Genomic DNA, 69,641 nt, shown 5'->3' on the forward strand with positions numbered 1-69,641 from the left:
TTTCAGGAGCACATAATTACTTTCTGATGATGCACTGAAATTTTGATAAAATGATATCTTTATGCTTTCTAGAAGTGAATGAAACATCATCCCAGCCAGCTGCTGAAGAGGAAGATGATGACCAGAACGAAGATCAAAATGTTCCAGACCTCACTAACTTCACAGTTGAAGAACTTAGACAGTGCGTATAGTAGAAGGAGTTCACAGTGCAGTAAGAATAAAGAGATGATAGTGTCTAGATAGTTAATCCCAGACAGCTGAGAGCTTTGGAAAACCTGCAGTTTTTGATGGTAGCCTTGGAGAATTTGATGGAGGAAAAAACTGGAAAATTAACCTGAGAAAGCTATCTTTACACAAGTTGCATGTTGTTACCTCATCAGCAAGGTTGTGATACGTATTGAAGTCGGTGTTTCTTCGTTTGTTACTACTAATTTTACCACCTTTGTGGTAGTTTGCAAAGCCGAGCCAAATGCAAGCGTTACCATTTTATGCGCTGTTAGGTGATGAAGCTAGTAGGCATGAAACACAACACTAGCGCATTTCTTGTGAATAGTTAATATGAGCCCGTTGTTTGTTATTTGAATGTCTCAATTGTGTTATGAAAATCAGGAAGAATTTAGATATATTGCATACTTTAACCTTGCAGTAGATTCATGCTTTTCCTCTACTCTTGTGGGCATATGAAGCAACTTACTGAGTACTTCGTACCTGTTTCTTTCCAAAGGAATGCTAAGACTTTTTTTTTTTCTGCTTTTTGTAGGCGTTATGATAGTGTTATAAATCGACTGTACACTGGAATTCAGTGTTACTCGTGTGGAATGAGATTCACTACTTCACAGACGGATGTTTATGCGGATCATTTAGATTGGCATTATCGCCAGAACCGGACAGAAAAAGATGTTAGCAGAAAAATTACACACCGAAGATGGTACTACAGTTTAACAGTAAGTATTGCAGTGTGAGTCTTGATGAATTACAGGCCGGATTCTGTGTTTTACTCACGTATGTGCTGTAGGATTGCAGTTGAAATTTACATCATCATCGGAGTTGGCCTTTGGTAAACAATGATGTCTTAGATACTTCAAGTAGTTCTCAAATGCCTGTCAAAACACAAAAGGCAATTATATGATGAACAATAAACAGTTTGAAGCTATTGGTGCTGTTTTGGTCGCACTGAGAATGGAATGGCAATTGAAGGATAGTGGTTTTTCTGGAAAAAGCTTTTTTTGAAGTGTAGCATTGTGAGAAAGCATGCTCTCTGCTAATGCTGCATGCGAGGAACATTTCAGTTTTAATGCAGTGAGATTTATTAAATATAGTAATTTTTGGGTTGTCTTTTTTTTCTTTTTTTTTTTTTTTGTTTTGTTTTCCTGAGATGTATTTTTTAAACATTTCTGGCTATTTATCAGCATATCCGAATGTGAATGAAAACTTTTTCCTTAGGACTGGATTGAATTTGAAGAAATAGCCGATCTAGAGGAGCGTGCAAAAAGCCAGTTTTTTGAAAAAGCTCATGAAGAGGTTGTGTTGAAGACACAAGAAGCTGCGAAAGAGAAGGAGTTTCAGAGTGTCCCTGCTGGACCAGCTGGAGCAGTTGAGGTGAGTTTCAGCTTGCTTTTATTAGCCCAGATACTGAGAATGATCTAATACTTCAAAGATGTTTACAACATTCTTTCATACAGCGGGCTGTATGTAGACTGAAGTCTTGTTCTTGGACCTCTGTGCAGCCACTTCATAGGTGGTGTGTTTTTGTACGTAATGGTTGTTTCCCAGTGGCAGGTAGTAGTATAAATCACCTGTAGTTCAAAAAAAATAATCTACACCCACTGGCATTCCATCGTTTTAGCAAAATTGAAATGGGGAAAGTGTGTTAATTTACTGAATGCTTCCATAGAAAGTAAATAGAGCAAGTGAATGGGAAATGGTCCTTTGTCATTTGAATAATGATTGGGTTTACTGGGTTTTTGATACTTCGACACAGAAATTTCTTTTTCAATAGAAGAGAGGCATTAGGATAAAGAAATATCTTAAAGTAACCAGTAGGTCTGTATTTTGGTAGATGAATCGGTGTAGTAATCAAATACAAATGTTGGTAGAATTACAATTTAGTTTTACATGCTGAGCCTCTAAGAAACTAGCTATCGAGCCACAAAGGCCTTTGTTATAATTTTAAAAAGTACCTTTTGTGCTTTGTTCCCCGAGTTGATGATTTTGCACAGAAGTACTAAAAATGTTAATACTTCATCTAAAAGTTCTGCTTTTTTAATGTGAGACTCCAGGTTAAGGGGAAGAGTGAAGATAATGCCATAAATAAAATTAATTAAATCTGTGTACTGGATTGTCTTACATGATGGTAGAACAGCATTAGATTGTTACAGACTGTTTTGCAAAGCCTTCCTAGCTAAAAGGGCAAGGCTTATATTTCTTAAGTGACAGCGGTCTTCAAGACCGGATGATGATCATTGCTCAGTCTGCAAACTATACTCAAATAATTTTTAATTAAAGTTTTCTAAAGTTATTTTTAAAGTGTGGAGGAAAGATCATGTTGTAGTCTTAATGTATGCATCTTAACTTAAAAGAACCTTGTTTGACTGTTACTAAATTCTTGAAGTTCATGTGTTCAGTAAATTGTTGCAATAACCTCATTTATCTCTGTTACTCCAATAATTTTTCAGAGCTGTGAAATTTGCCAAGAGCAATTTGAACAGTATTGGGATGAGGAAGAGGAAGAGTGGCACCTGAAGAATGCTATCAGAGTAGATGAAAAGGTAATCTCATCTTATTTACATGTGATACTTATTTACAGTAAAAAACACGAAGAATTACAGCACAAAAATTGGGAGGGCCAAGTGCCTTTTCCCTCCTGAAGGATTCCCATGCTGGTTTCCCTGGCTTCCAAGTAGATAAATATCTCAGCCTTTGGAAGTGCATGAAGTCCTGGTATCGTTAGCGTAGGCTCCCTGGCCTTCCCTTGTACTGCAGTGCTAAAAGGAAAACGAATGTCTCTCTGTAATGGGTGTAGATACTGGTTCAGTTATTTCTGTTTGCAGCTGTACAGAAATAATTCCTAGCACTTAGCAGGCTTCTGTATGATAACTTCTCCTAAACAAACATACACAAAATCTTTTCCCAGTTACATTTGACACCATACTTGGCCTGCTCATACCATTGTTTTTCTAGACAAATTGTCTGATACGTGTAATTGACACTGTTCTGTTCATAACCAGTGATCCAGCTCAAATTTATTTTTATGTATTTAACTGTATAACAATTCTTTTTCAGATTTACCATCCATCTTGCTACGAAGATTACCAAAATGTAAGTGAATCCTTCTTCATATTTTTGGAAGCATTTTGCTTTCGGTTTGTTTGCTCGATCTCCGACTCTGCAGGGAGCAGATGTGTTCAGAACGTGCTACCCGTTTCTCTTGCCTATGACTAGGCAGACTCAAAGGCCTTGGGCATGGCGAGTTTATAATGCAGAATTAGCGAAGATGTTTTTCTGGTTGTGATGTACCGTGACAGCTTGCGTGTCGTACACGACTACAGCGAAACCGTGGTTTGAAAACACATCGTGCGTTTATTGTTGAGTAACGTGCGTAATCTTAGGAAGTTGCAAAAATGGAGTAAACGGGTGTTGGGGTGTGTTATGTTTTTAATGCTTTGGGAGTTACAGTTCCCCTGGGGACAGCAGGGAATAGTTTATGGTAATGTGTTAAGCATTTCATCACTGCTTGGATGATACCTTTTCAAAGTAATTGTGAAAAAGTAATGCTATTAAAGAATAAGTTTGTTTTCTTAGGATCTTGATAAAGTAGAAGCTTGGATTTTGAGTGCCTGACTACCAACGTGTTTGCATTTTGAAAAAGAGTAAAAGGGATAAGAAGCTAAAAGTGGTTATTTTAACATGTGTTAACACTGCATTGTCTTTCACTTTGCAGACATCATCATTCGATTGCACACCATCTCCCAGCAAGACTCCTGTAGAAAATCCACTAAATATTATGTTGAACATTGTTAAACAAGAAACACAAGAGTCCTGTGACTCACCTAAAGTCAAAGAAGAACCTGATGACACCCCTACTGCCTGTGCAGAAGAGAGCACACCTGCATCTACAGATATTAAAACAGAACCTGAAGAGTCTGTTTAAATAAACTGAGGTATGAGTTTTTTTTTTACAGAAGAGCTGCTGTGTTAACTCTGGAAGGCAAATACTTTTTATATGAAATAAAAATGTTCAACTGAGGCAGGGCCTCAACTGCTGTTTGGTTAATAAATACATTTTTGTATTTGAATTTCTTATTGCCTGCACAGTTTCAGGTGTCATTGTGTGAGAGTTCTGTAGATGCGTGAAAATTTAATGGAATGAAACGGTCTATGTAAAAATGTACAATTTTCACTTGTGGAAATGTAAATTATAAATAAAAGATATTTTTGCTATATATGGAGTGTAATGTTTATGCACACCATCAAATGAAGACAGTGTTTCTGTACTTTTTTCAGTTTAAATGGAATTAAAAAGAACTTTTGCTCAATAAGATTCAGAAAAATGAAAGCAAATTAAATTCCTTCAGTTATCCGATAGGTGGGTTATCAAGGGAAGCAGCGCAGGAACTTCTCAGACAGACAACCCTAGATTTCTTTTCTTTTTAAACTTATTTGAACAAACTTACATATCCAGATATTTAAAAAAAAAACAACAAAAAAACCAAAACAAAACAAAAAAATACAACAACAACAAAAAAAAACCACCCAAAAAGACAGTTCTGGGTAGAAGGGGAAGATTTAACAAACCAACCGGAGTGCTTGATTGTGAACACAAGTGCCAACAACAATTAACAAACCAGGATGCCTGGTAGTTAAGACATTTTTAATGATTTTTTTTTTTTTTCCATTAGTCAAACACATAAGAATTTAATACAGCTGAACAAACTTTTCTTTACATTACAGGGGGGGAATGAATGTAAGAATGCTCATTTGAAACATGATTAACTTTTTTTTTTTTTGTTGCTTATGATTGGACTTAGATGGTTAAACCAGATATCCTGAGATGTTAATACTTCTTAAATGTAATAAATAAAATTAAGCATATATTTGAGTGTGAGTCTCTTCCTTTCAGTAGTGAGTTTGTGTCGCTGGCATGTTTGTGGCCTTGGAAATAAATAATACAATTGTGTGCCTTAGGACAATACGTCTTTAATGTTTTATTCACTCTGCCATGTGTATAGTGCATATTTTTAAAGCTGCTGGGAGCAAGACATAAGCACTAGAAGTCAAAGAGCAATGGCACAGTCCTACTGTATTATTCTTGCAGCGAGGATCCTTGGGAGATGAGAATTCACCCGTGGTGTATGATGTAAGTAGAAACAGCCAGCTGTGACGGTGGTTTTGCTGTTGGCTGCAACACTTCCATCTTCACAACCAGGCTTCAAGCAGTTTTTATGATGTGAATAATTCCTTGACTCTCGTATTAAGGTTGTAGCTATAGCTGTGAGTGTGCCCTGTTCTAGGTGTCAACCTTAAAAATAGCTTTTGATTAGAGAAAGCCTAGAGGAATAAAAACATGAGGTTGATGAGGCTGATAAGTCAGCCCAGTGACTGCGGGGAGCTACTCCTGCCTTACTTGTTGCAACTTCTTCCCGGACCGGGGATGTAGGCTCGGCCCAATTGACACTGTGTGTCCTGGAACATGGTAAGCTTCTCTTAAATCATACAAATTGTGATTCAGAGGAGACTGAGCAGAGGTGTGATGTCTTTAAATAATATGTAGAAGGCTGTCAGAAAAAGGGAAAAAGTGCTCTGTCTGCTAGGGGTAGAACAAAGAGAGACCTGTAAGTTGCAGCAGGAGGATTTATGGCAAGTTTCTAATGATGAGGCTAGTTAAGCTCTAAATGGGCCTTACATGGTCCATGTAATTATCCGTGCACACCTGTGAACCTGGCTGGGAAGGCTCTGCCCTGCCTGGAAGCAGGACTCTGGAAATGCAGGGTGCTTTTTCGACCCCCCCAAAGGAAGCCGCATCCCTCCGGGTCGGCCAAGGGGATGAGCAGCAGGCCTGTGCCGCTGCAGGGAGAAGCCGTCCCCTTGTACCTGTGAGCATCTCCCGCAGAGAGAGGGGCTTACACGTACACAAACGGTGACTGGAGACCGATCGTCCCGCAGGCAGAGCAGAAGCAGGTTAAATACCCCTTGGTCAACACTGATGGTTTCAGAGGTGAGATACTGGTTACACTCCTCCCTGCGGGATGCCATGAAGACACCAGGCTGCCAAAAAGCAGATGAACCCTCCCTCCCTCCCTCCCTGCCTCCCCGGGGGAGAGCGGCCCCGCCGCCCCGGCCCTGCGCTTTCCCCTCGCCCACCGCGGCGCCATGGCCGCCCCTCGCCCCCGCCCCCGCCGGCTCCCGCCCTGCCCGCCATTTTCCTCCCGCCGCCGCCTCCCCGCGGGGATGGCGAGAGCCCCGGGGGAAGCGCACACCGTGCCCATAGCAACCCCTCTGCGGCGTCGGGAGCGGAGAGAGGGAGGAGGAGGAGGAGGAGGAGGGTGCGGCGAGTGAGGCGGGCTCCCGGCCGCTTCTGCTGTGAGGGGCCGCCATGCCAACGGCAGCCACTGCGCCGCCTGCCCCTCCGGCCGGTGAGACTGGTTCGCCCGCGCTCCTTCTTCTTCTCCCTTCCCTTCCCTGAGGGCTGGGGGCGGCCCCGGCTGCCCCCCCGAGCACCGCCGTGGCGGCGGCTGAGCCCCGACGGCGGCACCGCTCCCGCCCGGGCCCTGAGGGCAAAGCCCCCGCGGGGCGGCGGCGCCGTGGCGGGGAGCGGGACCGGACCCGCCCGCGGCCGCGCTCCCTCGGCTCTTGCTCTCCTGATTTATTTTGCCCGAAATCCTCAGTCTGTGACATGGGGCTCCACCGGGACCCACGCAAAATACCGAGATTGCTCCATATTCGCCGGACGTGCGGGGAAGGGCGGCGGTGGTGGCGTTTCACCCCCGCACGGGGCCCAGTAGCTTGGCCTTGGCCTGCAGCGGGGCTTGGCTGGGGCCGGCAGCCTCCCCTCGTCCCCCGGAGCTACTGCCGAGACGTGCTGCCTAGGATTGTTTCTGTGTGTTATGGAAATATTTGAAAGTCTAACATTGTCTCTTTCCCCCATTCTGAGCTGTATTCTTCCTCACTTAATTTCTTTAATGATTTCTGGGCAGCTACTAGTCTCAAAATACTTCATTCTTTCTACAAAGTCCAATTAGAATGTGCAATGAGCGTCTGATAACAGTTTTGATAAAAAATTGCACTAAAATTACGGAACCGGTCCTTCACTTTCAAAATCAACATATTCTAGTACAGAATTCATGTTAACAGCTGTTTACTGAACTTCAGTCGCAGGGCGGCTGCCTTCGGCTCGTTCGTGGTGGCCTGCGCCACGAAGCCGTGCAGCAGCGCTTCGCATCGATCTCCGTACAGTTGTAGGTCTCCAGAGGGAAAAGGGAGACAAAATTCACTCTGCCTGTGGGCCTTGTCGTTTGCTGTTCTTCTAGATAAAAACAAATATGGATTACCTTGAACTTGCTGCGCTGGAACATTGTGTTAAACACATTAGTACTTTGGCAAGTAGTGTAATTGGCCAGATCTTCCTCTGATGTAAGTCTGTATAATTGCACTGAAGTCTGTAACCCTCGCTTGGCTTAATGAGAAGTGGCTCCCTTGTGGGAAAATTATGTCCTGGTGATATTGTCTCTCTAAAAAAAACAACTCAAACCACAAAACATCCTTAAATATTCTTCGGAAACATGAATTAGATGACCTCCTGAGGTCCCTTCTGACCTGAATTATTCTGTGTTTCTATGTTGCTGCTGTTTGTTCATACAGTATTTTGCAGGATGGAGTCCCGGTTCGTAACTGAAGCCATGCTGTGCAGGGCGGCGACACAGCCTGCTGAGCTTGGGGAGGTGGACGTGGAGTGATACACAGCCACAAGATCCAGTGGTGTGTTACAGCGTAGGGCGTGTTAGTGTCAGCCTGGGTTATTGAATCAGCTTCGGCCCTTTTTTCCTCTGTCTGGCAACCTCAGACCTGCCTGGGCACTTCTGTCACGCTACAGATTACATGAAAATAGGCACTGGTAAACTGTGAAGGCTGTTTTTCATCATATTTAGTGCCTTTTTTTTACACATATCACAGAGATTTTAATGCAACCTCTCATTTATATTCTTTAATATTTTTTATCTCAAATTGCGTAACAATTTTAACTATTAATACCATTTCTTCTCCACAGGCAGAGAAGCTGAGGCACTAATACCTTAAGACCTACATTTTCACGCTTGCTTGACTTGCAAAATAGCATCCCACCTCTTCAAGACTTCTCCTAACAGTGTGAAATCTAATGAAACAGTGCGTTTTGGTACTGGAATGATGACTACTCCAGAAGGTGATTACTAATTGTTTTAGGTTCCTCTTATGCTTGACTATCTGAAGTTAGCCCCCTCAGGCTTTCAAGTTTTCTGCTTACAAGTTTTGGCAAGATAGCAAGATGTTGCAGGGGGGTTTGGATGTGTAGCTCCCATTGTTTCCGGTCATGTTGTTAATCGGTGGAAAGGCCTGAAGGAGAGCACAGGTTATTTGATCCCATGGCCTGGTCATGGGTTTTTGTTTTTTGACCCCACTGCTTCTATGTTTAGAGTTTGATTCTGTGCCACTGAAGTCAATGAAAATGTTATTGACTTCGGTGGGAGCAAAATATCAGGCTGCTAACAGTGAGCTGTGACAGAGCAGTGCCATAGTTCTAGCAAGAGAGCAATGCAAACTTACTAATGTGATGTGTAAAGAACTTTTTTTCTGCAGCAGCTTTAATTTTGACATCACCTTGTCCTGAAGCTGATCGGTGTAGCTCAGTCAAGAGCAATTACATGGTATGCTCACTTGGTGAAGGCTCTGGTGCCCTCCAGTATGGTGTGCAGCGCTGTGCCAAGTCCTTAGGCGGTGGCGGCAGTAGCGTGGCCATGTGGAGCGCCTGGGAAGTGATGGCCAAGAGCTTGTTTGCTCACGTGTGAAGCCTTCCTGGTGTCATACTTGAAAATGTGATTAATGAAAGAATTTGTGATGCCTACAGTTTCAGAAGAAAGCCAGTGTTGGAGTGGACCTGCTCCAGCATTTGCATACATAGATGGAGTAGCTCTGCTTCTTGCTCTTGCTGTGCTTCTTGTCGTCTTTCTTCTGGGTCTTACTCTCTTGGGCGCTTTTCTGGGGCTGGAGCGGGTATGGCTGTCTCAGGCTTTTGCATATTCCTCTGTTTCTGACAAACAGAAGAAGCGACTTAGGATTCCTGCTGATAGGAATCTCAATCTCATAGGTTACTCCGAACATTTTGGTTGGTTCCTGTGAAGCTGACACCCTTATGTTTCTTTGATTCATCACTTATTTCCTCTCTCTTAAGTGTTGCTGAACTGACTAATGCCCTTTTATTATTCCTCACTAGCTGTCAAGAAAAAGCAAAATTATACTAGTGTGCATGAGGCAGTGAAAGCTGGTGATGTAGAACAGCTTGCATCAATGATAAAAAGTGGAGCCGGTATTAATGAGGTGGATTTAGTCCACAAATTCACACCGTTGCACTGTGCTGCACACTCTGGAAGTCTGGAGGTAAAACATTATGTTGGCGTTCAGACACAGCAAGGTTTTTATAGGTTAATGTTTTCCTTCTTTGGGAGAGGCTGGACACAAAATTGCTAGCTTTGATCAAGCTAAATCAATAATCTTTGCCTGTTTTTCTCATTAAATATATTCACCAAGAGCAGAAGTAGAGGATTTTAGGTTTTCGTTTTGCCTTTCTGAAGCCCCAGGCAGTTCATATAGTCAACATTGCCAGATTTTACAAAATCAGTAGATTTTTTTACTCTGAGCAAAGTGTGCCCTATGGTCTCCCTTCCAGAGTCATGACCTTCTTTTGTCCCTGTTGTGTTTTTCCCTTCTCTTGGGACACCTAGAAAATCCTGTAAGATGTATACAATGTTCTGCAGGTGATTGAAAGAGGTGAGAAGTGACATGAAAACATGTTCATTCTGTTTACTGATGTCCTGTCCCGTGACTCATTCTCTGTAGAAATAGTCCTAATACATTTTATTTTAATAAATAAAACCGTTGAATATTGATGAAGAAATCAGCAGGTGCTTGCATGAATGTTTTGAACTTCCAGGAGGACTGAGCTGCTGTATTCAGCACAACATTCACCTTCTTGTTGCAGCCTCCTTGTACAATCTTTATAGCAATCTAACCTTGAAGCAACAAGGCCATGAATAACCATATAAAAATTCATGTCCCAAAGGAAAGAATGAAAAGTTCTTGCTAAACTCAAGAAATAATAAGTGCAGTACTGTTACTGGAATGTACAGAAACTGTCAAGAAAATGCTGATCATCGTGTTGTCAATCCTAAAAACAGATTGCTTACCCACCCTTTTCTGCCCCTATAAATTCTGCCATTTTTCATTGGACTCTCCTACTTTGCAATCAGTGTATTAGACTTGATTAAATTATCTGTCATCTATTTGTTGCTAAGCTCCTTCGTGGAAACAGTGGAGGAACCAGAGCCGCAGGCTGGCCTAAAAGAAGATAATAAATCATAATAATATATAATAAAAATTTTTAACTGGTCCTCTAGTTGTTTTTGGATAGTCCATAAAGCTTTCCATTGCAAGCAATAATATCTGCTGGAGAAAGGTGAATAAGCAAAACTAAGCTGTGGAACGATGAGAAGAGAGATGGGACTGTGTACACCTAAGGAGCCTAATAAATTAAATGAGGCTTTAAATTTGGTTCATGGTATTTTTCCTGCCAGTAATTTCAGCTGGAATTCAAGTGAACATGTTTGCACTGTTTTTTCCAATGCTTTTACCTCATGCCATGTGAATCCTCTCACAGATTACATTTTAAATCTGGAAGAGTAAAATTAAGAAGCCATACTGTAAAATCAGTGCTAGGGTCTGAATTAGTAGGTTGTTTGCACTTTTTGTACCCTTGGGTGAAACCTGGGAAGTACAACTTACCTGTAACTTCCTAATGCACAAGTGTCTGGCTAAGGCATGCCCTGGGCTGTCAGATTTCCATAATGAAGTATTCCGATACTGTTTTGAAATGTAGCATCGACTGATTAAATTATAGTTAAAATATGCCTCAGATGCACGATAAGAATAGTTAAATAAAAAACTGTGGTTTTGGTTGAGCAGTGCCTTCACTGGTTGCTCTGGCATGGAGCCGATACAACACATGTAACTGTCAGAGGCTGGACAGCAGCTCACCTTGCGGCTCTCCGAGGTCAGGATGCTTGCATGCAGGTACGTATAAATATTCACTCTCAAGCGAAAGGAAACGGGGCAGACCTTCAGTTTGGACAAGTTCATTATGGAGATCAGCTGAGAGAGCTCCTAATGGAGCTATGAGTATCTCATCTTGATGTCTTTACACCTGGAATCAAGTGACTCTTGTTAAAACCAGTGCACCCATTTGCGCTGTCTGTGCAAACAGATTTATTTTGTGTAGTGTCATTGCCTTGAGGTCCGCCCAGAGTTATCTTGCTGATCATCTCAAGTCATCCTGCTAGGCAGTGTTCGCTTTTTCAGCTTATGAACTGAACTTCTGCTTTGCGTTTCTTTTAGGCTCTGTTAATAAATGGAGCAAACGCAGAAGCTCAAGATGATCGTGGGTGCACTCCGTCCCACTTAGCTGCAGCCCATGGGCAGTCTTACACCTTACAAACCATACTGCGAAGCGGAGCGGTGAGAGACTTTTACCCGTGGTTCCCTAGCACAGAGCCAAAGTTTGGCATCTTTTTCCAAACAAAACTCTCCCTAGATTAAACTGAGATTTAGGACTGTAGATTAATTACTGTCAGTATGTTCTTGCTGGTGAATTTATTTTTAGAGTAAATTTCAATTTTTTTATTGTAAGATACATTAGGGAAATGATCCAAAAATCTAGAGAGAATCAATAATGTGAAGTAAACCGCATTCCACCGAGGGTGTCATTAAATGGAGATCAGGCGCTGTGGTGGTTGTGATTTTTTGCAATTGTACAAATCTTCTATAGTAAAGGAGACATAAATTTAAAAAAAAAATCCAGATGCATATTTAAGGAATAATGACCAATGCAGTGATAAAAGTATGTCTAAAAATGCACCTTTTATGTGTGTATTATTTAAATAAAACCAAGAACCTGTGAAAAGTACCTGCCTTGGAATGGGAACTGCGAACAGGGCACGAACTTTGAAAAAAGCTATTTGATTTGTGTTCAGTAATTTAACACAATGAACAGCTGATTCCTATTTATAAAATTTGTCGTGTCAAAGATTCATAAATAAACGAATTAACCTGCTGCTTTCATTTCAGAATGTAAATGTTTCAGACAGGAATGACTGGAAGCCTGTTCATTATGCTGCTTTTCATGGTCGCTTGGGGTGTTTGCAGCTTCTTGTTAGATGGGGAGCCTGTATAGATGATGTGGATAAAAATGGAAACCTTCCAGGTATATCAGGATAAACTATACTTTTTTTAACCTTTGGTTTACAGTTGTGTGATATGATAATCGTAGCAAATTTTAAGTAATGCACGCCAGCAGCATTTGCTGTTTGATTCCATGCAGTCAACATAGTTACTCTGTTTTTATAATGATGGGGAATTTATAAAATCCGAAGTATTTGTCTGTCGGTGACAGTATCCTCTTCACCTCCTGCTGCTGCTGGCAAGGATCAGAGCTCACAGGTGCTGGAAGAGGCAGCAGGCTGAGCCTGGCTGGGAGCGCAGTGTAGGTGGGCAGCATCTCATATGCGTGTGATGGAGCGCGTGTGCCGGTGGAGGTCACAGGAGGAGAAGGGTGGGTGGAGCGGGAGGCAGTTTCAGCTGCTACATGCTCCTTTTTGAACTTGTGCCAGGCTTTAGTGGCTGTGCCAGTGTGATCAGATTCTGGCACGTTCATATGCAGGTTTTTGTATCCCACTGTTTCTTAACTGATTCGGTAAAACGCTTGTTCTCGTTTACCTGTGATTTCTTCATCTTGATTTCTGGAATACCGGTATTCTGTATTATCTGTAATCTGTACTCTTTTCATAATCATGAGCATAGTCGCTTTAGCACAAAAAATGGGCAGTGTTTATTCCTTGCTCTTCATAGTTTCTCCAGTGTCCCTCTGCCTACCATGCCACTGCCTCACTATCCGCTGTAAGTTGAATGGTATTGTTCATACCCTGTGTTCTCATTGCATCCTTCCCCTTTAGCATTTTTCTTCTTATGGTTTGTCACATTATTTGTTCCAAAAAGCATGGTTTTTTTCTCTACCACTTGTTTAGAGTTATCTTTTTAAATCTGTTCTTAAAATCTTTTACCTTCTGTTAAGCACCACTTAACTAGTAAACTGATACGTGTGTTCTGTTTTGCAAACGCGGGTTTTGTTAAAGGATGTGGGGCTTTTGCATCCCAGCAGGACATCTGGTGTATTAGCAATAAGGGATCATGATGTTAGACACCCTGGTGGCAGTGTGGAAGGTAGCTTTATTTGCATTTGGGACACTTCCCTGATAACAGACTTTTATGGAGAGGTGGCAAATACCAGCACAGTTCTACTTAAATGCTCTGTATATACTGGTTAGTAGAAAATCGGTTTTGTTGTTATTTTGACCTCTACAGAAGCTTGATCCTCCAGCCTTTGTTCTGTTACATTTGATCATATTGTTATCCAAAGGAAAGAAAATGCTTTGGAACATTGCTAGTAAAAGATTAATGAAGTGGCGTGATGTACAGACCAGCTTTTCCTCAGCTTCTGAAACAGCAAAGTGAACTTAAATCATCTTTACATATCTCAGCTTCAAGCTGGACAGTGCTATAATTTTTCCTAACAGTATACTGAAAGAAATTTACTGAGGTTGCGATGCCATACACTTCAAACTTGGCCGCACCTTTTGCATGTGTGTGTTATAGTAGAGGCTTTAATTACCCATAGCCTGCTAATTTTTGGGAAGAACTGTGGCTCATTCAGTGTACAGAATGGGCTGTGCTCATTATTTCAACATTTTGTTTTCTCTCTGTGTTTGGTTTTTGACCATCACGGTTGGACTTGATGATCTTAAAAGTCTTTTCCAACCTAAGCCATTCTATGATTCTATATCCATGTTTCATTTATTGCTCGCTAGTTAAACCTGTTCTAAATATAATACTAATTTAATCGTAGTGTAACATCTGAATTTTTCACAGACACTTTTTTCACTCACCACTTTGAGAAGAGCGAATAGCGTTAGCTTGATTTTATAAAAGGCGAGATGAAACACAGAGAAGTTGGGATACTGACACCAACTACCCACTGCCTATTTGTGATGCCCGAGACGAGGTTTTTCAAAGCTCTCAGCATTAAGCTGCATATTTTGTGTTAACACCACAGTACTCTTTGGCTTTAGTCTCAGCCACAAGTGCTCAGCGTGCCGGAGGCTCATACGGCACAGTTATACGTCGGGCACTAGCTCCTCAGAAACACACAGGTTAAAAGCCACCTATGAAAAGCTCTGTGTCACCTATGAAAAGCTATGTGTCTTCCACAGCATCCTGCTGAAACTGTGACATGGACAGAAAACAGCTCTTTAATGTATTTTCCCCTTGCGATCTTTGCAGAAAACGTTGAGCCTTTCTGACCGCTTTCTGCACAGGACAGACATCTGATTAAAAAAAAAAAAAAAAAAAGGTTTCATCCCAAAAGGTGAAGTTTTATCCCTGAGATTTTAGGTATCTGAAAGTGGATTAATAAGAATTGGGTCAGTTTTTCACCAGCTGACTAGTAATCAGTCCTTACTTCTAAGAGGGTGCCTCTTCTTTTCACTTCTCCCTGAGTAACTAGCTCACTGAATAAATTAAGACAATGGGAAAAACTGCCCTGATTTCAGTGTAGCTCAGATTTTGTCGTGTTAAATTTTAGCAGTCATCTGTACCTAAGTATTGTCGTCTTGCCATAAAACCAATATCCATCACCTTTTAGAGCAATTACACTCTGGAAAGCTGTGGATGGTTTGCAATAGAGAACTTGCATGTGCCAAGAATTAACTTAAGTGACATGGGTTTTTTTGGTCCTGGGTACATTGTTTATTAACTGTGAAGATAATGAGATTCTTACCTGGAGACAAACTAATCCTTCTGCCTGTAGAACATCAGCCAACTTTTACAGAGTATTTTCATGGAGTGGTGACACATAATAAGCATTTATTTGGCAACTTCTTCCCATTAATGGAACTAGAGAATACTAATAATTTCGAAATAATGAGCATGTGTTTTGTACCTCTTACTTTGTTATAGGCCCAGCACTCTTGTATTATTAAATAAGTAAACCTCAGCATAGCCTAAAGGACAGGGGAGGAAACGCTTGACCCCCACAGGGAAGCAGTCACTGCTGTGGTGAGGTGGAGCAGGTCCTGCACACAGCGACTGTCTACAACAGTTGAAGGAAGGAAATGTGTGACACAAGTACTGTGAATAGAAGCCTCTGTCATGGGATGTACCTGCAAATACTTTACCCAGTAAAGTGAATGTCACTGTCCTCATTTTATAGGTGGGATAACTGAGATGCAGAGGTGTGACAAAACTTGTTTGTGGTGACACAGTAGAGGTGGGACTAAAGCAGAAATGGCCTCAACTCCTAATCAAGGACACCCCTTGCTGGCCATCTGTAATGAGTATCCTTCGGACAGCGAAGTCAGACAGCTGCCGAGGAGTGAGATTTGTGTTCGTGAGGAAGATGAGACCCCAGTGGCACACTCTCCTAGCCAGTGCTCAAAGGTCTCTTGGCACTGTCATGTCTCCTGCAATCACCTCTGCCAGGGAATCTCCTTTGCAGATCCTATCCTTGACTCTTTCACCTCCTTCGCATAGAGCTGAACTCTGTCCTGGATAGGAGCTGAGCATTCCCTATCCAACTGAGGCTGCTCCCACTTGTTGTGCCATGTTGGATGGCTCAGGTGCTGGTAGATGAGCTGGATTTAACTAGTGGTGAGAACACTGCTTTCTTGGTGGGCAGCAGTGCTCTGCTCTAATGTACTTTGTTTCGCCTTGTTCTATAGCTCATCTGGCAGCAATGGAGGGACACTTGCATTGCTTTAAGTTCTTGGTCAGTAAAATGGCCAGTGTCACGCACACACTGAAAGCCAGGAATGACCAAGGAGAGACTCCAAGGGACTTGGCTGAACGGTTCTATAAAGATAATATTCTGCAATATATTGACAGTGTGGAAAAAGAGGAGGAGCATCCAGAGACACGGGAAGGTGAGTATGGGTCAAGATACTGTTAAAATAGGCATTGTAATTCTATAGAAGTGCTTGATTCTGAAAACTTGCATGAGCAGAAGTATAACATTTAAATTATCAATATAAGGAAGAGCTGATCCTTTCAATACTTACTACACTTACTGATAGCTAAGACTGGGATACTCAATGTGATTTTATAAATGTCTTAGGTTTACCTGTTATCGAAATAAAACATGTCACACTATGTTGCAGTATGAATACCAAGTTACCCAAGTTCTTAGACTCTAGTAGACATGCAGACAAGCTGTATAATTTTCATGAGTTTTCAGATGTGCCTGCTCAGAATCCCCTACTTGCAACGAACAGCAACTTAACATGGAAATATCCCACTCAAATTAAGGTTACTTGCTAACCAGCAATATTACTGCAGCCAGAACAGCCAAAGGATGCAAGTGTGGCAAGGTCTGTAAGGAGAACTCTCAGCAGAGCAAGGATATGAGTACTGCACCTTCACCTCTCTACTTTTTCCGGGCATTTACTGTCCTTATCTGCTGGTCTTTTGTCGTTATATGTATATATGTCAGTACTCCCCGTCTATAAAAAATAACAAGAAAAATCAAATTGTCTGTATGGGTAGTTTTTAAGCAAGAAGTAAAATAGTTTATATATTTGGTTAGACTATGAAATTCAAAATATACAAATGACTCCGGTTACCACCAGTAATACAACATCAACCGTAAAACAAAGGTATACTTGTTATTTCAGGTTTATGAAATTAATCCCTTAACCGTGTAAGATGCCTGTAGCCGTAACCAAGACATGTTTAATCAAGTCTGTGATGAACAGTGCTAGTTATGCAGCTGCCTTAACCTGGCTAACTACAGCTATGAAGTGCCCTTGCATAAGTTGCTATGAGAGAGGCAAGCAGTGAGAGACAGATATGAGCATGTTTAGTGGAATTGCTGGCATCTGTTGGGAAACGTGCATTTCATTTTCAGTTTTAGCTTTCCCAGCCCATGGCGCTGCTTTCAAAGGGGACTTGTTAGTGCTTAGAAGATTAGTGAGAAGTGGAGTAATCAATATTAATGAGCGGGATGATAAGGGATCCACTCTCATGCACAAAGGTCAGTAATTATGGTCTGTGTTTCAGCTTGTTACTGTTTGTTGCTGATGTGTTTACTTAAGTTTTTCAAGTGGCTGCTTATCAGATAAACTTCATGAAAAACAGCATCTCATTTCCTGAGGGCTTGAAAGGGCAACCCTGAAAAACATATTTTGTGATGTGTGTGTGCATAGGTGTCACTGTAAAAACAAAATGAAGCTGAAGTCAAGAAAGAAGAGTTTATATTAAAGAGAAAACAACATCTAAGCTGAAAACTAAATAGTTCTTTTTATCAGGCAAGATGTGACTTTTAGAAACATTGGCTAGCTAGATTTAAGAATGATCTGTATTGTGGCCTGAGCCTTTATTTACTGAACATACCAGTGCTGTAGAGATGTGTTGTAAAAAACACAACAAAGTCACTTAGTAGTACACTGTGAAAGAAGGTAATCTTCTGGTATCTGACACCTTGATATGTAGCAGAATGCTAGCATTACAGAAAAATGGTCCTTTTGTGTTTGAGGGTTTCATAGTAATGTCTGAGAGAATAAGAGAGGAAGAAAGGAGGGACGTATTCTTGTCATATGCTTTTAACACCATTTCCCACATTTCTTTTTGAATAGATATAAAAGGTAGAATTTTTTAAAGCATAATTAAAGTTCTCAGTATGAAAATTGATATGTATTGATTCTAAAAGTGTTTTCTACATTCTTTCCCACCCTCTTTTCTTGGAATGGTGCTAACCTACAATTGTTTCATCCCCAATCTTTGCATGCAATGTTGGTGTTATGGGGAAATACTATATGTCTGATTGTAATTTCATTTCTTTATCATCTCAGTAAGAAAACAAAAATGGCATACATCCAAAGGGGGTGCTGTCAAGAAATGGATTTATTCTTCCTTGAGAAAAACAGCTTACAGGTTTCAGCTAGACACGCCAAATACCATCTTCCATATGTGAGACATCATTCCTGGCACCACACAGTATGAGCAGTAGCCGTGCCAGATCACATGAGCAGGCAAAGCTGTTGTGTTAGGCTGCAGCTGAGAAGCGTTGCCTTGAGTGCCTGGCCCAAGAAATGATGTTCCTATAGCTCCAGCACAAAGCCCTGGCTTCTCTCCTTCTCCATGACACAGCACCACACAGCACAGATTGGGGCAGCCAGCTGTGTCTGATGTACGGGAGCCCACAGTTGGAGAGAGGTGACACTGCTTTGCTGCAAATCTGTGACATATAGGCCTTACTGCAAGAGAGCGTGAGGCAGTGTTACTTGTGTGTCTCATGCTCAGCACGTGAAACTGGGCAAGTTTCGCTTAACTTGTGTCCAGGCAGAGCTGCCAGTAAACTTCTGGAACTAGCAAGAGACACAAAACCACATTGCATGATCTTCCTCAAAACTGCGTGTACCCATGTGACTTGAACATCTTGAAATATAGGCTTCTCTTGAAACAGTATCTCCCCTGTGGTGTGTTAGTGAACCCAACCTCTAGCATGTCAAATAATGACGAGACGGGGACATTTTAGGTTTGAAACACTTCCGTTGTACGTAACTGACTTGTGTGCACCTTCCTTCCCTTAGCTGCTGGACAGGGGCATATCCATTGCTTACAGTGGTTGATTGAAATGGGAGCTGACTGTGACATTACGAATGATGCTGGAGAGACTCCGAAGGATGTAGCCAAAAGGTAGCAGTACATATCCTGTAGCTCTGTCATTTATTTGCTTACTATTTATATATCAATATCACGTCAGCTTTCTTGGAATTAATCCTGATTTTCAGTGATGGAGCAAGAACAGATCAGGCCCATGAATTCCAACTCTGAGTGATAAGCAAAGCTGTACTGTAGCTATAAAAGGCTTTAATTTTCACTTAATTTAATTTTTTTCTTTTAGCAAGGTCAGACACGAAAGATGAAAACTAGCTGATCTGCAAAAGGAAAGTATGCTCCAGCTGTACAAAGTAAATGAGAACTAGCGAAGGCCAGCTGATTTTTGCGCTAATAAAAATAATATGGTTTCTGATGAGATTCAATTAAGAAAACCTGCAAAGGAAAAGATACCTCTGACGTGGGAGTCGTTGTCGTAAGATTTCATTGAGGCAGAGCTCATGCCATCAGAATACTACAAAAAGCAGATTAGCTGCCCATAGTTTGTGTACCAGTGCTTCCTTGAATCCTGAAACCCTCTCTGATAAATGGGAACATGAAGAGTTTCAGAGAGTTTCTATCACATGCAGGGAGCATGGCTGCATTTTTCCTGATGACGGGGATATTTCAGTGTAGGTTAACTGTTCTCTGTGCAGATTTGCCCAACTGGCAGCTGTGGAACTTTTGACACAAAGAAGTGGAGACAGTAACTCTAGTGATGAAGAACTAGATGCAAACAACATAAAGTTTTTTGAAAGGCATGGTGTGGAAGGGAGTACAGATAGCAAAGAAGATTTAACCCTGGATAAAGCAGAGAAGAGGAATGCACGCAGTAAGCACTGTCTTTCTCTCACTCCTTATTTGAAAAGGTTGGTCTCAAGGCATTATAGTCTTAGTTGCACAGTTTCTGCCAACTGCTGTGACTTTTTTGTTGTAAGATGAGACAGTTGACAGTATCTGTACCACTGAGCATTCAAACAAATCGTGGAAAATTAGAAAGCATAGCAGAGAGCCATCAGAACATAATTGTTACGCTGTTTTAATCTGTGTTGGTGAAACCATATTGGATTGCTGCTTGTTTTTGAGATGTCTGCTGTGTGGGTGTCAGGTGTAGCTCAGCATTTGCTGAGCAGTGTGATTTCTGGTCTGTGTTTGTGAGACGATTTTCCAGACTGATTCCAGCATGACTGTCTTCTCCGTGCATTTTACCTACCCGAAGAACTCTGTCTTACAGTAAGGGCCTATCGCAAGATTGAAGAACTTCAGCAGCTTCTAGAAATTGCCTACAGCAACTACAGACAGCTGGGAGGAATAACGGAAGAGGAGAAGAAGATGAAAAAAGAAGAAAGGAAAGTTGAGAAGTAAGGTTACCTTTCCCTGCTAATGTTTAACTCTGTGAGGCCCATTTTAAAGCCTTCTTGAAGTCTAACTTGCACTCAAGTTGTTTTGGCCATTCTGCCCTTTCCACTTACCAGCTTTAACTAGGACAAAAAGAAAGAGACTTCAGCAATTTGTCTGACCATTTCTAGACTTCTACCACCAGGATCAGCTCCACAGCACAACACAAGTGCTTGATGGGTCCACACTTCTTGTGCAAGATTCTGTTCAGCCTTCAGGTTTTCCTGCAGCGTATGTGCAGTAGCTCTGATAAGTCCTGGCTGTTTTGTTTGCATTGAGGATGCCAAATACATGTATGCACTTTAATAAATCTGAAAAGAACCCATTAGTCTTAGCATGGATTGCATGGAAGTGCATACACAGCAGAAATTATTCAATGACCTGCTACGTTTCTGTGTCTAGGGCAATATATTTCTGTGCTCAAGAAAGCATTAGCTCATATCCAGACCACAGAAAAAAGAAATCTCAGCAAACCTGCCCTTGCACATGAAGCACTTTTCATAATGTCTGTCTAATTCTCAGGGTCTCCATTAAATGAAAGGGTTCTGTTAGATTGGTCAGGTGATTTGATGAGCAGACTGTCTAAGTTCCAAGAAAAGCCCTTCTGTCTATCAAAGATTTAGAGCTTAAACAATAATGCAGCATCCAAAAGACAGCCCTGTCTCCACCTCTACCTGTCAAAGATTTGGCTACCCACTGTTGTCAGTCTCTTGGGATAACCACATCCATTAGGTGTTTCGGCCACCCCAAACCACTGTCTTTATTTGTTCGCTGAGAGGAGACTGTATCCAGAGGGCTTGTATGCCATCAAGAAGACAGCAGACTTACCAGTTTGTGTAGATCTGGAGCAGGTAATAGGTGTTACAGGCTGGAATTAAGTAGTTCATCTTACAACCATATATAAGCCAAGAAACAGAAGTCAAGATTTCTTTTGGTTCCGGGTCACCCTTTGACTCAGCCCAGGCTGAAGGTCCATCTTCCTTACCTTGGTATGTCTGCGATGTAGCTGTCTGCATCCGAGTTAGTTACCTTCAGCTCCTTTTTAGACTTCTGGGAGAGATGTAGGCACTTCCAGGGCATAATTAGACCTGTACTTCAGGATGAGATTCATCACTTCTAGGAGTGTCTCTCCTGGCTTTAAAGGAGGAGGGTGACCAGCTCAGATGTTGATGCCTACATTGGAAGGCCAGAGCAATCTGCAATGATAAAAAAGTCACTGCTGACTAATGGCAGAAATTAGAGTTCATTTTGGATAGAGCAGCTACTCAAAAGCTGGCAGTGTCTATTAGAGGGCTCTCATAAAGCTCTTTAAGGGATTTTGCTTTCTGTAGTGTGTGCAGCTAAACTAGAGAAATTGTGAGGATCTCTGAAGGACCTCTCTCATCTGTGGAGGCCAGAGAGAATCCCTGGCTCCACACTGGCCTTTTGAAATGGAAATACCGCTTCTCAGTGTACCTACCTACCCTTGTCAGGGTACCTCCCTGTGGATAAACTCCAAGATGCTTGTATCATATGCCAGAAACCCTCATTATTTAAAAATATTTAATGACAACACCATTTTGCTAGATGAAAAGCAGGAGTGGCCACTTGGGAAGGCTACTGTAGCAGATTTTGAACATTTCTGCTTCAGTCCATGTGAACCACTACGCAGTGCTTTGACCAGGCTGCATTGCACGGAAAAAATTGCCACCGTGTGTTTGCCGCACAGTTTTAGAGCTGTGTCTCATTAATCTGAAGCGTGCAAGAAGTCATCCTTTCCCCCCTGAGCCCTGATTTCCCGGCATAAACACGGACCGTTCTTACAGTGCCAGTAAGGCTGAAACTACCTGGTAGCTTTGGGCTGCATGACTCAGGAATACTTCAGTCTGGGAAATGCGGTACCTCTTGCTGAAAGCTTTCCTGCCCTGCTGTTTGACTCCGCAGGGCAGACGCCTCGCTTTCCCTTTTACCAATCTTACATCTTTGTAGCTGTGCTAATTCATCCTGATACAGAGGAGAGCCAGCTCAACTCCAGATGACTCAGTTGCTGAGGTCAATTGCTGTTACAATAAGAATATATGTGAATTATGTCTCAGCTAACCAGTTCCAGGAATCTCAATTTAGGAGCCATTGTGGGTGTGACCGATGAGATCTTGTGCAACTGTGTATCAGCCAGTGCTTCAGTTTCCCCTTAGTAAGTGTCATGCAAGCTGTCCTATGAGTATTTCTCATCTGTGGCTAAGCCAATCAATAGGAAGGATGTAGAGGCATCAGACATAAACGAAAAAGCTGCTCCTGACCCCTCCATAATCCCAGTTTTATGCTTTTTCTCTGTTTCATACTAACCTTTTTGCTCCTTGGGCACTTCTCCCTCTTCCGCAGCTGGAGGTGGCCGTGGGTCACAGCCTACCCGAGAGCCTAGCGTCTGGCTCAGTGTGCGGGAAGACGTCTCCATCTCGTGGTCGGATTGCGCCGAGCACAGCTGACAGCGAAGAAGGAAACACAGTTGTTTAGAGCTGTTACAAAGAGTCTTGAGCCAGGAGCACGCTGTAGCTCACACCAGCACAGTTGGTGTGAGGAGTATCGCACCGCGTTCTGCTGCGACTAACCTGTTCCTTAGCAAAGGCACAGGACCATGTGGAGTAGCCAGGGCAGGTTTGGATGCATTTCATGCTCTGCTCGTCTCCTTTGCTTTTGGCAGGGCGGTGAGGGAGCTGGAGGCCCAGCTGGAATATGAGCGAGTCAGGCGGGAGAAGCTGGAGAGCCAGCTGGATGACTACCGTGCTGAGATAAGCCACCTCAGAGAGTGCCTGGAGAAAACCCACGTCCCCCCTGCTCTCCCCCCGGTGAGTGCCACACGAACTCCCCCAGCGCGCGGGACGGAGGCTGCTCCCCTTGCTTGTGCGTGTTCTCACTGAGATTCCCAGGCATGGTGCTAGGAAATGCTGGAGTACATGTGCTAGCAGCTTTTAGCTTGGGACACTGAGGTGAGCAGTAGCCTTTGTCGTGTCCTGACAGCGTCTCTGCTGTGCAAGGATATCAGTTTCTCTTTGTACCCTGGCAGAGAAGCACCGGTATTCTTCGTCTTGATATTAACAACAGGGAGTGGGCTGATCCCTGAGTACTTCCATGCTGTGTATGCAGTGGCTGACAGTTCATCTTGGCTGGCAGCTGGTATCTGAGACCGGACCGGTGCTTCGGGAGAGGTGCTGTCACCACCAAAAGGGTTACCTGGCCTGCGGGTGTGCAGAGATCGCAACTGTGGGTCTGTAGGATTCCATGATACACAAGGACACAGGCTTTGATCCTCTACATTCCTCTACTTTCTTATAGATTACCACAATACCACAAGATGACCGCTAGCAAGTACACCTATGATTAGTAAAGTGAATATAAATATATGTATCTCAAGCTATTACAAAATACTATTAGCAATCAATAATATAGTAACTATCCATAGTATGGTAGCAATCAATAATAAAGCAACAATCAATAGGATAGCAATAACTAAGTAGGTATATACTATTACAGGTTACTACAAACTTGGCATTAGTGAAGCAAACTTATCAGCAATGTAGCAGCTGATACACTTATGACTGATTACCTACAGGGATATATCATAGCGGTATGAAGTGAATTAGACTGATTTCAGGAGGGCCAAACCATCCCAGAGGGGAGGACAAACTGATCTCAGAGGGGGGACCCAGTCATCCCCAAAAGAGGGGAGGACAGACTGAACCCCAGAAGTGGGCCCAGAGAGAGACCAAGATAATAAAAGTCTCACTTCAAAGATGATCCACGTCACAGAGTCGAGTCAGCCAGGCATCCCTGGTGGGAGTCCAAGATCTCATAGAAAGTTCGTGCAGAGAATTCAGCCTGTTTAGGAAAGGAAAAGTATGTGCAGCACGGGAAGTTCTCAGAGAGAGAGGCTCTATTTTGGATTAAAAATTAAGCCCTTTTTAGATCATAGAGACACAAGAGAGTGGAGGACACCACCACTGCAAGCAGCCAGTAGATGCTGATGTTTCTATTTCTATTTTTCTACTTTTCACATGTAACAGCCAATAGATGATGAGGTTTCTGTTCTATCAATCAGACCATTTTTTATTTTTCCAGACTATTTTCCACCTTTTCAGACAATAAGTTACCTTTACAGTTCCTTGTTCTTGCGCTTAGTGGTGGTATCCCAAGGATCCTTCTGGTTTTTAGGTACCACAGCTGTACTTCAAAGAGGCCAGCTGCACTTTTCAAGCATGTTTCTGGTTCCCAGCCTCACGGTTCCCAGGCTGGCAGACGTATTCGCTGTCGGTATTTTTCAGCAGGCAGTTTCTTCTCTTCAGTAATTTTCCCCTTCTAACCAGGCCGCCTTTCTGGCTGCTCACATCGGGTATCAAGCTGATGTGTCAGCCCCTCACCCCTCGCTGCCATGGTTTGTAGCAATTGCAGCACATGTTGTAGGATATTTCTTTTGCTTCGGAACTCGTTTGTTTTTTTTCCCTTTTGCACCAGACTAGGCAGTGAGTTGGTGGAGTACTGGAGTACAGGACCGTATTGCTGTGTGCAGTGGTTGATTTCAGGGAGCGTTCTTGTGTGTCATCTGCTATCATCTTCATTATCAAGCCCGCTGACAGCAAAGAAGGTGCAGATATGAGCTATAGGTTGGCTTAGCAGGCAAAGACAGAAAAACTGTAGCTTTTTTTAAAATCCAATCTTGCGGATAGATCAGAAGTTCACATGCTAAGTTTGGGGACAAGAGAGCTAGCATTTCAGACCTTTCCCTGCTACGTCACTCCCACAAACTGATGTGACAGTGAAGACCCCGTTTTTCAGATCTTTGCCATCCAGTCCATCGGCAGCTGTGGGTGAGGCATCAAGTTCCCCCTGCGGCGGGTTGTGGGAGCTGGTGCGCACTAACGCTGCTGGTTCTGCCAAGGGTACAGCCAGTGCAGAAGGCTCAGGGCCCTCCCCGCCTGGGCTGTCTGTTGCTGTTCTTGATGCTTCGCTTAACCGCCTTGACCATTGCACTGCCTTGACTGCAGAGCCGTTCACAGGGCCCTGCTATAACCAGGCGAGGACGCGAGTCGCTGACAACGTGGGTGACTTGGGTTTAGCTCCTTCCTCTGCCTAGAGGAGCCCGGAAGACCCATGGCAGGGGGATGCTCTAACCGGCACGATGTCTGCTCTTCTGAGATGGAGCCATATTCATTCTCCTGCTCGAGCTGTGCAGCGTGACCACTGTAATTCAATATTCATTGGTCCAGAGGGAGTGAGTGAGAGCAAAAACCTTCATAAGCCGATTATGAGGGCCATCATGGAGGAGGGAGGAGCTGGCCTGTGCTTCACATGAAACATTTACATATTTCTTGGAGGCCAAGTTGGTTTGCTGGATAAACCAGGTAACGTTACCACCTTCTTCAACCAGGTTTGAATAAGGCCCAGGTGCCTGGAGTGTCCCTACTAGGTAACAGTCCTTTTCTGAGCGTGATGGGGAAGAATGCTCTGAGCGGGAAACAAGCATTTAGAGCTCAATTTTGTTAACATTTAAGCTGTGCCACTGAAATGTCTAGGGCATTTCAGGCCCCTTGAGAGCAGAGGTGATGCCACCCCCAGGCAGCTGGGAGCAGGAGCTGTGGACTGCGCCGCACTGCACATCCTTGGAGAAGGACAGAGGAATTTGCATCCCAAGAATTTTAGTCCTTCTGTTGCTGTCATCTGATCGCAGGGTAGCGTGGCATGGCTGCGTGTGCAGCGCGGCCAGGTGGCATTCGATTGCTGCAGCTCAAAGCAACGAGGCCCTTGGATCGCTGCGGTGCCTGCGTCACACACCTGTGCAGCGTGCCAGCTTTCCAGCTGACGTTCAGCCATGCCTGCGCGTGCCTGAGCAACGCCGTGTGGTCTGGCACAACCACATTGCGCAGTTCTTCCCATCTCCCCCCTTCCCTGCTTTCTTCCTCCTGCCCTCCCTTGCAGGATTGTTTCTGAGCCTTTCCTGCCTGCCTGCACCTTTTTTCCCTGTCTTTTAGCCTGTGCCAGCTTTCCCTGCCACCATATACACGCTGCCATGCTCCGACAGTTGTTTGTTTCCCGCTGTATCCTTGGGACCGATCATTTCCATGCTGCTGAGACCCTCAGGCCAGCCAGGTGCCTCCACCTTTGAAAGAAAAGCCGCTTTCTGCTTCCACAGCTCACTCTAAGACATTGCCCATTCTACTGCCCTGGCAGGTTTAAAAATCCAGGACACCTGTGGCACAGAGTGCCCCATTTCTAGGGTGGAAGAGCAGCTGTAGTCAGGCTTTTTACCAGCAGCAGTCTGAAAAAGTCCAGTGGGGCATTAGGGTAACTAGCTGGGACTGGAGACAGCTTCTATCGAGGCAGGTTTGTTTTCAAAAACTTCCGCGCTGAGTGACTGCTACAACCAGGGGGCCTTCAAACCCTGCCCTGCTGTGGCTGTCATCCCACACCCTGCGACGACGCTCTGCCCTCGGCGTCAGTCTGAACACACAATTCTGTGGTTACTCAAAGCCATGGATTTTTAAATCCTGTCTTAGGAGGCAGCAGGTTTAAGTGATTGCTATTTAATGGCTGCAATGTCCTCTGTTTCAGGAAGCTGAGACCATCTCCAAGTCTTGCGAAGAGAAAAAGAAAGTAAAGAAGAAACCGGCCTCCAGCCCGGGAGGAGTGTTTGTGAGGCTGCGCTGAGGAACGAACCTCCGAGGAGGGGCAGGCAGACCGAGGAGGTAGAATGGCAATATTCTAGACAACACAAAGTGTCTGCATAGCCCAGCTCCACAGATGAGCTGTGGTTCTCTGCATTTCGTCCAAGTATTTTTTTTAGTTCTCTGGGATAGGCAATATTTTTAAATCACAGCAGCAGCATTTTTTATTAAAAAAAAAAAGGCAGAAAGACTTCTCTTCCTGTCCAGGCAGTAGTTTAGCAACAACTTTGCAAATTATAAGGTGACATTTCAGGAGTTAACTGCAGCAATGTCATAGGCCCTCCTAGGTCTGAGAAAAATATCCTCATCTCCTAGGCTATTTTGTAGTACTGAAAGAAAAAAAGCACCTTACCTCCTGAAACAATCAGATAGGAGCTGCAGTGTAGAACCAGAATACAGAGTCTAGAAGTACTGCTCAGCTGCAGGTCTCAAGGTGCCAGGCCCCTTGATTTTCATCTTCAAGTCCTTCCTGACTAAGCCAGGAAGCCACTCCTTCACGAGGTGCCAGGCAAACTGCTGCGGCGGGCCTCCGAGTCTAACTCAGGGCTGAAGAGGTCACTAGGCTGTGGGGCATGTTGTGGTTAGAGACAGCAATCCCGACCTCTCCTCCATGCCTAAAAAAACATTTCATGACTTCACATGTAAAGATTTTTCTCTCATCTGTGTGCTATTGTGAAATTCTTTTCCCTTTGGAGCCCTCGTGCATATTTTGAGTTTTGCTGTTGATAAGAAAGCCTTGCACTATAAGGTTAATTTGTTAGCGCTTGAATCCTGATCTGCCCTCTCCTTAGTTACCAAAGGAAACTTGTATCTCTGAGAATTTCAAAGGTACTGAAAAAAAAATCAATTTGTTTTTGTGTGCACAGACTGAGGGAGAGGCCCGCTGAGTAACAGCATAAGCCTTATCTCAGAGCTAGAGGAGAACTCAGTCTCTAGAGCCCACTTCAGGGTGTAGGGGATGGTGGTGGCGAGGAGCTGCAGGAGGTGAGGTATTTCCCACATCACCATTGGCGCTAAATTCTCACGTAGGAACAGTGCAAAAGATCAACCCGAGTCATTCTGCGTCCAAAGAAGGGCAGCGAAGCTGGTGAAGGGTCTGGAGCACAAGGCTGGTGAGGAGCAGCTGAGGGAGCTGGGGTTGTTTAGTCTGGAGAAGAGGAGGCTGAGGGGAGACCTCATCGCTCTCTACAACTGCCTGAGAGGAGGTGGTAGTGAGGTGGGGGTCGGTCTCTTCTCCCAAGTAACAAGTGATAGGAGAAGAGGAAACAGCCTCAAGCTGCGCCAGGGGAGGTTTAGGTTGGATATTAGGAAAAAATTCTTCACCGAAAGGGCAGTCAGGCACTGGCACAGGCTGCCCAAGGAAGTGGTTGAGTCCCCGTCCCTGGAGGTATTTAAAAGATGGGTAGATGTGGTGCTTAGGGACATGGTTTAGTGGTGGGCTTGGCAGTGCTAGGTTAACGGCTGGACTCGATGATCTTAAAGGTCCTTTCCGACCTTTCAGAGAACCTCAGAAATGGTTACAGCTTACACAAAGATGGATTTGCAGCAACAGCTACAACAGACACCTGGCCGCCGGCCACCTGCTGAGATCCCTGCTGCCCACTCCCACGCCTATTTGACAAACACAGAGACAACAGAAAAAGCAGCCTCAACTCCCAATATAATAGCACTGTGCCTGTTTACAGGCTGTAGTCTATATTCAAGTCTCTCAGATAGTCAGATAGCAAATACAAGAAATTAATTTTATTTTCTCAAATGAAGATGATAAATAATTTAATGCACAGAATATAAGAACTGGCAGGATACCAGCAGGTTCAACTGTAAACAGAATAAAACGGCAGTAAAAAAAATGGCCACTAATCAGTACTAAATACTCTTTAGCCCATAAAGGGCCTACTCTTACTTAAAAGTTTAATCCAGGAAGGATTTTTTTTTAAATTATTATTTTATTAAAAGAATCAAACCAAGCATATACATTTGTACTCAACACGGTGTGACTGCTTCAGTTTCGGAAGGCGTCCACCCGCCACGTCCCAGTCCTTGCAGAAGGCAGAGGGGTCCCCACCAGCGGCTCGGGGAGTCAGTGCGTCCCACGGGATTACACAACAGCCCGGAGGAGGACGACCGCCACCACGCTGGCACCACTGAGATGCCGAGTATTTCCATGTTACAAGCCAGATCCTACGCCCAGAACATACGTGAGGGTTTATTGGAAATACTCTGCGCTGCTTGAAGGGAGGAGTTAAGAGCACTTATCTGCCCCAGGGCTGTACACAGCTGCTGACAGCAGAGGCCTTTCCCCTTGCAAAGACAAAGGGAGAAGTTCTCCCATTCTGTTGACCTCTGGGGTTACGGAAAGTGCAAAAGATACTACCAAAAAAAAATAATCTATGGAGACATTTTAGTTCTACATGACATTTTAAATTTATGTAAACCAGTTCTCCAGGAAAACAAGGATTCTTTAGTAAAGGCCTTGGAGTGTGTGTTTATATATAAATAAAAAACCCAAAGGGCCAGGCTTCAATCCATCAGAAAAGAGAGGAACAGACTGAAGGCAAAAATCCAGATCCTATATTTCAGATTAATTTACCTGGATCAGAGTAGATCTGTTGGAATCTGGCATTAGTATTCCCATATTGGGAAGAGTAACTTGGGAATAGTATTCCCATTTCAAGGGCATATCAAATGTTTAATATTTCGAGAGGAGCTGAGAGTGAGAACGTTCCTTTGAAAATATTCCAAAAGAAAACAAAGCTAATTCTAAAGCACATTAGGAAACACTTTCTGATTTAGCATAAGAAGTCCTTTGACATAAATACAGTATTCAGTAGGGGACAATGAAACGTTACTATTTGCCTACTTCTCCCCCAGTTATTTCGATCTTTAGTGTTACATATTCAGAAAACATTTTTAGTGCACAGTAAGCATATCAAAACAAAAAGGTACCAAGGTTATCTACAGCGCAAACACGATCATCTAACTGCTGTTGCTGGGGTGGCCTTTTCTCCATCTGTATTTGATGCAGCCGTTCCATTTAGATCTATTTCCAGAACCTGTAGAATCCCAGTGCTATTGCTAAGCAAGTAAATACTGAAGCTGTTAAAAAAAAAAAAAAAAAAGGAAGGAAATAATTAGTTGCATGCTAAATTGTGTATCACCTTCTACATACAGGAAATTAACTGCAAACAGATGGAAGAATGGTAACAACAGTAGAGCAGAGCCTCCTCATCTTCCTGAATTGCTGCAGGTGCGACAGAATAATTTTAGAAGACAGTAACTTGTCTTAGATGTAATATCCTGCACAGTAGCACTGCCCAGGTGGCGAGATGGGAGGTCAAATTCAGCCGCCTGAGGAACTGTGTTTTCAGGGACGCATCTGAATAACTAGAGCGGGCTACAGTAGCTTCTACTATTGTCACCCATCGATTGGAAACTGTATTGCAGGAGAGGCGGCTGCATCAGGTCTTGCCTTAGACGTAATTCAAATGATTTCCCACTGAACAAAATGGCAGTGAACTGACAGTACCCATACCTGACACAACATTACGGTAGCTAGGCAGCACCTCTGAAGCCTGATGAGCTGTCTTTCAGATTTGTTAAGTTGCTCTTTCAACTAGTGTTAGAATAAAGGTAATTATGTTTCCCTTTGAACTTGTTCTCACTTCCAAATGGAATCATAGCATGTCCTGAGTTGGCAGGGACCCACAAGGATCATCGAGTCCAACTCGGTGCGGTACTCTCTTTTTATCCAGCTCCACTACAATAAAAATTTCACTGGTCATGTATATATTGAGAAGACAATCTCAAATCAGACTGAAACGTGTTCTGCTTGGCAGGGTGAAGTACCAGTACTGCCACACTGAAACTATGTGTCTGTGGAGGACTGAGTGGGAGGCAGAACGGGTAACTCAGACTAGTCCTGAATACCAGCAACTCGCAGAGTAACTTAAATAAGCTCAGGAGAACTGTTGGAGCAACTCTGCCACATAAATGGCTGCCCCGCAGCCAGCAGAGGTACTGTCCCACTAGACAAGGTATTTAGGCTTCTTTCCTGCTCTTTAAAAAAAACATTAAAAAATCATGTCCGTGTTCCTCCTAACCGCAGTTCTGGGCGCAGTCCTAGTCCAGCTGCAGCAGCGTCTGCGTGTCCCCACCTCCTCTGTGTTCTCTGTCGCACTTCTTTCAAGTGGGCAGGGTCCCGTCCCCCCAATCCCAGTTATCTGCTGCTACACAACTGACTTCCTGAACTCGCTTTGCATGTACTCTTGAATGAAATTTTATACATCCAAAATACAATACTGGTACTCACCTCCTCGCCTGTGACATACCTGCCAAATAACGTATTGTATCGAGTTTATTCGATTCCATAAGCGTTTTTAAGGAAGCTATTTCAGTGTCAATTTTGTTACTGATTTCTGAGATAACACTGTTGGTACTGGAATCCTGCAACATTAGAAGACAGCATACATTTGACAATGTCCTCCAGCCCTTTCAGCTTTGCAAAGCCAAACAAGAATACCATGCTACCAGCAACGAGAAAGAGAAACAAATTTCCAACCTATCACTGAAGTAAAATATGTAACTGGTAAGAGACCGTAGAAGACACAGAACAGCATTTAATATGATCCAGGAAGAATATTAAAGAGGGAGAGAGAAAAAGAGAAAACTCAGGTCATAGACTTTAGTCCCTGATATGCCAGCACCTCCTAAATGAGCTTTGTTCAATACTTACTTTTTTATGAAACTCTGTAGTTGCTTCCATCAGTTTCCTCTCCTGATCTGTAAACTGTGGATAAAAGATAAATTACAATTGTAGTGATGGAAAACAAGACACAGAACTGATAAGGGCTGTCTTCACAGACCAGCTTACCATATCCGTCACTCTGCTCCTTTCCAGGTTTATGTCTAGCTTGCTGTCAGCTCGGATTTTACCGGTTTCATTCTTTAAAGCAAATAAAGATTATGAAAATAACTATTTACTTTCCCCTAATAGGAGTGCGTAGGTCCTTGCTGTGTACTTACCATTAGCTGCTGTTTAACTTGATCTAATTCAATTTTCATTTTCTAGGTGCAGAGGAGGAAAATAAAAAACGATTTTACAAATCCAGAAAACTGCTGACCAAGTTAATCAGTCATGTAAGTGTTACCACCGCGTGCACGCAATTATTCTTCCATAATTTTTCTCCCAATGGGGAATTTGTTCTTGATTAAATATCCTAACTGGTGTGTTCAATTTGTATAGTCATATATAATCTGCTGGGAATTTTGTTCAAAATAAAGGGATTATTTTAGAACGATGATGATCTTGTTACTCGGAGACTAAAGACAGCAGAAAAATACCAGAATCCTGTCAAGCAAAAGTGAAACGTGTCTCAGTCACCAGTTTAATCAAATTGCTGCAAAGAACCGGTTGACAGCTCTCCCTGCACTGTATGGGTAATGGTGACAAGACTCTACCAGAATCACCCTTAAATAAAACCACAGAAGACAATTCTAAGATGTGTAGATTTTTTTTTTCTTTACAGAAGAACTGAGTCTTATCACGTGAAATATATTTTTATGTGATCACAGAAGTTGTAATCTACAAACACTTCAACTCTGATAAAAGTATCCATAATAACTTTTACATTCACATTTTCTCCCCCAAAAATGTACAACAGGTACGATGCAACATATATTACAATTTAACTGCTTAATTAAAAATATTTGTACCTCATTCTCTGCTCTCAAGTTTGCAAATTCACTTTTCTCCAGGATGACCATATCTTTTCGAATGGAGTCCAAATGTGCCATTATCTGCTGTAAAGTTATTTCCTTAGAAACAATAAAACATGTCATTGATTAAGTTGCACACTTTCTGGCAGGTAAAGGAAAGATTTCTAGGTCTGAAATGATGAAATTAGCTACTGCAAAGCACAAAAATGGGGAGACTCTCCAACAAGGAAGTGACAGAAACACAGAATTTTTCTAGCTGCAATTTGTTTGAAAGACTCAAGAGGGTTTGGTTTTGTGCTTTTCCTCTTGCTGTAATACACTAACTCTGAATTTAACCAAAAAAGCCAGAGGCATTAGTCCACGTAGCTATGAAATGAAACAGACCTGAAACTACAGGTTGGTCCTTCATTCACTTCCACTTCCAATGAACGCTCAGGAGCCTAGGAAGCGTTAATTGATGGTTTGGATCCAGTTCCTAAGTAAGCACTTCCATTTCTTGCCCACAAAGTCATCACAAACCAAAGACTTAACGACAGGAACATCACGCTGTCCTCTCAGCATCAGAAGTGTGAGGCACACGAGTAAGACATTGCTGAAAAGCAACCAAAAAAAGCCTTCCTGCTGTTTGGACCAACAAGTTCAGAATTCAACTGCTATTTATAAACTACAGAGTAAAAAAAAATAAAATAAAGGAAGAAACTTTGTATTTTAGAATCTCCAAAGTGATATTCCTTTAGTTAGCATAAGGAAGTTACCCTACTATTTAGCACGAAAAATGACATCTCTCTGTGGGATTCTGCTTTTAAAGCTGAGCGCCAGCAAAACTAAGAGCTCTCATTCAGACTACAAGCAAAGAGTATCTCTCAGGTCCTGTGTTGAACTAAATTCCTTAAAACATGCCCTGACCCAGCTTCCACTGAAGTCTGACTACTTCAACGAAGTTTTTACAATTCCTGGGAAAACTTCAGTTGCATTTACACCGAGGAGCTAATTTGCCTCATCCCATCTTAAAACATTCAGCCTCAACACTGACGACGCTATAAAAAACAGTGTTTCTGCCTAGTGCAATTCCATGCACATTACACTTGGGATACTGACTTTCTTTACATATAAAAGGATCTCCAAAAAGAAAGGTTTCCATTTTGATGCAAAAAAACAGAGTGACACAAATTGAGTGCACCCTCAGTAAGTTTGCAGATGACACCAAGTTGGGTGGAAGTGTTGATCTGCTGGAGGGTAGGAAGGCCCTACAGAGGGACCTGGACAGGCTGGATCGTTGGGCCGGGGCCAACTGTATGAGATTCAACAAGGCTCAGTGCTGGGTCCTGCACTTGGGTCACAACAACCCCATGCAACGCTACAGGCTGGGGGAGGAGTGGCTGGAGAGCTGTCTGGAGGAAAAGGACCTGGGGGTGTTGGTTGACAGCAGCCTGAACATGAGCCAGCAGTGTGCTCAGGTGGCCAAGAGGGCCAATGGCATCCTGGCTTATATCAGGAATAGTGTGGCCAGCAGGACCAGGGAGGTGATAGTGCCCCTGTGCTGGGCACTGGTGAGGCCGCACCTCGAGTCCTGTGTTCAGTGTTGGGCCCCTCCCTACAAGAAGGACATCGAGGTGCTGGAGTGTGTCCAGAGAAGGGCAACGAAGCTGGGGAAGGGTCTGGAGCACAAGTCTTATGAGGAGCGGCTGAGGGAGCTGCGGTTGTTTAGCCTGGAGAAGAAGAGGCTGAGGGGAGACCTTATTGCTCTCTACAACTACCTGAAAGGAGGCTGGAGCCAGGCGGGGGTCGGTCTCTTCTCCTGAGTAACCAGTGAAAAGACAAGAGGAAATGGCCTCAAGTTGCACCAGGGGAGGTTTAGGTTGGATATTAGGAACAACTTCTTCACAGAGAGTGGTCAGGCATTGGAACAGGCTTCCCAGGGAAGCGGTGCAATCACAGTCCCTGGAATTGTTCAAAAAACATGTGGATGTGGTGCTTAAGGACATGGTTTAGAGGCAGACCTGGCAGTTAGGTTAACAGTTGGACTCTATGATCTCAGAGGTCTTTTCCAACCTTAATGATTCTATGATACTAAGTTCTTGTCTTCCGAGATTCATAGGAAAAAAGTTAGATAACTTTTATTAAGAATAAATGCCAGTAAGATAAAAATCTGTTGGAAGTAAGGCTCAGCAGTTTAAATAAAATAGCAATGAATGCTTAATTGCATTAACTCATTGAAGAAGAATGACATGTAATTTCAGCTTGCACAGCCTTCCTGAGTAATTATTAAAACCATTACTGTGCAGCACAGCTTTATTATCCTGGCCCAGATGTCTAGCCTACAAGAAAAACTTAAAGTTCTTTTTATTTTGGCAATTTGTTAAAATGAAACTTGTCACCACCTCTATTATCAACAAAAAACCCAGCCATGCCGCTTAACTGATTCACTGCCTCCAGATACGTCCACAAACGTGGACTTGAATATCTAAGCGAAGGAAACACCTCGATGCTGGAGTGTAGGCTGACGTGTTGACCTGAGCAGTGCAAACAGCTCGGTTTATACCAACAACTGAGTAATTCAGAGCCCACTTCTGTCCCCGAGGGTACATGACACACCGCAGGTTACGTCCAGATGGCTAAAATCTCCTCCTCCTAAAACAGGATGGCTCTGTCCACCCCGCTGGTGGGAACAGTTCCTGGCCCTGTACTTCCACACGAATTGTGCCCAGGTCAGGGAGACGAGAGGTGGGACAGGTCAAAATCAAACCAAGGCGCCGCAACGGCTCTGGACAGCCGTGTGGTGGTGTCTGGGCCCAGACCCTCGCCACGTTTAGCTCTTACTATAGATGTAGCTTTAGAGACCGAAATGCAGGATAAAATCATGAAATGGTGTTAACAGTAGTTTTTAGTTTATGAATTGGAAAACAGGACAAATACAGCGTATCTCAGAACAGAGATACTGACATCTTTACTGAAGTTCAGTAAAAACACTGACAATTTTCTGGTATTTTAGGTGGTCTTGTTATGGCTCAGGAACCCGTCCTGGAATCTCTCTTCTGCCCTCAACCGTTGTAAAGCACAGTTCCAAGTCTGGCTTCACCACAGAGCTTTTCAGTAGCAAATGAAGCAATCTCTGCAGTACAGTTCTACATTGTGGCTGCATTTGGAAAACACTCCTGTGAGATGAAAGGTATAAGACATTAACCTTCTTAATACCACCTTGAAACTCAGGAAAACCTATCTCAGTGGAGTGTTCACAGTACTATACAGAGCTGCTCACTCGTCACGTAAATACACAAATATGAGCCACTATAGCTACACAATGCCGTATACGTACACCATAGATTACTTTTACCTGCTGAGCCTGTGTAACCATATCCTTATAGACTGTGTCTAAGCTGACATTCGACAGGGTTATTAACGCCGATACGATGGTCTCCGCTTGCTCCTTCCCAAAGCCTAGGAGACAGTTGAAGGATGACAAGTTCAGGTATTATTAGCAAGCTGGGTGAAGAGGAGAGCAAGAGGTACATAATAAAAAGGGACACTCAAGTGCTGTACCTCACTACAGTGGCAAACGGGAAGTCACAGTTACTGAAAACTGACAGCGAGGAGCCAGCCACTGTGACTTTTAACTAGAAAAAACACAGACCAGTGCTGCAAAAACCTGAAGCACATTAACTTTTAATATACTGAAATAGTCTATGCATGCAGCTGACAGGAGGGCCAAATTTCTGTACGTTGTTTAAGTGTTCACACATTATAAGTATAATTCATCAGAATTTTACTTTATAATGAACTTTCACAAGTTCTGTTAAAACCAAACTTACCTTCAGCTACAGAGCATGCATCCTATAGAATAATAAAATTAAGACGTATGTCTGCATATACTGAAATTGTTCTGCACAGATACGAACACATGCAAAACTGATGTTAAAAATGCTGCATGCATCGCCTGCAGAATGAATTCAAACTGGGATTTTTGCTTTCTGATGCTAAAAATTACACTTTGTCCATAGCCTGGTGCAATTTTGAAACGTTAAAAACTATGTGCAGTGAATAGTGGAAAGAAAAAAACAACCCAGCTGTCATTTTCGCCGTGTCTGATCTAGCGCTGAGAGCTTTGGCTCTAAGGATTTATTGCCAGCAGTCTCACTGATGTGTTGTCTTTCAACTGACTCGTTTTATAAAATGAGATCAATTAACTTTTTTTGAAAAATGCTTTCAGGGCAAATTATGTAGAGAAATATGCCACTGCTCCCTTCTAAAATACTGGCACTGTCAAGGTGCACCATTGGTTTACATTACTAAAAGAGCTACGCATGCTTTATGACAGTTCCCTTCCACTAAGAGGGGTGATAGTATTGCTCCAGTGCCTCCGAATTTTCAAGGTTACTTAGGTTTTTGCCAATTCATTATTTTGTTCTTCCTCTATAGCAAGAGCTGTCCTTGTTGCATGGAAGTTTAGAAAACGAGGAGAAATTCATATAAGCAAGAGAATGGAGCCTGAAAACTGCGTGCAGCAAGTTTGAGAAAAACTAAATGCCTCTCTCGCTTCTGTGATATGTATAGGTTTTACCTATAGAGCCCTGTCGCTGCAATATTGAACTATTTGTAGAAGTTATGGAACAAATTAAACTGAATAACAACGCAGCTTTCCAGCACCAGACAGACTTCACCCCGTGAGTTCTAAAGGAACTCGAAGAAGAAATAACTGAATTAGTACTGGGGACAAGCAACATCTCACAGCCTACCTCGGTTACCCAAGGACTGGAAAATGGCAAATAGAGTGCCAGTTTTTAAAAACAGTTCCAGAAGAGATGTAGGGAACTACAGGCTGACAAGTCTGACATGCATGGAAAAAATAAACATTGTTAGCAGACTACTAGGAGTCTTCTAACTACTAATACATATAATATACTAATACATATACATACATTAGACCCAAATAGTGGAAAAAATCCTAACCTCAGGTTGGATAAGTTCCAACTGTCACTTAGGAGAAGGATCTTGGGATTTTAAAAGATAGTTGCTAGTCTGATGAAGGTATCAGTTCAGTGCTTAGTAGGGATCAATAAAGTAAACCAAACCCTTAGGAATTACTAAGAAAAGGAGCAGAGAACAGAACAGATGCAATGTGATGTCACTGTTCAAATCCACAGGACATTCAGTTGTCAAATAGTGCCAGCAGCTCTGTTCCCTCCCCTTTGAAACAGAAAAGATTCACAGAAGGGCATCATAAATGATCAGAAGTATGGAAAAGCTACAGCTCAAGGCAAAATTCAACAAGCTAGCATTCTTCTGTTTCGAAAAGAATGACGGGGAACTATTACAAATTTACATAATCATGAGTGACATGAGAGACCAAATGTTCATTTCCCCCCCTTCCCAAAAAAGAGCTGAGCAGGCATCAAATTAACCTTGTAGAAGCCAGATTCTGCATAAACAAAAGGAGTGGATGTCTGAAGCTCCCTGAGAAAGGATGTTTTGGGTACTCATCAGTTCATCATGGTTCAGGGACTGAATAAGCTTGTGAAAAGATTTCCACTGAATGTTACTAAAACTCACACCTGACCCAAAATACCTCCAGGGTGAAAACAACTGGAGGGTTAGAAAGTACGAGCGGATGTGTCACATACATCTGCCTCCTTTTAATACTCTTCTGCAGGCACTGACTCACAGCTGCTGCCAGGAGACAGGACCCAGGGCGCCGTGGACCTTTCACCTGACTGCAGACAGCCACACTCACAAAACAAAAGCGCGGATATTAAGAACGTATCATGGCACCATGCTGCCGCAAATATTTCTTGTTAGAAAAAACCCTTAAGTTACTGTTAGCAGGCTAGTAGAAGGAACCTCTATTACAGCTTCATTTTTGCTAGAAAGCAGTTCTTTAACTGTTATTGTTACTTTACCTTTGTTAGCGGTACTATGTTCCTCGGCTGGAAGACACTATATAAACTTGCCTATAGCTACAAATAAGGTAAATCTAATGCAATAGTTATTTGTACGGTTACAGAGGCATCAAACAGTGTCAGATGCCCTTCCTCAAGAGGCTGCCAAAACATTTTATAACACAAAGTATTGATATTTCAGGAAAATTGATAGCACTCACAGTTTTAGTACTTAAACTAAAAGTTTTCCTTTGAATTATTTATCAGATATCACTTACCATGGGCTTCCAGATCCTGCACTAAAGCATGGGTATCAAAAGTTACCTTCCTCTGCTCCAGGGGAGTGATTTCAACTCTTCTGACATCATATGACTTCCTAATGACTGTGGCAGCAAAACCTGGAAGTGACAACATGTGCTTTAAACTTTACCTGATTGGTTTATCATGCAATACACTAATTTTAATTCCTTCCATCATAGCAAAACTGCATGAAAGTTGCAAGAAAAAGCTGGGCCCTTTTGATAGCTTGGCTACAGCACACATCAGAAACCATCAATCCCTTTTCCATAGGAAATCTATACTAACTAGGACTCGTATATCAATCTTAATTGCATTTGTGTAACTGGGAAGCTGTGCAACAGGCAAACATCCTGATACACCAAAAATAAAACACCACAACCAATTTGTAATATTTGAGAAACATCACTTAAATAACTTCCTACTTTTAAAACATCAGCAGTTCTAACACACTGCCAATTTCTGCTGGTTACAGCTAACATCATTCATGTGGTTTTCACAGAATCCCTCAGCCACATTCTTTTTACACTTTCTTCCATCGCTATCCCTTCCAGCAAGCAGAGTGCCATGTGTAAAAATAAAGCTACAGATTTTTTTTTAGAAAGTTATGCAAATCTAACACCCAGAATAAATTTGTTGGTTCACCAGGAAAGTAACTGGGAAACAAAGCAATACAAAGTTTGTACCCAATACCTCAGAGATGGGTATTAAAGATCCACCCTATTTATTATGTGAATGCCTTCCCACAAGACGTTTCACAGCTTCTCTTACTTTATTTCAAGCATATTTTTCCCTTTCTCTTATCTTTGTGGGGCCTTACATGTTACAGATTCTGTTCTGATAGATTCTTTGTTATCTAAAAAGCCCTGTTACTTCTAAATCCACACTTATTCGAAACTTTTCTCACTGCTGGCTCCCTGCCTTAAGCAAAGTGTTGTTCTGTATCTTATCTAGACCTTTACTCAAAAGCTTTATATCATTTAAACAACAGGGAAGTTATACTGTGCCACTGCTAGATCAATCAAGTTACGTGCCACCTTGTATCTGCTCTAAAGAAGTGACTATAGCTAAGCCAGCTGTAGTATTCAAAGCAAAGTCTGTGTAAGAATTAAGATTAAAAAGACAAAGGAAACATTTGTGTTTAAGTGCATGAACATTGAATACTACGTACAGATAATTTAAAATAACTCTATAATTTACTGTGGAATAAAACATTCTTTTTCACTGAGCCATAACAGCTTTTAAACACACAGCTCTCTGTCCTCTAAATGCCTTTGTGGATTTTTTTTTATTGGATTGAACATACATATGGTAGAGGGATTCAGTCAGAAACGCTGATATTGCAGGATGAAGCTTCTGGTTGCCTAGACATGCTGCTCTTTTTCCTATCGCTTCACTCCTGTATTGGCTCAATCATAGAATCATTTGGGTTAGAAAAGACCTTTAAGGTCACCATGTCCAACCAGTAACCCAGCACTGCCAAGTCCACCACTAAACCATGTCCCTAAGCACCACATCCACACCTCTTCTAAATACCTCCAGGGATGGGGACTCAACCACTTCCCTGGGCAGCCTGTGCCAGTGCCTGACTGACCTTTCGGTGAAGAATTTTTTCCTAATATCCAACCTAAACCTCCCCTGGCGCAGCTTGAGGCCGTTTCCTCTTGTCCTGTCGCTGGTTACTAGGGAGAAGAGACCGACCCCCACCTCGCTACAGCCTCCTTTCAGGCAGTTGTAGAGAGCGATAAGGTCTCCCCTCAGCCTCCTCTTCTCCAGACTAAACAACCCCAGTTCCCTCAGCCGCTCCTCATAAGACTTGTGCTCCAGACCCTTCCCCAGCTTCGATGCATGACTCTCAGCCCAAAGCTCTCCTCAGAACTCACTGATGTTTTCACAGACCGTACCTGACACCATTTTGTGATGACCTTCTGCACCCCCTGGCTAACTCCCATCGCTCCTCCCGTCTCAAACATTCTCTCAGTCCCCACAAGCTACTGAACCGACGGCTCCTGCCCAGGCAGCACACCCCTTGCCTCGGACTGGTCACAGCCCCAGAGGGCGGCGTTCTGTGCCCCCTCACACACCGCCCGGGGACAGGCCCCCTCGATCGCTCTCAGGCAACCAGCCCAGCCCGCCAAACGCCCTGCGCGGCCTCCAACAGACCCCGAGGGCCAGTTACTCCCCACCACAGCGGGCAGCCTTGTGCCCGCTCCTGCCGCTTTCGCCCCTCGGAGGGGCTGGGAGCCGCCTGCCCGCCCTGAGCACAGCCCGGCAGAGGGGCTGCCGGCTGACTCGCCAGCTCCCAGCGGGCCACGGGGCCGAGGACGGCCCTCCGGCGCCTCTCACCTCTCCGAGGAGCCGGGGGCAGCAAGGCCCGGAGTGGGAGCGGGGCCCGGAGCGGGAGCGGGGCCCAGCGGGAGCCGCGGACCCAGGCGAGGAGCGCGGCGCTGGACCCGGCGCCCCTCATCGCGGCACGAGCCCGCCACTTCCGGCCCGCGCCGCCAGCCGCCCTCCCCACCGCGCAAGCGCAGCCGTGGCCCCTTTCCGGTCGGGCCCCGCGCGGCACGCTGGGTACTGTAGTCCTGGGCCGCGGGGACGGGGCCCGGCTTGGGGCGCCGCCATGCGGAGGGGAGGAGCGGCAGCGCCCGCTGCGCATGCGCAGGCAGCCGCCTCCGGCAGCCCCGCGGGCGCCATCTTCCCACTGTCAAAGTACTTCCCCGTCGTTTATAAGCTCAAATTGCTGTCGGCAAGCGGGTTGCTTCAAGCCACAGGCGTTTCTCGTAGCTTGGCTAAGGCTTGGTGATGTGCAAGACCAAATCAGCAAATCTGTAGTAAATCGGCTGTAGCAAATCAGTCTGGCTTGTTTGGGGTTTTAGGCCAGTGATGGCAGCGGGTGGTCTGGACTCTGGTGCTGCAGCGTGTGTGAAAGGTATTGATGGCTGTTGAGAGCCAAGGTGAACAGGCAGAGTTAAAACACCCTCGGAACACAGCGGGTAGAGGAGGAGATAGGAAAAAAATCTGCGGACTGCTCTTGCTTGGAAAATGTACACGGAAGGGATGTCCAGAGAGAGACCTCTGGCAGTGGGCTGGTCCCCGGGCTCAGAGACAAGCAGTGCTCGGGCACAGTCCTGAAATGGAAAAACATCCTGGGTATCGTGCTGCAAATTAGAATAAAGGACACCTTGCTTTGCTGCTGGACAGCGTGTGCATCCTGGGGAGGTTTGTCGTAATGGATCCAGCCAAACCAGCTCCTGGCGGTGCAGTGGCTGTACCCGTGCTGTGCTGTGGAGCAGCAGCTAGCCAGCCTTGGGGCCAGCTGCGTTGCTTGTACATGCTGTCAGCCTGATGGAGCCTCCTTGAGGTGTACGGGGGACTTGAGGAAGGTGCGTGCAGTGCTTTGAGTTTTCTCCATAGAGTGCTTAAACTGCAGTTTGAGTAAGACAGATCTCTTAATCCGGCCAAGCACAGGAGAGCTTGTCAAAGACCTTCCTTGTAAGAGCCCTAGCACTGCTTGCGTTCAGGCCAGAATGATTTCAGGGCAGGCCGAGTCCAGAGCAAAAGCAGGCTGCCTGCAGTAAGCAGTACAGAACTCAGAGCAATTCAGATCTGTAGAGGTGCAGGTGTGGAGCATCCATGCAAATAGTGTGAACAGGCAAATTCGGCTCTGGAGGCTGAAAACCTATTGACCAAAAATGCAGGGTCTAGTGACGTGATGGCTGAGCATTCACTGCGCGCACACAATCCCAAGATGGACTTTGGGAATAGAAAACAGCCCTGAATTTCTCTTATATGCCTGTGTACAGAGTTAGAGTTAGATTTGTGATGGAGAGGCCTGTGCAGAGTCTAAGAGGCCCTATTTTCTCCCAGCTCTATTTGAATGATGTGAACTGCTCCTGATTTTGCGTGGTTGCCCCGTCCTGAACTTACTCTAGCCTCAGACAACTGCCAGAAGTGAACCTCTCTAAGCCTGGTTCTGCCTGTGTCCAAATATCCCCAACTTTAAATGCAAAACCACTCCTGGCTCCAGTTCTTCTGAAAGATGAAACTGTAACTCTGGATCCTCATGCTTTTAAACTCTGAAGTTTTCAAACTCCAACCTGTTTTTATTTTACTCCCTATCAGAGCAAAATGCAGATTTCACAGCCTCAGAATATTTTTGCAAAATTGAATTCTTGCTTTTCAGCTGGTACTAGTTACAATGAATTACATTAGGCTCTCTCAGACATCTGTTTCACTGTAAAAGTCCAGGGATGCTGAAGTTACTTCTTAAAATAAAAGTGTAGACCAAAAGAGAGGATTGCGAGTGGTACTTTTTACAAGAAGTTCTAACTGAAATAGTAAAGTGTGAGAGCCATGATGTAAGACATCTGTGATGCATTTGTCAGCCATCACCAGCAGCTGTGGGTTTTCTGAACTTGCCCCTCTGTGCTCTTCCCAGAGGCCTGCTTCTCTCACAGCTTGTACACTGCGATGCTTTAAGCTGAGCACATAAAATTCAGGCTTTCAGAGCAGAAAAGTCTCCTTGGTAATAAAACCCCCGTGATTTTCAGTTACTTGAAGGTCCCTTCTGCCGCCAGGTTGGCTTCAGCCTTCATGAACTGCTCATCTCCGTTCAGTGGAAGGGGCTGTCGTCTCAGCGGACTCGCTTACGTGGAGCTTCAGTGCTGCCTTGTTTCCTTCTGTTCACAAGAGCCCGTTGGGGGGATCTTAATTAATTGAGAGGCATTTCCTCTTTCAGGGCATGGCCTTCATTCAGAGGACTCCTAGGATGAGAACGAAGGTGGAAGTAAGATGTGTACGGGGTATTTGGGGGAAGAAGCCCTGCTACCAGTGGCGGTTGTCTGAAGCAGGGTGATAAAGAAGGCAAGCAGCCGAGGAACTCACTGGAAGGGCGCTCGCGGGAAAGCAAGCGCCTGGTACCTGTGCTGAGGTTTAACTTCACAGTCCTGCCATGGTAACAGATGCAGGATTCAGCAGAAACGCTCGAACAAGCCTAGCCTTATTTAAAGCACTGAGTTTCCAAGTCAACAACTCCTGTGTTGCCAAGATACAGACATTAGAAAAAAAAAAACCAACGATAGCAACAAAAAGCTGTCACTAAGGGAGAAGAGCCCCAGATCTGCACCCTCTCTGCAGGGACGTTATTGTTCAGCACTAACAATGTCACACGCAGGCTCAGGATGGCAATTGCTCCTTGAGTGGCACGCAGTCCTTTCCAACCACACAGGCTTCCCTTGCGGGACAGAAAGGCTGAGCGGCCCAGGGTGCTGATTTTCTACTTCAGACAGACAGTGAACTGGCAAACTGGGTGTTTGGAAGCTGTAATTTCTGGCAGCCGGTACCAGCAACTGAACTCAGTTCATCTTAGCAGTACAGAGAGCTGCTCTGGAGGTAAAGGCGGCTGTCCCAGCTTGCCGTAGGAGGGCAGCAGCCTACAGCCAGACAGGGTCTGACGATGGGACTGTGTATTCTGATCAGCTCACCCTTCCGCTCTGTTTTAGTTATTGTCATTTATACAAATACGGTGGAGGGCAGCTATTCCTATGCCCAGCCAGCCATCCTACAACTTTTGCATGCACACAGGTAACAAATCTCTCTATTGTCTGTTCAGCCATCTGGGTGAGGGCCTGCAGCAGGGATTGCTTCGTGCTGCCATACTCTGCAAAGACGCTGTAAGGTAGAAGGCACTTCTCTCAAACAGATGAAAATAAGGAGGGCAAGCAGATGTGGACCCCTGATAGAAAAATGTTGAAACCGATGAGGTGGTTGGAAAGAGGGAAATTAATGAGACAAGATAACTAATTTTTTAACCTTCCCCCCTGTTTTCCATACAGTATATGTTTTTCATATCCTTCATGGGAGCTCCCTGTTGTCTCCCTTGACTTCAGGATACAGATCAAAGTTTTAGTATTGTCAGTGGTGGTGCTATCTAGTCATTGGTTTGTGGGGCTGGAAAGGACCATCTGTCTTGAGTCCGCTCCCTCAGCACACAATGAGCACACATACCTCCTTTTTTCTCCCTGTTTTCTTTAAGATCTTTCCCAGCCTAGGGTTGATTTTCCCACTGAATCACTAGCAAGTTCCTTGCTTGAGTTTAGGTGAACAAAAGATTTTCAAAGCTAGGCGTCCCCTGAACTGCATTTAGAAACCTAAACTGCTGCTGGATTTTCAGAGATGTTGAGTACCGAAAGCCCTTTCTCTCTGCTCTCTTGTTTCTGAATTTCTGAGTCTCCCACCCTTAGAAGAGGCCTGGGCTACGGCAACCTCTATATTGGCTGTGTTAGTGAGCACAGGTCCCTGAATTCAGCCCTTGCAAAACCTCTTCTGGGGTCTGTGACCAGTGTCAAACAGAGTACAAACAGCTACAGCAAAGCAAGATACTATTCAATCTCAACAAATGGAACAGAGTATAAGAGAACGAGGAGTTTAAAACAGTAAAAGTGTCCAAGTGATTGTTTCCATGCCATAAGTCATGCCTGCCTGTCAAAGCTGGGGCTGGTGGTCAGGGGCCTCATGTAGATTTTATTTCCGTGGATGCTCAGGCAGAATCCATCCCTTCTTAGTCCATTCTCTGCTGTCAGCCTCTGGTGGTGAGATGCTGGTCTCACAGCTTTTGTTGAAGTCTGGAAGCATCACGTTCTCTGATAAAAGATAGTTCCAGTATTGTCTTTTTCATGGTGCCCACCCTGCTTCTCTAGGGCTCTTTCTGGTCATTTGGGTAGTTTTGTAGCAGACCCGCTGCTAAGTGAACCAGCATGGAAAGGGATAGTCAAGGAGACAGGGAACTTTGGTAACAGTGGTAGGTGGTGCCTGTCTCCTTGAGTCCCTCAGGACCCCACCTCAGTCCTGAAACTGGAAGAAAGGAGCATCACGCCACCACCAAGTGCTGCAGCACCACTGAGCCTTGGGGGAAAGAGGCCAGATGGGGACATGCATACCCCCCTGTCCCAGCCCTGTTCTACATCTCACGGGGTAAGAGGGGAGTGTTGCTGGGGGTTGTGCCACGAGAAGCAGAACTGGCTCTGATGCCTCCCTCACCACACTGCTGAGACAAAGCCAAAGTGCAAGATACAGCTTGGGAGGCAAAGGTGAGTGAGATCCAACAGCCTGGAGTGGGACAGAAGACAGCTGGTGTCTCAAAGAGCTTGCTATTAATCATAATATTGTCCTTTAATCATTTCAACACTGGTTGGGATTGTACATGTTTAGCAACATGAGACCCCCGCAGTATAAGTCTCTTTCCCCATTGCTACTCAGGTCAAAGTGTCGTGCTCTGGCTCTCTTCTGTGTTACAAAGGCTGCTGTACCACTGCTGGCTACTCAGTGGGCTATGGTGCTTCAGCATTTTCCTAGCAAACATCTGTCAGAATTTCACTCTCGTTTGCCAAAGGTACCTTGCGTGCAGGATGTTGTTACCCAGCAGTTCTCCAGAGCTGCTGAAGCTCTTCATGGAAAACCCAGGGGAAAGGGCTGGTTCATTCCACTCAATTTTGATCTGATTGGAGCTTAGGAGCTTAACTGTGCTTCGGAAATATATTGAGACAGAGAGCAGGGAGCGGGTGAATAATTCCAGTGCAAATCAACAACAACAATAAAATAGATTCTATATTCCTTCTATAAAGGAATTCACTGAACCATGTTTTCTGGAAAGCTTTCTTCCTTCTGGAGTACCTATCACAGTCTGCTTTCCAGCTAGATAAACACATTTGCAGCAAATTAGATTTACCTTTGAAATAAATACACAGGGTGGGGCACAGGAGCCTGTGGTAGGATAGATCAGTGTTCTGCATGATTAATTTAGTTACATCAGGCTCAGATAAATCTTACCAAATTTAATTTAGGTGGAGTATAGGCAGTGGACAGATAGACTTTGAAGCTGTGGTTGGTATTAATGACACTCTGTTGACTTTTGTCCTTGTCAGTGTCTTGAGTAACATTGTTTGAGACCCCAGTGGGGAAGGAAAAAATAGGATAGTGAAATAAAATGCGTGGTCACAGATGTATTTGATTAAGCCTTGTCTAGGTCAATGAGGTTGCTGTAGTCAGTGGAGCCATGCTGACTTGTGTCAGCAGAAGCTATTGCTTGTTCTTTGTAATCTTGTAGTACTGAGAAGCCCAAATCCTGTGTCAGCATCTCACCATTGTGAAATCTCAATATGTAGATTCTGCGTGTGGCTGAAGGCAATAGAATTCTAGTATGGAAGTTAATTAGGGAAAGAAGACTTCAGTGGTGGGTTGCCTGATGCTCCTCTTGCCTGTCTTTCTGAATTATCTTCTCTCTGCCCTCCATAGTGCTGCCATCTACCACCTGTGCGATAGCTTCAGTGGTCAGGTTCACCCCTTGATCATGAGCCCAGCTGTATGTTGCATCTCTCCCTAGATGTGCTGATGTTTCATGGGCTCACCAAGCTACAGATAACTCACCCTTACATTCCCAGTCTAGGTCACTCCAGAAATCCCAGTGGGTTCTGCTCTCTTGTACTCTGATGGCATTAGGGTACACTGTGCACCAGTGTCCACCAAAGCCTTCTGCTCCTGTGGATCCCATGCACCAGGCCATCAAGTCCACACCGGCCAGTAAATCCGGTTGTCCCTTTCCTCTGCCTGGCCAGAGACAGGGACCCTCTGTTCCTGCTTGGAGTATTCACTATCTGAGTCCTGTGGTTTCAGACCAGAAGTTTCTTCACCAAGGCCAGGAGGAGAGGTGTTCTCAGCCCTTCTTCTGCATCTGGGGCATTGCTGTCTTCCACTATCTCAGTGGCAACTGGAGCGTCAGCCTTCTTGGATGGGTGCTTCTTAGCGTCAGTCTTCCCTGCAGTCCATGTATGTGGGCTTCTAGATTTGAGGTGGGCACATTGTTCCACTTCTTCATGTCCTCCTCCTGGTCATGAGGGAGGAACCACAGGATGGCATGGTATGCACCTGGTGCCCCCTTTCTCTCTGGCAGGGGGAAGCTGGCTCCATGGGGCACCCCTGACAGCCAAGACGTAGGCCCGTGGTGGGCAGGAGGAGGGGAGGTTCTCTTTCAAACCCTGCAGCCCTTGGGACACTCACTCCACAGTGGCTCAGGGTCTGGCCAGTGCATCAGCACCAGGGTGTTGGCATATGACACCAGTGAGTTACCTTCTGCCACATGGACTGGGTGCATTGGATGGCATCCAGGTCTTTGGTGACCTGGTTGTTTCCAACTTGCTATAGACTGCCTCCACCATCTCTAGTTCCCTCAGGTGTTGGATACCTTCCTCAGTGGCGGTCCACTTGCCCAGGCAGCGTACCAGATCGTCCTTGAGTGTGTGATTGGCTTTCACAGGCAACAGGAACCACGTCTAATGGCTGTGGGTTCCAGTTTCCTTTCCAATCACTTTGTCAGTCCCAGTGTCCCTACTTAGGGATCCCAGCTGCCTGGCTTGCCTGCCATCTAGCTGCTGACAGTGGACCCCAGTATCCCAACACTGCAGCAACCAGGCAGCAATCCGGTTGCCAGACTTGTGGCTCTAATGTTTCCACGGATCTCGCAGCTTCTTTAAAACCTCGGAGTTTAGGGCCCAAGTGTTTTCCCCCTCCGTGGTGACTTTGTCAGTTCCTCATCCTGCTTCCTCTGATGCTGCTGGACAGAGGCTCAGGAGGCACAGGCCGAGCCCCCAGCCATTGCTAGAAGTTGCTGGGTCTCACTGGGTTAGGCGATGCACCCTTCCTTCAAGTGGTGTGCCAATTCATCAGGATTATATGCCTGTTCAGGTGTAAAATCACAGGCCATCGGAGGTGATAACCGCCCTAGGCACCTGCCCAAATCCTCCCACAAACCCTGCCACTACCGATTGACCACCTTGGGGCACATTTCTCTGTCACCTCACCAACAAGTTGTTTACTCTTATGCCAGGACCAAGCCAGGTTCCACACACCCAACAACAAGCCAATGATGTTAGAAAATATGATCAAACAGTATACGTAAGGATGCACAAAAAACTTGGGAGCCCATGCAGCAGAGCTGGACGTGTCCATCCTGGGGAGGAGTGGAGGGAGGTGCAATCTCTTATTCTCTCCGCAAGCCCAAGAACCGCATCAGTGCCAGGGCCATATGCCAGCCCTGGCGCATGGCCATTGCTTTTATCAAAATGTGTCCAGGCACGGTGGAGTAAAGTGATAAGCACCACAGCAAACAGCAAAAGCAGCCACTGACAAGGCCTGAACTCTAATATACAGTAAAGCAAGCAAGTTCCGTGACTGGCACAGGACCCTGCCAGTTAACAACTATACCTGCGATAGCAGGCTCCAATCAAAACTGTTATCTCGAGCACCATGCTGCGCTTGAAAAAGGACTGTTGTGGGTTGACCCTGGCTAACAGCCAGGCACCTACCCAGTTGCTTGCTCGCTTCCCTTCCTGGTGGGATGGGGAGAAAACAGAAGGAAGGTGAGGAGACTTGTGGTTTGAGGTAACAACAGTTTAATGGGGAGAGCAAAAGCTGCATGCACAAGCAAAACGAAAAAAAAAAAAAGAATTTATTCACTAATTCCCCTTGGCAGGCAGATGTTTAGCCACTTCTTGGGAAGGAGGACCTCAGCATTCGTAACACTTACTTGGGAGGACAAACACTGTAACCACGAACGTGCCCCCTTCCTCCTCCTTTCTGTGAGCTTTTGTTGCTGAGCAGGACGTTGTATGGTCTGGAATATCCCTTTGGTCAGCTGGAGTCAGCTGTCCTGGCTGGGTCCCCCCCCAGCCCCTTGCCCACCCCCTGCCTACTTGCAGGTGGGGTGGGCAGAGTAGGAAAGAGAGAAATGATGCTGTGCAAGCTCTGTTCAGCAATAGCCAAAACATTGGTGTGTTATCGACACCGTTTCGGCCACAGATCCGAAGCGTAGCTCCGTACGGGCTCTTAGGAAGAAAGTTAACTCCATCCCAGCCAGACTAAGTACGCCTGTCTAGCAAAGATTCTGAAGGACCCAGATGTACTGGAGAAGCTGGCACAAGTTCATAAACAAGTTCATAAAAGTCACTGCGATCTTATTTACAAGTTATTATGGAAATGGCTGACAGCTCCCAGGGAGACAGTTTTTCATGGCTCCTGAAGTTGCTCAGAAATTCTGATGGAGTCCAAAATACTTTGCCTTGGATTTCGCAGTGCACTTTTAGTGTTTTGAGACCACATAGGCACTGATGCATTTCCACATAGGCACAAACAGCACCCACTTAACCACAGCGCTCTGTGTCATGGGAACAGCTTGCAGACCATTGTTTTCACAGTTCTTCTTGCTTGAATAGGTTATACCAGGACTAAGAGCTTTTCACAAAACGGTCAAGTATTTATGAGCCTGGGAACAGAGCAAATATATTTCTTTGCAAGTTAATATAAATCCAGCTGGGATCTTAAAAAATTTAATAGATGAGCTTCAGAAAGGTATACTGCTTGCTTCAAGACAAGTGGAGAAGTGAAGACATCTCCATTTAGAGCTCCCTCACACGCAGAGGGTACAGTCATCCTCGACTGGCGAGGCTGTGTCAAGGGAGACGTGTCACTATAGCAGCTGCTCATTTCTAGATGCTCATTTCATCCATCTGCCCTGCAAGCCATTGTGCTGTTAACTACATTTGCCTGTAAGGACATTTGTCTTCTCAGCAATGCTGTAATGGTTAGATACACTAGAGCCAACTGCAAAATGCCACAGACCTTCAGAAATGACTGCAGCGAGCTGTATGTGCCGTTGCATAACGGAGTTAAATGAGGTCATTTTGCTCCCCCGTTCTAGGTACAGCAGGGTACACTGAAGAGCTCTGTCATCTTACACAAATGTTAGTTAAACATGAAGTGTTTAAACCACCAAAATAAGAGAGCCCACGCCTGACCTTCAGTCCCCAGGAGCCAGTCTTACTCAGTAGATAACTGAGTTATGGAGTTGCTGACTTTCTGCTGTGAACACACACACATTTAGGTAAATTTGGTTCCCATTAGCATGGTTATAAATTAGGAATGGATTTACTGCAAAACTGTTAAACTCATTTGGTGGCAATCTCCAAAGCGCATTATGCTAGTTGAAATTCAGTTGAAACCAAATCTCTGCTGATGTCATTCAAGTTCTGATCATTTATCCCAACACGAAATTTGGCCCCTGCTTTGTTACAGTGCGTGAATAAAAAGTCTTTTGTTCCTGGCCAAGAGCACACAAACCATGCGAGCAAAGGCTTTCTGCATCGGTGACCTCCAGGTTGGTTTGCTGCAGTGATTGTAAATGGGGATGAATCAGCAAATACTACAGAGTTGGTTTTTATTCTACTAAAGGAGCAGAAGTTCATCACTCCACTATTGTGCTGGTTCCCCAGCAGTCAATCCAGTTCAAGGTTATAATGCTCCTTTTTGACAGTTTTACTGACTAGGTAACAGATATGCAGAAGATGTAAGCCATCTCCCTGATGAGGTTGTTCTGCTTTCTCACGTTAGGGGCAATAGGTTTGTCCCAGCAAGGGATAAGATTTATGGGAGATAATGATAAGTCTTCTTAATAACCGGGTTTTGGCTATTTCAGCTTCCCTCTCCAGGCCAAATTAAAGCTTGAGTGTTAGAAACTCAGATGTACAGTCATCTGCCCTTTCTGGTTCTTGGAGTTGTGTGATGTGTTTGCCATCTCAGCTCCTTCTAGAATGAAATAAAATATTGTTTTTGGAGTTGTGAAGAAGAGCTTGAAGCTATGAAGCACGTGGTAGCTGCTGTCTCAATTTACAGAATACATGAAGCAGTTGCTTTGAGAAAGGTGCACAACAAATTCCATATTGACACCATCTATGTATGTCCAAGGGCATGAGGAACACATCCAACCATGAAGAAACAGGCCTCCCAGCCACCAGTACAAGGTTAGAGCTGAATCAGAGTTTCAGACTCCCTTAAGATATCTCTGTTCCCTTCCTCCAAAATTAAATGCTTCTCAGTATCTACAGGTGGCATGCAAAACTGAACTCTCTCCCACCACACTAGACAATTCTAATTACAACGTACATAAGGTATTCAAGGTGTTCATCATTGGAGGTGATCAAGGTGAGGTTCGATGGGGCTTTGAGCAACCTGATCTAGTGAAAGATGTCCCCGCCTATGGGAGGGGGTTTGGACTAGATGATCTTTAAAGGTCCCTTCCAACCCAAACCATTCTATGATTTGATGATAAACCTCCCAGATTTGATGTGGCGGGAGAATTTCTTCTGAATAAATGTTTGGTAGATCATCAGTTCCAGCCCGAGTCTATGAGAGGGGAAATGATGCTCAAGATCAAAGAACAAAAAGATCAGATAAGGGGATGCCAAGGGAAAGGTGACTTGGGGAGGGCTTGAGGTGGAACTCGGACTCCTTTACAGTAAAATCAGAACATTGGGAAGGAAAGAGCATGGCTCTGTACAACAGATGAGGCCTTTTATCAGGAGTGGAAATGCTGCCTGCTTCTACCATTTATGGAGGGAAAACTGAGGAAATAAGGACTCAGAGTTCAGTAGTTGCTCCGTGGCAAAGACAAGAGTAGCACAGAGGCCTTCTGGTCACTTCCTGGTACGAAATCTTTTTCCTTACTACAGCTTAATCATTTGGGCTGAAATTTTCCAAATTGGAAATTCTGTTCATGGCTGAATTTGAAAACTTAAGGCAGAGTGGTTCAGGTCTTTCTGAGCACGCAGCTCTGGTACTCCCACGCCTTGAAGCAACATGGGCATTTTAGCAGGGCATTAGCTTGGGTCAAAGCCTTTGCTTTCCAAAGCCTTTGCTTGCATCTCCATTATCTATATATTGTATAATGAAGAGACTAGACGATGCTGCAAGTTCATCACAGTACTGCAAGTAGGGGGTTAACCCACACTTCTGCGAACCACAGAGGCACATACTTAAGCACTAAACGAACAGAGGTCTTAAGGAAAGTAGCATGTGATCATGTCGCTTACAACTGACTCATAACACATGCACAACATGAGCATGGGTAACCTTAAATCTGGCATTATGGTACTTGTGTATGCTTGGGCTTGCAGTTTTAATGGTTTATGTGTAATATATATTTATGTGTGTGTGTGTCTATGTACACACACTATATATATTTAAGCTTTCCTGTTGAAAAACAGCCAACCTCTGTTTCAATAGCAGTTGGAAACAAATTATACAGAACACTGAAATAAGGCTGAAGAAAGGATTGTTTTGATCTGAGATATTATTTCTGTTCTGATTCCCCTTTTCTTTCCCTCCTTTCCTTTAATCAAAACTATTAACCCGAGATCATACCTCAGAGCTAAGACAAGCCCATGGGGAATTTCTGAAATATCCAGAAGGAGTGCAAAGAAGCAATTTTGCTTTATTTTGTTAGCTATGATTGTAGATGTTCTGTGGCAGGTCTAATCTCTCCTGTATGCTCAGGAAAATTACTTACACAGTCCTAATTGAGGAACACCAGTTAACTGGCATAGGTAAACTAGCATCAGTGTGCCATCCCCTCCATGCATGAGATGAGCCACCCCCTGGAACAAACCCCACCTAGAAATTGTACTGCTCTGGGACTTGTAATCAAGTGATTGGAGTTTCCGCATTTTAAAGTAACTCTTCATCTCTGTGCTGATGTGTGGACATGGCTAGCAGCAACAATCCTGGCTGTAATAGGATTAAATTAAGGAGTAATAGGATTAAGTTAAGGAATGGAAAATGAAACTTCTATAACAAATTTCCTGATGATGAGACTTGGATAACCTGACAAGTAAAGCTCATCACCTGACACTGAATCACTTAGGAAATATACAGTACAGAAATTTGATATGGGAAGGGATTAAATCTAATGCTTCTTCTCCATCTCAGAGTTTTAATGATTTCTATCTTCTTTGCAGACTTGTGTAATTTAGCATGAAGAAAACAATTAAAACGAACAAACAACGTTGGAAGTTTACTTTTATAAATGACCTCTCTGGAGAGAAGGTAGGCTTCTCCTGTCGTTGACTCTGAATAAAATCATCATGATTTGAAAGAGAGGAGGGAGCAAAGCATAGTCCGAATGCTCATGTGAGTCACTCATATTTACAAAGGTGAGAGGAAGAGGTCCTAGATTTCCAAGGATTTCAGGCTGCTATTCTATAAACCTGTTTTCAAACAAGGCAAATCCTTTTTATTTATTTCAAATGCCTTTGAAATACCTTTAGTTATTTGCACATTGCTTCCTTGAAAAACAGAAAAGATATGTGTATGTGGATGATTCAGCTGAAAAAAAAAATCTTTTAAATGGCCATTCTCATGTTCCTGATACAGAGATAGCATTTTATTGCTATTTGTTTGCGTTACAGAAGTTCCAGCTGAAATTATCTCCCTCATAGCTAGACAAGATACTTGCTCAGGAAAAGGTTAATCTGGGTCTAGGAATGTAAGTCCTAAATCAGAATTGTACTCAGCTGGCAGTGCATCGGATACTTCCCTCCTGTCTGCCAACTTTCTCCCTAGAGGAGCTAAAGACTAGGTTTACAGACAGCAGGCACAGCTGGAGAAGTTGAACAATTCCTTTTGTCCTCAGAAACACCTGGAGAACAAGATAAAACACAGGGTGCATCCTTGCTTATGCACCATGCTGTCTGCTTTGCGTACGGTAGGTCGGCAGCCTGCGTCTCACGTAATGCCTAGGGCACTTACAGGCACCTAAACGATGAGGAAGGATGTGCACGGGCTTTCACTAACAAGTACACCAGGCTGAACCTTTTTTATTTCAGAATGTGCTGGAAACTGATACCTGAGAGTGAATTTCATATTGAAATTGTTTGGATTCAGGGAAAGCAAGGGCTCAGGCTGTCAGTTAGACACAGCCAGGATGGTTATGTGGCCTGAACAGAAATCCCTTAAATCCCTTGAAACCTGGACCAGTATCTTAAACAGAGACCCTAACCCTGACCGAAACATTTCATGCCAGTCTGCTCAAGGAAGTCTGGTAGCAGAGCTACAGGCTGCACAGGGTCATGTCCCTGTATGCCAGAGCAGACACAATTAAACAGTCCTTCCACCCCACAGGGGAAAAAGGAAAATGTTAACGCAAGTGAAACCTCCAGTACAAAGGAGACAGAAGCCTATAAAAGATGAATGAGCGCTGGCAGCACGGTGCTTTCCTCATAGGTAGGTACTCCATGCCGTGGTACTTGCAGGGAGGGCTGAAGAGCAAGTCTGCCCCAGGGATGTCAGGTTTTGCCTTCATGTTAAAAGCAAGCTGACGTGAATGGAGGGGTTCTCCTGGCTGTGGAGGGCTGTGGCTTGCACTGTGCTGCACGGTGTCCTGTCCCACGCGGTGGGACAAGGGGAGGTTGTTTTGAAATCTCTGCATGGCAACAAGGAGTAACAAAAATTACCCAAACATTCAAAAAATCCGATCAACTTTTACTTAATGACAACGGGAAACTGTGACAAGGATGTTATAATTGAACTGAGATTTGGCAAGGATGTATACCATTGTAACACCTGTTAGAGGCACACAAATACAACATCTGGCCCTTATAATAAGGTAGAACGAGGAAAGAAGGTGAGGAAAGAAGAGGAAGGAAAGAGATAAAAAGTATGAGGTAGAGAGTAAAATAGGATCCCATGTCGGTAAGATGTGGCATGCGGGTAGGTCCTCAAGGTGGCCAGTGCACACCACCTCTTCGCCTCCTGGCTTTTTTCAAGTCTCTTTCTCCGCCCCAGGAGGTGGGTTTACTGGCCACCAGGAGCATGCGCGCTCTATGACAAGAATCTTCTGGAAATGAGTCGGGGGTAACACTGGAGCATGCACATTTTGTGGTAAGAATTCTCTAGAAATGGGTCAGGGGGATAGTGGCATCAGAACACGCGCGCTCTGCCCACTTTCAATGACCGATCATCAACCCCGTCTGGTGCCCAAGCGCAGAAATGAAACATCATACAAAAGCGTTCGGAGAAACGCTACCCCACCTTTGCAGGATGTGGTCCTTCGTTCTCCCCCCTCCTTATCTCGCTCAAGCAAGGCGAGTATTTAAGACATTTTGCAACGTCTGTGTCCATACACTACACACGCACAACATGTGTTGTGCTGCAAGAATCCCTAGTGTAGCCAGCTCACTGTAACGGAGGCGCCTGCAGGCAGTTTGCAGTTGGTATCGGTGATTACGCCACCTGCATGGCCTTGCCTTTATTAAAAAGTGCAGCAAGAACTCGTGCAAACATCCTTCCTGTTTGACAGTAGAAATGATGGATAGAGTTGTTTCCTTGTGAGAAAATCCTATAACAGCTCAAATGACCAAAATAGGAGAATCTCTTTTATGGATGGGAACTGCACGGTGTGCTGTGCATGGATCAGAGGGCTGTTTGATGTTACACCACTTGGGGTTCCCAGCGTCTCAAAGGGTGTAAGGTTATCTGTACTATTCTCTCTTTCTTTATAGTCTTAGCTCTAATAAATAACATCTTAAATAATACTTTATGAAGTCTGAATGCCCCACCACTTAAAAAGGATGCGAAGGTCCTTGAATGCATCCAGAGGAGAGCAGCAAAGCTGGTGAAAGGGCTGGAAGGCATGCCCCGTGAGGAGCGGCTAAGGACTCTGGGTTTGTCTAGCTTGGAGAAAAGGAGGCGGAGGGGCGACCTCATTGCTCTCTGCAGCTTCCTGAGGAGGGGACGTGGAGAGGGAGGTGCTGAGCTCTTCTCCCTGGGATCCTGTGACACGACGCATGGGAATCGTTCAGAGTTGCACAGGGGAGGTTCAGACTGTACATTAGGAAGCATTCCTTTACCGAGAGGGTGGTCAGACCCTGGAACAGGCTTCCTAGAGAGGTGGTCGATGCCCCAAGCCTGTCAGTGTTTAAGAGGCATTTGGACAGATGCATCTTAACACGATGCTTTAACTTTTGGTCAGCCCTGAATTGGTCAGGCAGTTGGACTAGATGATCCTTGTAGGTCCCTTTCAACTGAACTATTCTAGTCTAGTCTACTCTAGTCTTAATTCTGTTCTTACTAGGATCATAATGGACCAGCACCTCCTCATGCAAAACAATGTCTAGGTTGTTTCAGTGTGGGAGCTGGTAGTTTCAAATGCAGGAAGGTAGCAAGAAGCACTTGCCCCTGCACTGTGAGGCTCAGAGAAGGCTTCAAAAGAGGCTTTGACCAGTTAAGTTCTGTTATGAGGGTGGTGAGACACTGGAACAGGCTGCCCAGAGAAGTTGTGGATGCCCCATCATTGGAAGTGTTCAAGGTCAGGTTGGATGGGCCTTTGAGCAACCTGATCTAGTGAAAGATGTCCCTGCCCATGGGAGGGGGGTTAGACTGGATGATCTTTAAAGGTCACTTCCAACCAAAACCATTCTGTGATTCTATGATCTGGGTACTTCTGTACAGATTTCTGCCTTTTAGCTTCAAAATACCATCACTATCCTTTATAAAGGAACAAACTATGGAGCTTCACTGTGGACATGCTTCCTCACCACCGTTCCCAGTCTATCCAGAGCACAAGCTAGAGCTTATGTGCAAAGAGTGCCTTCAACTGTCCCCACGCTCTCTGCCTGCTTAGCCCCACTGGGAGCTCTGGAGCTGGATCTACACCTGCACCCGAGCATGTCCTGCATAAATGGCATGAAGAGAACAGCATGGAGAGTAGAAGATGAAATAGATGCACTGGACTCATGAACAGGCTGTGATATCGATAAGTAATTTACTGCAGGTGTGCTTGCAATGATGTCTTCACCTGGATTGGGTGAGACTCCCCAAGCTGCTGTTCTGCTGAAGTCTTGTATTTGGTTAACTGTCCTATGGGATCACTCCAGCACAAGAATGATCCCTTGCTACTGATTATCTTAAACTATGTACAAAATATCTCTGGACTGTCTTAACTATGCACAGAATCCCAAGTGCCCTTTTTTCAGCTGCTGGCACAGTTACTACTGTATACTGAAGCATCTTATCTATGTACAGTTAGGTCAGTTCTGTAGCAGGAACTGCCTGGGAAGTTCTCTGGGATGGCCAGATTCACCACCCCAGGATGTGACTGGGCACATTGCGACATACAAATTGGTCTAGGCACAGGCAGGAGCTGCCAGGAAGAGTCTCTGCAATTGAGTTAGTCAAGAGTTCAGTTGCAAGGGTCTCTAGGAGGGCTGTAAATCACCTTGTCTCGGGTCAGACCGTTGTCTCAAGCCAGTTCATTGTCTCATCCCTGCAGATAATGAGCTCAGGATTTTCTGGACACCCAGGGAATTAATGACTCAAGTGCACTAGGTGTGCACATAGGCACAGCCTTGATACCCACTTACACCACAGTTATAACTGTAGGACAAACTTGAGTTTCACACTTACGACTTAAATGCTCTAGCTCTTGCCATAAAGTCTGCACTCCAGGTGGCTCTAACTCGCATACTGACAACACTGGGCTAATGAGAGGTCCGCTTGGTGACTTTGCTGCCATTTATCTCACAGATCTCAGGAGGAGGAGGCTGCTGACTGGGCTGTCCGTTGGCACTGTATTTAACATTCGCAGGAAACTTCTCCTGGGTGCCCTCTATTCCCTTACAGTAGCCAGTAGAGCTTCTTCTGTCCTATGTATGTGAGTTATCACAAGGTCACAGGGTAATAGAAGCTGGAAGGAACCTCAGGAGGTCTCTAGTTGAACCCCCTTCAGTCAGGCATTGGAAGTGGCTGCCCAGGGAGGTGGCTGAGTCTCCATCCCTGGAGGTATTTAAAAGATGGGTAGACATGGTGCTCGAGGACATGGTTTAGTGGTGGACTTGGCAGTGCTAGGTTAACGGTTGGACTCGGTGATCTTAAGGGTCTTTTCCAACCTTAACAATTCTATGATTCTATGATTCCTGCTCATGGCAAGGTCAGCTATGAGATCAGACCAGGTTGCTCAGGGCTTTATCCAGTCAGGTGTTGAAAACCTTGAAGAATAGAGGCTGTCCAGTCTCTCTGGGTTACCTGTCCCAGTACTTGACTGTCACTTCTTGTGTCTTCTGCAGAAGCCTGTGAATGTTAGGAAGAAGATCCTGGACTAGGTAAATTATTCCTCGGATCAAATACGGCAGTTCCAGTATTCCACCACAACAGCCTGGCTTCTGCTGCAGAAGGCTGCTTCCCTGTGTCCCACCGCTCCCTCTTGTTTTAGCTTCTTTGGAGCTACTGGATGCTGTAATTTCTAGGAGTTTTAAGCCTTCAGTAAATTAACGGAGTACACATCTAGTCTATAATTGTAGGATTACAAAAGTGACATTTCTGCAATTTTCATTGTGTGCTCTTGCAATAAAGCTGAAGATTGGGTCTGCAGGCTCTCTCTGCCTCCTTTGAGCCTGTGGAGACAATGTGACAACACACACCGTACATTCTGCTTATTTAATATAGGTGCAGCTTGTAGCCATCACCACTGCTAGAGAACGTGGAATAAAACACAGCTTAAGCCCTATGTACTGATTGCATCAAGGGCTTCAAGGAGCAACTCTAAGATCAGCTGATGTCATCATTAGTTCACCCAGCAGTTTTCAGCAGGAACAGCTCAGCAACCTTTCTAACCATTGACAGGAAGGTTTCTTCCTGCTTGCAGGGAAGAATATAAAATAAGGCATTATTTTCCAATGTAAAAGCTAGATTTTTAAATTTTTTTTTTCACATTATGAAGCTATACGTGTGAAATGATTTGTCAGTCTCAGGAATGCTGATTAAATGCAAATATAAGGAGAGAAGGATGTATTCTGTGCAACCCCTACATATATATATCGCTAATACAGTTTGTGTTGAGAATTTCAATGCAAGAGTAGCTATGGCTCATCTACCAGCCGTAACTTTAACTGTGACTGTAACTGTCCCCTTGCAAATGTCTATGTTGCTCATAAGCTAAAGACCATTAAATTGATGTGCTGATATACACACGCAAAAAGTTCAAGTTCCAGTTGCTGCATAATTGAAATACTCATTATACATATACAGTCAGAGTTAGACATAATGGCAAATACTGCGTTCATTGATATATAACCATCCTATTTCTATTCAACTTATGCCTTGACTCTGGGAAAAGCCTATAGATGTGGAACAAATTTGCTTGGCTAAATGGTTGATGTTGTAAAGATTGATTTGAAATTGAGGTGGAGGAGGAGGGAGTGGAAAAAAAAAGCATAAAAATAAATCCTGCAGCGACAACAAAACAGAAGGCACACTCCCGAATGTATAACTGTGATCGAAAGTGTAAAGCACATCTTCAGTGTTGCTGGGTGTGATTCTCTTTCACTTTCTTTTGTTTGGGGATGGCTCATGGCTGCAGGAGATACTCAACTCCCTAGTAGAAGAGCAGTCTGGAAAAAAAGATGAAAAGGGCTGAGACAAATAATCATATTATGCATGAATTTGTTGTTACGAGGTGGATTAGTCTGTATGATGTGTATCATTTGAGGTTCTCTCTGTCTCATTTAAATCACAAAATTATTTGGGTTGGAAGAGACTTTGGGAAGTCTCTAGTTCAATCTCCTGCTCAAAGCATGGTCACCCAGGCATCAGACCAGGTTTCTCAGGGCTTTTTCCATTTGGGACTTGAAAGACTCCACGAGCAGCAACAGCACAACCTCTCTGGGCAGCCTGTCCCAGGGATTAGTTGTCCTCATGGGGAATTTTTTTTTTTTATCAATGTCTTTCTTGTATTGAGGATGTGTGTATGTGCAAAACTGGACACTGTGCTTTAGATATGATTTACAAGTGCTGTCCAGAAGGGGGATGATCACTTCCCTGGATCTTCTGGCTCTGGTCCTGTTCATTCAACCCAGGAGGCTGTTGGTCTCTTTGCTTGTCATCTGCCAGGACCCCTAAGGCCTTTTCAGCAGAGCTGCTCCCCAACCCATTGATCTCCAGCTCATCCTTCAAGGGGCAGGACTTAGGCTTTATGATTTTTTTTTTAATTTCATAAAGTTCTTGGGCGCCCCTTCCTCCAGCCTGTCTAGGTCTCTCTGGATGACAGCTCTGCCCTCAAGAGTTTCATTGGCTCCTCCCAATGGGTACGAGACTACTGTGGGAGAAAGTGATGAAAGCCTTGCTAGAATTGAGGTAAATGACATCCACTGCTCCGCCTCATCCACAGATCCAGTCATTTTATCCTCGAAGGCAGTCAGGTTGGTCAGATGGGATTTACCCTTGGTCAGTCCGCGCTGACTGTTCCTACTCATCTTCTTCTTCATTTGTCTGGACATGCCTTCAAAGGGGACTTGCTCCAAGAGGACTTGCTCCATGAATTTCTCAGGGGTTGAAGTAAAGCTGACTGGCCTGCTGTTCTCCAGATCATCCTTTTGGCCTTTTTTAAGATAGGTGCAATATATTTGTCATTGGCTAGTCATCAGGGACCTCTCCTAATCTCTGGAGACTTTCAAAAAGATGACTATGACTGGCTGTGGCATTGGCCAGTTCTCTCAGCCCCCTTGGATGAGGCCTGTCAGGTCTCTGTTATCTCATGGTAACTAGAGCCAGGCATGCCAATGATCCTTGCAGCCCCAACCAGTCCTTCTGTGGCAGTGAGCAGCAGATCCAGCTGTGTGTCACCTCTGACTGGCCCATCCACTACCTCTGTGAAGAAGTTATCCCCAACACACTCCAGAAATCTCCTGGACTGCTTTCATCCCACCATGTTGCTCTTCCAGCAGATATCAGAGAGGTTAAAGTCCCTGATGGGAACAAGGGCGTGTGATCCAGAGCTGTTTAGACAAGGCTTGTCCACTTCCTTACTGTGATCGGGTCGTGTGTAACACACTCCCACCACAGTGTTGCCCTCACTGGCCTCTTTTCCACACCCAACCCATAAGCTCCCAACCTGACTGTTGTCCATCCTGTAGAGAAGCTCCCTGCACGTGTCTGAGCTGCTCCTTCACATGGGCGACCGTCATCGTCACTGCTTCTGCCTGTCCTTTCTGAAGAGCTTATATTCGTTCGTGGCAGCAGTCCAGTTGTGTGAGGAATCTCACCAAGTCTCCGTTGCTCTTGCGATGACATAGTTTTGTGATCACGTGTGGAGCTTTAGATGCTTCATTTACCAAAGTCATGGTGAAGCTTTATGCACATAGATATCTTTATGATTTTTCTTTTTCTTAAAAAAATATAACTACTTTTTCTCCGGATGACTGATTCTGATTTATTCAGGTCATCTCCATGTTAGTTTAGGATCCATGTTAGTTTAGGATCTCCATGTTAGTTTAGGATCATCTCTGTGTTAGTTTAGTTTAGCAGCGACTCTGGGATGTGCTGGGAATCAAAGGGTTTAATAGCAGAGAAAGAACAAAAAAGTGAAATAAACAACCAAAAAATCCCACCCTAACCTTGCGAATATAAAAGGGTGCAAGGAAGTTTTTATTGATTCCCTCAGACCACGAACTTTATAGCATGTGTGAAAACAAGTTCTTTCTAAATGATCATTGCTGCCATTTTTCTTTGTTGACAGCCAAAACGAGCAAGGGGAGCTTATATATTTATATGTTGGCCGTAGCCCAGGAGTTATTGGGAAGGCAAACTGAGACATCTATGCATATAAATGACTTTCAGTGTAAGAGTTATTGCGAGGATGATCCTCCAGTAGTGATAAACAGATTAGCTTATCTCATATATTATAGAAGCAAGACACTGAGTAAGAACAATCAGATTCAATAGGACAGGAGATTGAAATATTAGTCATATTTCTTCTCCCATAATGAACAAAGTCTAGGCAGCATTACAGAGGCTCCAGTTTTCCTTTTCTTCTTGTCCACTTTGTTAGAAATTAGTAGCTAATAGATAAGCTATAGGATAATAATTTTTTTAAAATTAGGTTTGTCCTCAGCAGTCCTGTGGAAATATGGAAAAAAATAGGCACATGCACAGTAAAAACTAGATACAGGTTTAGCACTAGCATCAAGTAAGCACATTAACCAAGTAAAATCCTTGCAGTTATTATAGCACACTCCCAAATGACAAATATCAGAGATCTCATCTTGGGCAATCAGTTCGCTCTTTCTAAGCTTTTAAGAATATTGTTTTTATTGCTAAACCATATGTTTTCCATGTAAATTTGTAGGATACAGCCAATAGTTATATACTCCATTGTGTAGTGTAGTCTGTTCTCCGAATATTGTATTACAATAGCTATTAGTATACTTACATTCATGCTTTGTTACAATCCTTAACACCAGTCACAAGTGCAAGTAGTTGTAAGATTTACTGTCTGGCGAGCACATCTTAATCTAAAATACCCTTGTGATTTAGTACAGAGACATTTTAAACCCTAACGTATTAATATCTAGAGTAATGCTGTTCTTAACACTAATGGTCCTATTACTCAATTAAGAAAAATACACGCTTTCTTATTGCACACTTATGTTCAAGGTCTTACATTTATTTCTGTTCCGCCGAAGTTTTGTGCGTGTGATGTATACCTCCGTAATCAGTGATGGGAAAAGAACTAGTCTTGTTAACGAAGAGATATTGATGACCTTTCGTAGCGTAGCTGAAGGGTTAATGAGGTTGCCCAGGATGTAGGAGATCTGTGTTCAGGTCAGCCAAAGGGACTCAAAAAACACACCTCATGAGACTGGTTTTCCCAGCCTAATCAGGGCAGGTGTTTTGGGGTCTCTCACCCCCCAGGTGAATGCAGTAACACGAAGCTGCTATATAAAACGTAAACAATACACTGACATTGGCTCTCTTTCCTCCTGTGTTTTAAGCAGTTACACCTGTACCTTATGGGGAGGCTGTTGGGGCATTAGGCATGCTGTGAGAGCACCTGCTGATCAGATCAGGCCTCTCAGGGGTCTGTGTGCTCCTTCGCCTAATTTTTGGGTCTGACTTGAGTAGAAATAGGTGCCAAACTACTGAGAGGGAGCCTACGCAGAGCTCTGTGCACCTGGGGAACTTCACAATCCAAACAGACCAGATGAGCTGCATCTCTCCAATACAGTCATAACGAGAACTGCCCTGTTGGGAATTATAAGGTGATTTTGGGAAAGACAGCACTAATGCTGGTTGTAAACTGTTTCTTGCTTTAGCTTTACAGTGGGGATAGTCATTGTGCAATATTGCTCACTACTGGAATACTGACATTTGCATTTATGAAATTCGACTGGAATATCTCTTCACTTGGAAGACATCTAAATGCCTCTTCTCAACACTCAGGAACATAACTCCGAAGAGTGATCAGGGAGCAATAGCAAGTTTATTGTCCAATACTTGATGGGAAAAGGCGTGCGTTGGTCTGCCCTGAACATTTCCAGAGATGTCAAGAGTAACTCTGAGAAGGGAAAACGTCCCTGCTGTTGCGCTGCACTCTAGATGCCTGTTGAAGGCTATGTGTTACACAAAGGGTCCTTCTTGGGGTGGCCCTGGTGACAAGGAGCTCCCAAATCCAGTTCTTGGGGATTGCCTGCTAGCACAGCATACAGTGAAAGGATATGAGGGTTGTCTTGACACATGCTGGCATGGGCTGGAGTCAGTCAGAAGTCCAGGATTCAGGGCATCGTGGTCTTTAGAGTCACATATAAATTACAGGAGTCTGGTATGATGGGCAGGGAAGGACACTCCAAAGCCATTTGTCAAACTAAAATATCTCCTCACCGCTGTGCACAGTCAATAAATCATCACAGCTTTCACCAGCTATTCATGTCCTGAAGAGGTCTACTAGCTTTTTAGGGGAAATGCCATTAAAGAGATTCTCCACACCAGCAGCACTGTGGCCAGGCCTTAGCTGGGGACCTGAGGCTTCTTCTAACTATGACGGATGCGTTGTCTCCTATGCACTCCCCTCCTAGGGAAAAATCTGAAGTGATTTCTCTTATATGAGCTGATCCAGAAACTGCATGAGAATGTCTTTTTGAGGTCAAAGGCTAGCTGGCCACGGTGAAAAACAAGCCTGGGACTGTGCCAACATGTGCAGACGATGTTGCACTGTCCACAGCCTACATGGTCTTTACCCATGAAGAATACCTGAGGATAAGCAGAGATGTCCTGAGTCTGAGACCGGACCAGAGCCCACACAAAGTGGCTAACCCCACCAGTGGGGGTAGGGCACCTTCTCCAGTTTGCAGCAATGCAGCAATGAAAGAAAGATCTTGTTGCTTCCATTTAAGGTTCTTGCTGAATTAAGCACTCCTTTGCACCCGCAAAGGTTAAAAGAGTAGTACGGGTTGCCAGGTCTAATAGTAAAGGCAAGATGAAATGTTTTACAGAATTATGGGAGAAGTCGGTGCAGATATCTGATTTTCATTGAGAAACAAGCTGTAAGACTTTCCAGCTTCACCTTTGAAAATTCTCTCCTTAAATTTTAGCTGAATGTATTTTTCAGGCATTCATAATACGCTTTTAACTAAAATGCAGAATTGTTATTTGGACAGCAGTTTATTCAGCAATTAAACTTGTGATGTTCATTTTAGTGCAGTTACAGATAAAGAAACCCTAACCCACACCCTTGCTGGCTCAGCAGGTCTGTCCATTTATACTGACATATTTTAAATTGGTAAATCAAGTCCTGAAGTTTAATTCTGTTAATTTCCATGGAAAATTCATAAGCTACAGGAAAATGCATTGCAATCTATTTTAGGTTTTGTATCACAAAATCGTTATTACTAGTGGGTGATTTGCAAGTCAATAAAAAACAACCAACTTGACTTCCCGATCCTCTGCTGAATATGCTGTCAGTTAGGAATAAGACCCAATCAATTTTACTTGCAAATTGGACAAATTTGATGTGGAGTCATTGATCAAGTACAGAGGCTCCAAGAGTTGTGTTTTTTTTTTTTTTTTTAAGAGAGGAATTATATTTGAAAGTTAATTATGGCTTTTAAAACCTGCACTCATCATTGCATTGCAAATATATAAGCAACTGTAATGTTGCCTGGATGTTTCTCGTCTGAACTCTTGGTAAATAAAAGGTGGAAGAAGTGATTTTAAGAAATGCTGAGCACATATTCTGTGTTACACCCTGGGCAGCATGAAACACACAGCTGCTTATTTTCTGTGACTAAAGCATTTTTGTACAGAAAGGGCCATGTCTTTGCTGCAAGTGCATTATCTAGAAATCTGGCTTCCAGGTTGCTGCTGGCAGAAAGCTGCTGTTTTATTCGGTGAGCCGGTAGCTTAAGAGGCTGAGCTTAGTGAAAAACAACGGCACTTATCTGTACTGTGGACTCCGGGGGACTCTTAACATTAAGGCTTTCATTGCTGGCAGCACAAAAGGAGTTGCTTTAATGAGCTTTAAAATCACATTAGAATGCAATAAAAATCAAAGTTCCCTCAAAGCATTCCTAGCAAGATCTGCTCCCTGGATAGACCCATGGTGAAGAAACTCCAAAATGGGATTCAGGTAAAAAATCTTCTATCCTGAAGTTCCTCACTAATTATTTCCAATTTCCAGCTGCTCATCCCTGGCACTATAATAGTGCTGAGCAAGAAATTAATCAGGAATGATTTATTCAGTGGACTTTACTGGTTTTAGGTGCTGGTTGCTCACAATTTTCTCAGAGTTCATTCCTTATTTAAAATTGGTAGATGAGTAATTCCAGAGTGATATTTGGTCAGTAATTAGTTGGCAAAGAGCTCATTCTGCCTCCTGGATGTCACTGATGGATGAGAGTTTAAACAGATGTGTATGGCATGTGGTTGGCTTATTCTTTCATTGGATGTATTTAATAGGATAATTGTGTTCCGGTATAAAAAATTGTATTTAATTTAAAGATTACAGCAGAGTCCTCTATTAGCTACAGTGGGAAACATCCATGTCAGTGGGGCTGTGTCCTGCCTGATAAAATTTGACTGTGCTACAAAGAAATAGCCCCCTGGTTTCACATTTTCTGTTACCTTCACTTCAGGTGGGTCAAGACTTCACTGTCAGACTTAAAATTGGCTTTTTGAAACGTGCAGCTCTAGTCTGGTTAAAGGGAAGAGGCCAATGAAAGACAAAGCTCCCCAGAGAGGGTGTCAGGGCTCTGCCCTTCCTGCCTGTTGCTCAGGAGGAAGAAATCAAGAGTGGAGGTTGCTGGCAGAGGGAGTTGACCTTGCACGCATGCCTTGCGGGCACCAACGCGTGCTGGGGGAACTGCAGGAGAAACTTCATTTCAGAAGGCTTTTAAAAGTTGCACTTCGAGACTCCCGAGTTGACCTGTGTTGCTGCAGTGAATGGCGTGCGGGTGAATGGTATGCGGACAGAAATGCCTCCCTTGAGAATACACAGCTTGCAGCCGCTATTTTTGGAACAGTCAAAAACCATCAAGGAAGCAGCCCCTCCCAGCTGGTCCCCGAGATGTTATTTTACATCCTGTAGTGCACCGAGAAGCAAGCTGCAGAGAGGCTGCGGGCACCTCCAGGGTGGAAGAAACAAACATTTTTGGCTTTTTAAATAATAACGTAGGAAAGATAACACAACATTTCAATTAGTTTTAAGAGACCAGGACATGCACCCCATCTTGAAGCCACTATTGGTCTAAGCAACATTGCTGATGCCAGGTTGCTGACGTTGCACATGGAGTAGAGGCACTTATTTTCCCTTGGACTCTACGTAGTCTCCCTGCCTCCCCTCCTCCCACGCTGTTCCCCCATCCCTCACACTCACTCCTTGTCCATACGCAGAGCAAATCAGTCAATAACACCTGACTCATAGGCTTGGCAATTTATTCAAAATAAGAGTCATCCCCATACCAAAGCCCAGGACAACATACAAACCTCTTAAATTGTATTTCAAGGGTCTCAGATCATACAGGGTTTTCCTGAACTTCCTCCTGTGGAACAGACCTAGAATGACCAACAGCACAGACCCATATCACACACCCCATGGACTGAACTGGTGAGCTGTTGTCTGGGGTCTGTGATGATCCATGCTTTCAGGTAGCTGCTGGGAGAGCAAAGCAATGTCAAGTGAGAAAGAAGGTCCAAGTGATAAAGTTGGGGCTGCAGAGCCGTGCCGTGCTCTGCAGCTGCTTCCCCAGTGCTCTTGCAGATGGCATCACATGGATGTCATATCATCTGCTTCTAATTCCCATTAATACATCGTACCAGCCACAGTGCATCTGATGCCATGAGTGCCAGGAGCCGGCCCGTGTTTCGTTGGACTTCACAGCCTGCTGATTTCAGCACAGCCCAGTGAGTGCCGGGCTGACTGCCCTGGCAGATAGGGGAGTCTGAGCAGCTGGGGATGCTGTGTTCAGCAAGAGGACCATTTGCCGTGTTGGGAGGAGGTGGGTTTGGTGCTGAGGGGCTGCCTTGCCTGGGCTTGCCATCAAGCGTTGTGCTGAGTTCATCCTCCAGACAGGAGTGGAGGAGATGGTAGGTGCAGATAGCAGCCAGGGACTCAGATTAGATAGGAAAATAAGAGGAAAGGTATTGAACTCCCTGTAGAAAGAACATCAACTGGGGTAAGTAAGGGACAGTTAAGAAAGAATAAAATGTTTAAACATCTAAATATGTAGACTGATGGCAAATAGGATTCTCAAAGAACCCAGCTCAGTGCTACTGAGTATAGTAGAAATTGTGTCTTTCCATCTGTCATTATCTAAATACCTTAAAAACTCATTAACGAATTGAATTGCCACTATATGTGTCAGGGTTGAATTCAGTTCTTTGCCCTGAGTTAAGTTTTCCTCCTGTTGTTTATGTGACTGAAAACATTCAGCTCAACATGACATCAGCTCTCGTTACCCAACAACTGCATGAGATTTATGACAGTGTTTCCAGCAGCATGTTTCTCCTGCTATTAAAGAAGAGACAGAGAAGATGAGCACATCAAAGACATGCCCTCATCTAGCACAAGGCAACGAACTTTCCATGAAGCAGCACATCATTTTTGTCTTCCATTTGCCACTGATGTGTTCAGTAATGTGGCAGCAGCTGTGACAGGAGCAGTGAAGGTTCCTGACCTGTAACGTCCAGTCAGTGCTGGTGAATGCAGCAGCGAGGCTGTGGAACGATGGACATGCAGTCTCTTCAGGCAAAAAGTTATGCTCTGGAAAACCTTACTTACAGGGTTTAATTTGGCTGCATAGGCAAGGGACTTCCACATAGCTGGGGTACTGCCAGCTCTCCTTCCTCTTGCTTGGGCGAAGGAGCTTCATTTACTTTGACAATGGTATTTGTATCTCTAGTGTATCTTCCTCACACTTTTCTTTGTGCTGCCCCACAACAGCTTGCTGATGTTCTCCTTTGTCTTACCCTCTGTACCGGATAGCTGCAACTTAGGTGACTTCATGCATGGATTTTTTTAGCCATACATGAAATGTAAAATCCGTGTTCCAGATAGGAGATGAGATCATTGGAGTAGAGAACCAATTTGTCCCAAAGTGTGACCCTAGATAAGGAGAAAGTATGCAAATTTGGTGTTACAGGAATCAGAAAATAAGGATGGAGTGGGAGTTCAGTGCAAAGTCAACTCTAGTGGTGGTGGAGTTCATAATTAAGTGAAGTCAAAGCAAACAATGAGGCAGTCAAGAAAAGCCTCCCACCTTATGGCCTGAAGGCCATCAAGTCAAGGATGTGGCAAATGAGAGGAGGGAAGGAGGTGTCTGAAGACAGTAAATAGATCTGAGGGGAAATTCAGAGGCAGACTTCACATCCTGCTGAAATATAGTCAGTGTAATTGCTCAGGTTGGAAGAGGGCTGATCATCATGACTTGGTGGGGCTAACAAATGATCACAATTTGTTTCTCCTTATCTTTAAGAGAGCACAAGACCTCCTCAGCACAAAGCTGAGGCATTTGTAGTT

The 69,641-nt window shown here is 44.2% G+C and overlaps 3 protein-coding genes and 1 long non-coding RNA gene across 29 annotated transcripts in view; 2 read left to right on the top strand and 2 right to left on the bottom strand.

The window, feature by feature from the left end:
- Nucleotides 1-5,093, top strand: part of PCF11 (PCF11 cleavage and polyadenylation factor subunit) — a 21,082-nt gene extending 15,989 nt beyond the window's left edge. For 4 of the 5 annotated variants that reach the window (XM_087756200.1, XM_087756202.1, XM_087756204.1 and 1 more), the window contains 6 exons: nt 73-181; nt 761-944; nt 1,444-1,599; nt 2,676-2,768; nt 3,283-3,318; nt 3,941-5,093. In XM_087756200.1, the coding sequence (XP_087612326.1) occupies nt 73-181; nt 761-944; nt 1,444-1,599; nt 2,676-2,768; nt 3,283-3,318; nt 3,941-4,150 (788 nt within the window). In that variant the 3' untranslated portion in view covers nt 4,151-5,093. The remainder of the gene's footprint in view (nt 1-72; nt 182-760; nt 945-1,443; nt 1,600-2,675; nt 2,769-3,282; nt 3,319-3,940) is intronic. The other variant, XM_087756201.1, reaches the window with a different exon arrangement.
- Nucleotides 5,094-6,427: 1,334 nt separating this feature from the next.
- On the top strand, nt 6,428-35,938 carry ANKRD42 (ankyrin repeat domain 42). 12 transcript variants are annotated; one of them, XR_015704500.1, is made up of 15 exons: nt 6,428-6,632; nt 7,868-7,974; nt 8,264-8,416; nt 9,464-9,627; nt 11,209-11,316; nt 11,638-11,757; nt 12,367-12,502; nt 16,071-16,271; nt 17,252-17,377; nt 18,936-19,041; nt 19,659-19,834; nt 20,237-20,363; nt 23,081-23,225; nt 25,510-25,775; nt 26,983-27,114. XR_015704500.1 is itself a non-coding variant. In XM_087756207.1 (12 exons), exons 1-11 carry the CDS (start codon nt 9,439-9,441, stop codon nt 27,076-27,078), a joined length of 1,530 nt encoding a protein of 509 aa, XP_087612333.1. In that variant the 5' UTR covers nt 9,269-9,438; the 3' UTR covers nt 27,079-27,116; nt 32,164-32,793. The 12 variants fall into 12 exon arrangements, 5 of the variants coding, with proteins under 5 accessions (XP_087612333.1, XP_087612334.1, XP_087612332.1 ...); XR_015704499.1 differs by lacking the exons at nt 6,428-6,632; nt 7,868-7,974; nt 8,264-8,416; nt 25,510-25,775 and adding exons at nt 30,932-31,109; nt 32,164-32,231; nt 35,803-35,938 and having other exon boundaries at nt 9,269-9,627; nt 26,983-27,116; XR_015704498.1 differs by lacking the exons at nt 6,428-6,632; nt 7,868-7,974; nt 8,264-8,416; nt 25,510-25,775 and adding exons at nt 32,164-32,231; nt 35,803-35,938 and having other exon boundaries at nt 9,269-9,627; nt 26,983-27,116.
- LOC148055948 (uncharacterized) lies at nt 19,952-23,129 on the bottom strand. Its single transcript, XR_015704513.1, has 3 exons — nt 22,989-23,129; nt 22,726-22,861; nt 19,952-21,596 (listed from the first exon to the last, which is right to left on the bottom strand). It is a non-coding gene; the product is annotated as an uncharacterized LOC148055948 (long non-coding RNA).
- CCDC90B (coiled-coil domain containing 90B) lies at nt 23,319-41,487 on the bottom strand. 11 transcript variants are annotated; one of them, XR_015704505.1, is made up of 13 exons: nt 41,327-41,487; nt 38,962-39,081; nt 36,145-36,248; nt 32,808-32,909; nt 32,118-32,159; nt 31,966-32,037; nt 31,828-31,881; nt 31,424-31,538; nt 30,042-30,191; nt 29,071-29,276; nt 27,448-27,709; nt 24,164-24,255; nt 23,319-23,615 (listed from the first exon to the last, which is right to left on the bottom strand). XR_015704505.1 is itself a non-coding variant. In XM_009470416.2 (9 exons), exons 1-9 carry the CDS (start codon nt 41,445-41,447, stop codon nt 30,136-30,138), a joined length of 786 nt encoding a protein of 261 aa, XP_009468691.1. In that variant the 5' UTR covers nt 41,448-41,487; the 3' UTR covers nt 28,819-30,135. The 11 variants fall into 11 exon arrangements, 1 of the variants encoding a protein (XP_009468691.1); XR_015704503.1 differs by having other exon boundaries at nt 29,071-30,191; XR_015704504.1 differs by having other exon boundaries at nt 23,319-23,751; nt 29,071-30,191.
- Between the last annotated feature and the right edge of the window lie 28,154 nt (nt 41,488-69,641).

This window comes from Nipponia nippon, unplaced genomic scaffold, assembly GCF_047370975.1.
Source record: "Nipponia nippon isolate SJK-2023a ecotype South Korea unplaced genomic scaffold, ASM4737097v1 scaffold_2, whole genome shotgun sequence".
Classification (NCBI taxonomy): domain Eukaryota; kingdom Metazoa; phylum Chordata; class Aves; order Pelecaniformes; family Threskiornithidae; genus Nipponia; species Nipponia nippon.

What these genes read in the sequence shown, in the direction of transcription:
- ANKRD42 (XM_087756206.1), top strand. Translation starts at nt 9,439, where the DNA reads ATGCCCTTTTATTATTCCTCACTAGCTGTCAAGAAAAAGCAAAATTAT. An exon ending in GAAGAAAGGAAAGTTGAGAA is followed by an intron (nt 20,364 to 23,080) that starts GTAAGGTTACCT and finishes TGCTTTTGGCAG; the next exon opens with GGCGGTGAGGGAGCTGGAGG. An exon ending in TCCCCCCTGCTCTCCCCCCG is followed by an intron (nt 23,226 to 25,509) that starts GTGAGTGCCACA and finishes CTCTGCCTAGAG; the next exon opens with GAGCCCGGAAGACCCATGGC.
- CCDC90B (XM_009470416.2), bottom strand. Translation starts at nt 41,447, where the DNA reads ATGAGGGGCGCCGGGTCCAGCGCCGCGCTCCTCGCCTGGGTCCGCGGC. An exon ending in TGGTTACACAGGCTCAGCAG is followed by an intron (nt 32,910 to 36,144) that starts GTAAAAGTAATC and finishes ATTGTTTCTAAG; the next exon opens with GAAATAACTTTACAGCAGAT. An exon ending in CTACAGAGTTTCATAAAAAA is followed by an intron (nt 31,539 to 31,827) that starts GTAAGTATTGAA and finishes CTAATGTTGCAG; the next exon opens with GATTCCAGTACCAACAGTGT.